The sequence below is a fragment of the Camellia sinensis genome, chromosome 11, assembly GCF_055761805.1.
Source record: "Camellia sinensis isolate YWXY chromosome 11, ASM5576180v1, whole genome shotgun sequence".
NCBI lineage: Eukaryota > Viridiplantae > Streptophyta > Magnoliopsida > Ericales > Theaceae > Camellia > Camellia sinensis.
The window spans coordinates 133,396,208-133,458,442 of NC_138971.1; the positions used below are offsets into that span (position 1 = coordinate 133,396,208).

Below are 62,235 nucleotides of genomic sequence, written 5' to 3' on the forward strand. Positions count from 1 at the left end.
ATTAAAATATAACATAAAATATTATATTGATCATAATTTATTTTTATTTAACTAGATTAAATTGCATAAAAAGTATACCTAGTGTAAATGACAACTAAAAATAAAAAAGAAAAAGGACCATTCATGCCTTTTATCTTAGGCAATGGAATTGTTTATGAAAAAACAAAAAAAAAAAACACAAATACAGCGCTGTTTAAGTGTGCAGCAATGGCTGTTGCGCTTAAAGCACATTAGCATCCCAAACCCAACATGCAGATGAAAGAAAGAGAAAAAAATTATTAACGCATAAGGGGTGTAAGTGTGTATGTGATGGGGGCAAATAAAAGACTGTAGGAATGCAAGTGTCACTTGCACCCTCTCATGTGTTAGTAATTATTTTTCTATTCTTCCACCTGCATATAGTTCTCTCAAAAAATATTTATTACAGTGCAAATTGAAAAAGAAAAATGATTCATCTATATAATTTCTTCTTTAAATGACATGACAAGTAAAATTTAAAAATTTGATCCATATTCAAATATTTTTTTCCAAAGAATTAAGCTTCTTTCATATTTACATCTTAACATGAAAAAACTTGAGAGGCCTGTGGAGCTCACCATAAGTCTCGTTTCGATGATTCGAACCAGTTACTTTTTAAGATTCGTTGAGTAGAATATTTGTACAAAAAATAAAAATAATGAGATATCGGTAGTTATATATTTGAATCAAATTTGTATTACAAAAAATTAATTATTATTTTTTAAATTATATTTGTTATCTATTTTTTAAAAATAAATATGATTTAAATATATAGCTACTGATGTCTAATCATCTTATTTTTTGCGTGAATATTCTATTAAATAAGTCAAAAAAATAAATGATTTGAATCATCGAAAATCAGTTTCGAAATGAGCCTTCTGAACCCAAACACTCTCTCAAATTGAGATAACAACTTGAGAGAAACCTTTTTTCAAAACTCTTGTTACATGCATTCTTTTGTATTGCCATCTCATTACGGAGACTATGGGAAAAAATTTATGTACGTAACACTGTTGCTTAAAAAATATGTTTACATATTAATGATGAACTTTATAACATTAAAAGATAATGTTGTAAATTTTTTTCATGTATTTAAAATTATTTTTTTAACTTTTAAATGAATTTTATTTATTTATTTATTTATTTATAAACAAATTACATTGTAGCACTTTAACCCATCAACCCAAAATTTTTTTTGCTAACATTGGTTTCAATTTTAACCTTTTATTAATATTATGTTGTGAAAAATAATGGAAAAGTAACCCGAGACAATTTTATGATAAAAATATTTATTCAAAAATTAATTTATATATATGTTCCTCTCTCATATTTCTTTATAGGAGATGAAAATCTGTGTACATGTTTTCAACATATGTGTAAATAAATAAGCTTTTGTATGTGTATTCCAGTCATAAAATTGACATGTGCAGCATATATGTGATTTTTCATGTTGGAATATTAACCCAAAAAAAAAGTTTAAATTGAAACAAATCAAAAAAATATAATAATTTTAAGTTAAGAATAAAATGATAATAGCCTGAAATTAAAAGTTGTTATGTTTTTAAAAATATATTATACTAATTACCATTCTCTTTGATAATGTAACTGGCTTGAGCCTTTGTTATTTTGAAAAATAAGTAAAAAGTTAGCTTATTAACTTTTAAATTTTTTTTGAGTCACATCATCTTTTTATTTTTTTACACATTTAAAAAAAAAAGAGGCTAAAAAATTAGCTTTTAACCTACTTCAACACTTCAAAAATGGAGAATTGTATTAAAAATAAAAATAAAAACTAAAATTTGGTCATCATAACAAATTAAATTTTAGATTTTTATTTTATTTAAATTCCAAACTTATAAAAAAAATTCAATTTGAACTATATGTTTGCCTCCTATCTATGTTTGTCTCCATTTAAAGGCACTAACAGGGAGAGATAAATTTGTCAATTTATCCAATGGCGACTCCACCTTAAGGCTGGTGGGATCCCCCCTGAGTCCAGATCCTCTAAATTGATCCTGTGAAGTGATCCTTTAGAGTGATGTTTTATAGCACGACATGTGTCCCATTAATGGAACCAATGGCTGAGATGATCTCTCGCCAAAACAACGTCGTTTTGGTGAGCCAGATCCATTTTTTTTTTGTGTGCGCAGAGTTTGCAAATCGAACGCGACTGTGAGAGAGAGAGAGAGAGAGAGAGAGAGAGAGAGAGATGAGAGGCTGAAAAGAAGCTAATCGAATCTATTCTTCAAGAAGCTTCAAGGACGTAGAGATTTTGCAGAGTTTTTGATGGGTTTGAGAGATGAAGAGGAAAATGGGTTGATTTAAAAGATAGAGAGATTGTGGGTTAGTGAAGGTTTGACATACCTTGATGCTGAGAGAGCTTTTTTGGGAGCAAATTCACATGAATTTATGAGGAAATGGACTTTGAATGAGTGTTAATTTGCAGAGAAACCCACATGAAAATGGATTTGACGTCGTCCATGGCAATGAACTTCCTGAGAGATCAAACCCATTAACCTAACAAGTCCACCTTTGTAAACCAGATTCAACTTTCTCGAGACCTTCATATATACACAGCAAAAAAATAAAGAACAATGAAGAAATAGAAATTGAAAAACTTATTCACCCAAAAAATAAAAAATAAAAACAAATTGAGAAATGAGATAGGATTGAAATTTGAAATCCATGTACAATTAATGAAAATCAACACGCATCTACAACTCTTACCTTTCCTACTGTTTCACTAGTAATCTATGCCATATAAAGCAAATCAAAGCAAAACCATGTTAAATTTGACTCGAACAAGCATTTTTTTGGATTCAAGAAGAAAGAAAACCTAGATCAAGGTCTGAAGTTTGAACCTCTTTGAACATGAGAATTTTGGGGATGATTTTTTGTGAGGACAAACAACAAACACCAAAGCTACAAAATCAAAACAATAAAGAACAAAAGACATAGAAATGTAAGATTGAGACCCATATGAGACATTGACAGTAGGAGAGGTAAGAGTTGTAGCCAATATGAATCGGTGGCGTTCGGAGGCGACGGGGTGGTGTTGGGGCTGCGACAGCTTCCTTTTTCTTCCTCAGCTCTCTCAATCTCTCCTACTTCCTCTCATGTTCGTGTTTCTATTTTTTTTACTTCTTTTGGTCTCTTTCATCAAAACAAGGTCGTTTTGATTGGAAGTCATCTCAGCCCTTAATTTTATTAGTAGAACAGGTGTCGCATTATAAGGGATCACTCTAGGGGATCACTTCACAGGATTACTCTGGAGGATCTGGACGACTCCCCTACAAGCCTTGAATAATCTATAAAAAAAACAAAATATATACTATAAATACTTAGGCATTGTTTGGCAAGCGGTAATTTTAGTTTAAAAATCAAAAAATCACTAAAAAAATTAAAAGGCTACAATTTTTATCCTACAAACCTATGCATAGTGGTCTACAAACCTATGCACAATAGCTCTATCAAAGATAGTGTACTAGGTAGCCAACATTGGAAATTGATTTTTCGTTTTCCTTGTTTTTTTTTTTTTTTGTAGTATATTACAAATTTGAAGCAAATTTTGTACATATGCACCTTCTTATACATGTATGAAAAAAAGTAAAATATGTATACACAAATATTTACAATTTTTTTTTTGTACTTTTCGTATGTTAATATTTTAAAGATTTTTAAAATTTTTTTTTATACGTTTATTGTATTTATGTTAGATTTTTAAAAATATTTTTATATACAAATTTTTGTGTGTGTATGTATGCACCTTTTTGATAAATTTGTCAATAACCCCCATGTTTCCCCCAAGGCATAGGTCACTTCATGTTGTAAAATTGTCTTTGACAGTACTTCATTTGGCAGCAGGTCAGGTGAAATCTCATGGGTTGAACTCAATTTTCCCACTTCTAATTATTTATATTATTTTATTACTCATTTTTTAGTAAAAATTCAAAAAGTTCTTTCTAAACACACAAGTTATTTTTTTACATTATATTTTAATAAAAAAATCAAAAAGATACTAAAAAAACATATTCCTAAATGCGACCTTAGTTAGACACAATGGGAACCCATTAACAAAAATATGAGGACCGTTTCTAAAAAAAAAACGATGTTTAAAAATTTCTTAGAGCATTTTAACTTTCACCAAATTTTTCATATAATTTGATTTTAAATTTGAGTAAAAAATTTGATTTGTTATGAATTATTTCAATTATTTCATAAAAATCTTTTTAAATATTTTCCTCTTATCCCAAATTTCCATTTTCATTAAATTTGATGAAAAAAATCATCTCTAATGTTTTATCATTTTAAATTTTCATCAAATTCAAATTTGATGAGTTCTCAATTTGATGAAAAAAATTACTCTCTCTTGATTTGATACGGATTTGATTAAATGGTTGGAGCACCGTTTAAACTTTTTTTTAATATTAAATTTGAATTTGATGAAATATTTGATAAAGGATTGGAAATGATTTTAGCATTGAAATATATAAAGAGTTAGTTACCTAATCGAATGGGAGATCAATTGATAAATAATTAGTTATATATATATATATATAGAAATGATGTATATGACATTGTTGACACTGAGATTATATATAATAGTTCCAAAAAATAAAACCTCGTCAAATATAATTATAAAATGTTGATTATACTTGGGCTTATTTTGGAAAATGGCTTTCTTGGAGATTTTTTTGATTAAAATATGAGATAAAAAAATCGATATATTTGAAATAAATTTTTTATTTTTTTACAAAAAAAAAAGTGTAAAAGGTAAGGAAAAAAAAATATTTAATTTTTTTTGTATAACATTTTGATTTTTTGACTTTTTATTGGTTTTGTGACTTTTTTTACTCAAATATGTTTGGTTTGGCTTTGTAGAGTGATTTTGGGAAAATTTTTCTAAAAAATTTGTTTGGTTTGTAAGTTTTTCAAAACAATTTCCAAAATCACTTTCTCTCTCTTACACATCAATCAATCATTTTTTCTCTCTCCTTTCTCATTCTCAATCATTTTTTCTCTCACACACATCTACTCAATTATAACAAAATATCAAATCATTTTAAACTCACAAACTCCAAAACTATTTTCAAAATACACAACCAAACAAACCAAAAAAATTTATAAACTCTCTCTCAAAAATAATTTTTAAAAACTACTCTCTCAAAATCAAACTAAACATGTGTAACTAAAAAAGTGCACAAAGTAAGGAAAAAAACTATTTTAAGCACAGGATTATTGGTTTAATGGGTGACGATTTGGATTTAGAGGTTTACTCTCTTTTAGGTTTTAGGTTCGAATTCTCTAATCAACAAATGCATATCTTGAGATCACGGACCGCAAGACATATGTACTGTTTCAAAAGGTTTATTTGGACAGTAGAAATTTGCGCATAAACTAACCTAGAATATCTTATATATATAAAAAAAAAAAACTATTTAACTAAAAATATATCACCCAAGGCCCAAGAGTGAATTTTTAACTTGTGTCGGTAACCAAGGATTTGAATTTATATTAAACATATTAAAATTTATTTGGTTACTAGTCAAATCCAACACCTTATGTACATGTTTTGTAATTTTCCGCATTATGATTTGTTTTGTTCCAATTAGCTCTCCAATACAAGGATCTAAAACCAGGGAAGTGAGAGAAAGAGGGTTCTCAAAACCATCATAGTGGTGGCGCCCCATGTTTTGGGCAACCCGGTCGGATAATGGACCCAGAATCTGTACCCACAATACAATGTGCATCGGATCTGACCTCGACTCTTCATTATCATTCGTCCGAGAGAAAGAGAGAGCATCACATGTCCAAACTCGATGCTTTGTTTTCGTTTGATAAATTTTTTTTTTTTAATTGGCATTTTAGAATTGAGATATTTTTAAATTTAAAATTAAAACTTTTTTAATAATTTTTATGAAAAAATAAAATTTTTAATAATTTTTATGAAAAAATAAAATAAAATAAAATAAAATAATTATAATTTAAATATAATATTTTATGTTTGTCATTTATTTAATCTAATTGGATGGCCAAAAAATCATTTTTTAACTTATTTTAGATCGAAAAATATTATAGATTCTAAATAATTTATTAATTTTTTTTATATAAGTGTGAGATTCATAAAAATCTACACGTATGTAAGTCCCATATTCATATAAAAAATTTAGTAAAAAATTTAATAAATTAATTAAGATGCCTAATATAATTTTTTTTTGAACCATAACATTTCTCACATTTTTTACACAATTTTGTTTCAAAAAATCCCAAAAAAAACCAAAAGTGTGTGAGCTTCTTGTCAACCAAAAAAAAAACCAGAAAAAAAGTGACCGATCACCACGACCCACGCGTCTATATTTATATGTATCATCCTCCTCACAGATCATCATAAGCCTAGTAAATTCATTCCTCCATTTTCGCTTCTTCCCTGTTCTCTGCATTTCATGTCCGAAATTCGAGATTAATCGTCAAACATTCTACATATAAAATTTGATTTTTGAGAAGCAAGAGGAGTGTTATGGGAGACGAAACCAATTCTCAAATTAAAGTGGTCTCTGGCCCTGCTGGTTATGTCCTCGAAGATGTTCCTCACTTGAATGATTACATTCCCGATCTCCCTGTATGCCTCTCTCTCTCTCTCTCTCTCTCTCTATATATATATATATATGTGTGTGTGTGTGTGTGTGTGTGTGTGTGTGTGATTTGATTTGATTTGAATTTGAACTTGATTGATATGTAATGTTGCTCATCTACCCCCTCTTTTTTTATTTTTTGTTTTTATTTTTTTTATATATGTAATCTTACTGTGGATAGATAGATTTCGTTTGATTTTGTTTGTAAATCTTATTTTCACTTGTGTTGGATGTGGGTTTTCTGGAAACTTGCTTTTTGGGAAGGTTGTACAAGTGTTATGTTTTTTCTTCCCATTTTCTTTTTCATATCCTTGGATATGACAATTAGATGAATCATTTGGACACACAGTTGCTCCCGACACCCCATCTGAGTTACATCTGAGTACATGTAACATAGGCCGACTCCAACTAATTGGGACAGAAGTTTGTTGAGACTTGAGATTGAAATTTAAGTTTTAGACGAATACTTTTGTAACTGATTTGAGAGTGAATATTGAAAAGTTTGAGGTCCTGCATGGATACGAAATTACGCTTGAGTTATTGTGCTATAGAGCTATTAAAAAATAGCTTCTTTTATAATATTAATTATTTTGATGCATTGCATATCAAGTGTACATCCCTTCACAAAAACCTCTATTCCTGGCATTTTTTAATATTGCAGCACAAATAGATTATTTTGGATAAGACATGTATTTGCATGTTCGTTTAAGACACTGAAGTTATGCATAAGGGTTCAACATACATGTGCATATGAATAAAATTAGCAGTTACTTAACCGTCAAAAAACAGAATTTTATTGCAGTAGAACATCTTTCAAATGTGGCATGCTAGAGGCCTGAGGTTGCACACGAGTGGCTCTAAGAAAATTGCAAGGTATAGAGCGTTGGAAAATAAAATACTAAAAAAAAGGACTTTCTACCAATATTTAAATTTGAGCTCTAGATATGTGAGGACTTAATGTATACACACAAATAAATGTTTAAAAAGGTTGGGGCTATATCTATAGCTAAAATGGTTGCATTCACAACCAATTCTTTCATATGGTGGGACCCTTTTAAAATTATTTATCTTCAAGCATCCTCGTATTATCTTGACTAACTGTACAAGATATCGAGCAACATCCGCCCTTTTGTGGTACCTCCATCTCTAGCTCTCACCAATCTCTGATCAAGTTCGTTACCTGCCTTGAAACAATTTTGACACCCAAAAAGAGAAGACATATATAGTATTGGACGTGAAAATCCTACTTAATCATTCTTAACATTATACATTTCGTCAAGTGAATGTTGTATTTCTGGGTACAGATGAAGGGCATCATTATAGACATGTGCCTCTATAAATATTTACCTTTTTCATTATAAGCTTCAGCAATCCAAGTTGAGTCTCAGGTTCTTATTGTTTTTGGTGATTGGTTGTATGGCAGACTTATCCCAATCCACTGCGATCCAATCCTGCATATTCAGTTGTGAAGTAAGTCGCATTTACTTTTCTTGAACTTCAAGTTGATGCCAACTGCTCATATAACAGTAATTGCTTGTATCTTTATTTTTTTAAATCAAAACTTGATGACTTCTTACTTTACATTTTGGTTTCAGGCAGTATTTTGTTCATGTGGATGATAGTGTACCCCAAAAGGTGACTTCTGCTCCTCGACTTGTTCGGTTCCTCTGACATTATTTATCAAAGAAATTTCATATATTGAGTTTTAATTAAATTCCTTCCGTTCATTTCACTCTCTCTTCCTTCCTAAAATCTGTATGCACATGTCCTGGAAGAAATAAAAATATGCACCACTTGTCTGCCGAATGCTAGTTTCTATGTTTGATTGTCTATGCTTGTTTGTGTGTGATAGAGAGAGCACATATATATATATATATATATATTTTGATAAGTAGAGACAAAGAGAACATAACAGAGACGAGTTTCTTGGGTTTGTATATTGTGTTTAGTATTTAAGTGCCTTTTCTTTTTGGGCTCTTTCTTTTTTTTTTTTTGTGGGGGGGGGGGGGGGGGAGCTACCATTTTCCGGGCCAGGCTTGGTTGTTTCTTTTTGGCTCAGAAGCTTGGGAACTATTACACCAAGCCAAAAGGTTGTTTTATATGTCCAGTTTGGATGCAATTAAATAAATGGATACAAGCCTACAACTGTGTTTTTCTTTACTTCTCAACAGATTGTTGTTCACAAGGAGAGTCCAAGAGGAATACATTTTCGGCGTGCTGGACCTCGGCAAAAGGTATGTTCTGTTGTTTCAGGTGATTACTGCACAATGACACACCCACCATATATGTCTTTGCTTAGACTAACTATTCAATGCTTCACAGGTGTATTTTGATGCAGATGAGGTGCATGCTTGTATTGTCACTTGTGGTGGTTTATGCCCTGGGCTGAACACTGTGATCAGGGAACTTGTATGCAGCCTCTATCACATGTATGGCGCCACCAAAGTCCTTGGGATAGATGTGAGTGAGTGGATAGTGTATAACCTATGTGTTCAGTTAAATTTGTTTTTTTAAATCTCAACTTGCATTTTGAGTGTTTTTTAATTTTATGTTTCCTTGTCCAATGGCTTCCCTGATGAAATTTTGCATGTGAATCTGTAGACAGCTTTGATTGGTCTGTAATCTGTAATATGTATAATGCAAAGTTAGTAAGCATTTCATATAATTGCTTTGGTGAGAGATGTATACTCAATTCCTTTGCTTTGGGTTGCCAAACATGATCCATCTTTAATAGTTTTTATATGTGATAATTTAAAATAATATCTTAATCTATACTACACTACACTACATAAAACCGAAACATGGCTTTACAGCTTGCCTTTTAATCATCTCAGAACAAAAAGGGTCACACATAACATACATTTATTATATCTAACACCACTGCTCTTATGATAAATTTCAATAAGAAATGTGGTCAGCTTCCAAACATGCAGAGCATTTCTATTTCTAACACTTCAAAACAGATGCTAAGATTTCTTTTCTATCGTCTAGGGTATCAAGAATTGTTCTTTTGTGATAGATACTTTTTGTTTTTGGATATATGGAACCAATTTCATTATTTGTTTGGTCTTTGAGAATGGTAGATTTCAGAAATTAAAGTGGAAACCCTTGTTTTTGTTGTTTTAGTGAGTTGCTATATAAAAGTAGCTCTACTTTGTTGATTTGATTCTGCACTACTTCAAAATGATGGACGATGGCTTCATTATTTATATTTGTGATGTTGGCTTCTGTTAAAAATGCTGGACCTATCCAGTAAACAATATTTAGTTGTGGTTCAAAAAACTAATAATGCTTGCTCAACAATATTTTTGTTGCCATATTCACTTTCATCATTTAATTGGAACCTTTTTTTTATTTTATTTTTTATTCTTATATATCTAGCATGGTTTATATGGTCCAAAGGCTTCTAATACGTCAACCTTTAAAAAGTATGTTACAGGAAGGTGGTATTGACATTTTCATATTTATGAATAGAGCTAGAAGGGTGAAATTATAACTTGACTGAATTTATTCAACAGTACATGCATTTACAAGTTACCTGCATTTCTCAATTTCAGCCCATTTTGCTGATGCCAGTTTGGAATATCATAAGCATGTTTTAAAGAGTAGAGGGCCATAGCTTAGTGAAATGGTAAAAGCTTGTTGGGTTCAGGTCTGGGCCTCTGGGGATAGAAACTGCTTTTTGCAATTTAAGCTGTAAGGTCCTTAGCTTGTGTACCATTAAGGGACTAACACTGGGTAGCGACTTTTAACTAATTGTAATGAAAATTACCATCCAAGTCTAGGTCTCAACATGTCTAAGAAGTGGGCACCTTACAAACCCTCATCATTGATTGGTACTTGTTTGTGGGTATTTTCATGGGTTCTGATTTGGTTACCATAAGTTGAGGTTTTGTATTTCATGATATCGTGATCTTGCCAGCTAATGCTTTTTTTTTTGGGGTCACTTTTAGGGAGGATATAGGGGTTTCTATTCACGAAACAGTATTACTTTAACCCCGAAGGTTGTAAATGACATTCATAAACGTGGTGGTACAATTATTGGAACGTCACGAGGAGGGCATGATACCTCAAAGATAGTTGATAGCATTCAAGACCGTGGGATTAACCAGGTATGAGAAGTTTTGATGTAAAACAGTACTGTTTTAAGAATCATTTTTGTGTTTTATAGATTATGATTGCAGTTCAGTATTTCTGTTACTGATTCAGCATGCAACATCTTTCATACTGAAAATGGTAAATGCCTTTTAATGGTTCAGGTTTATATAATTGGAGGGGATGGAACTCTAAAAGGAGCTGCTGCAATCTTTCAGGTTTTACTTTTATTTATTTTTGGGTGTGTGTGTATAGTTGCAGCCACACACAATTCACTAACCAGTTTCACTAACATTGAAGGTTGAAATTAGATGGGATTCTAAAAATTCTAGCCCTGACTGGTATATTTCTTTAGCCAAGTGGCTGAAATTTCTATAAATGATTCCAACCATAGAGCCTTTAACACATGTTAAAGGCATTTATTCATGTGTTTAGGTACTCCACAATAAAAACAAACTTGGGCCAAGCTTTTAATTTTATGCTAACAGTCCCACCTGTTTGCAGTCACCACTGCAAATAGTACATACTTCATTGACTTTGATCAGTTAATGTAATAAAATTCATTGAGACTGAATTTGCAAGTGTTCTCTGTTACTTCACTGATCTATGCCTCGCCCGTTAGTGATTCATGTCTTGCAACCTTACTTGAAGAAACAATCCTTTCAATATCTTCTCCCTATATCAGTCCTAAGGTGAAAAATTTCAGGAGGCATGAGTTATTCTTTGACAACTCTCTGATAAAGATACTCATGTAAAAGGCCTATTGTGCATGTTGCTCTTGTCAATATGGGGATGCCGAGAGAGTGGAAGGTGTGGACTATGTATAGAAGTGACCTTTGACTTGTTTTCTGCACAAAGTAGTTTTTTCAAACTTGGCATTCTCATGCTTGACAACCTGAGCTTTTTACGATGGCATTTTGCAACAGCTGTAAATGAACATAATCATCTACATAGTATGTACTTGACTCCCTAAATATAAGCCCTAACTTTCTTAGACTTCCAATTAAGTAAAATCTGTTCATGTTTTTCATCTGACTCTCCTGTCTCTCATTGTAGTTGATTGCATTAACTGAATAAAACAGTAATTGATTATCGTTCATTTCCATTCTCTTCATGCAGGAAGTTAGACGACGTGGTCTTAAAGTTGCAGTTGTGGGAATCCCCAAAACAATTGATAATGACATTCCGGTATTTGCCATCTTGTATATGTGAATTGTTGCTGAATGAAATTCATTCGCTATCATTTGTGAAAACCCATGAATTAACACTCAAATGCTTTCATGTTGGAGCTCCTTTCATTTGATCAAATAAAAGAATACTACAAAAGCCCTTTGGCTTATATATTGCTGTTGTTTTTAAATTAAATTGATTTTTGATTGTTTTCTAAAGAGTTGTATAATCTTTTATAACAATATTTGCATCTGTTTTTGTTTTCATTCAGGTCATTGACAGGTCATTTGGCTTTGATACTGCTGTTGAGGAAGCTCAGCGAGCCATCAATGCTGCGCATGTTGAAGCTGAAAGTACTGAGAATGGTGTTGGTGTAGTGAAGCTAATGGGCCGCGACAGTGGTAAGGTTGACTCCCATATGTTTCAGTGGTCATAACTGCATGGCTAAATTACAGATAATTAGATATCTAACTATGCAATTTGGCCTAACGATCACTTCGGGGCCGTTGACCATCTTCTTTGCCTGCTCTGATGCCAACTGGGCTGCTATGCAAACTTTTATTTAGTTTTTTGTTGTCCACATATACTTCAAAGCATCATTTATTTCATGTTTGTGCATCTTGCTATTGCAAAACAAGCTTTAGAGTCACAAATGAAGATGAATATAGCTCTTGGTGCTACAACATATGAACATGCTTTTGCTTGCTTAATAAAATTTGCTCATAGCTTGGAAGCAGTCAAAATAAATGAACAAAATAAAGATTTTTTGTTTCACGATTTTTAAGGAAGGTAAGGTGAAAAATTTCCAGAGATTTTGAATGTATGATTTTCCGTAGTTTTAAACTTAACTCAATCTAATAATTTCATCAACGCTTTTCCTTTCTAGATTAGCTTCACTGGCATTATCCAGATTTTCCTTCATTTTTCTCAGATTTACTGGTGCAGGCTTCATTGCAATGTATGCTACACTTGCCAGCCGAGATGTGGACTGTTGTTTGATTCCAGAATCACCCTTCTTTCTGGAAGGAAAGGGTGGACTTTTTGAATACGTGGAAAAAACGCTCAAAGAAAATGGGCACATGGTTATTGTGATAGCTGAAGGAGCCGGACAGGAGTTCCTTTCAGGGAGCTTGCAGCCTGGGGAAGAGAGAGATCCTTCTGGGAACAGGCAACTCCAAGATGTTGGGTTGTGGATTTCTAATAGGATCAAGGTACTGGTTATAGTTATTTTTCCTAAACTTCGCACCTTACTATAATTTATGCCTCTCAATTTACATTCTCAGCTTGTAAACATGCAGATGTTCTTCATGACCACAAGTGTAAAATTACATGGCTATCTAATGGAAATAGATAATTCATTGATGAATTTAGTTTTATGATATTTTGTGATCTCTTTGTTTTCTATAAGATGAGCATTCCCAAGTGATAATATAATAGGTTCACGCTGTCGCTTACTGGTTCTTTCCTGTTTTGTAGGAACATTTTGCAAAACGAAATAAGATGGTTCTTACTCTTAAATATATAGGTCAGTAACCTCTCACTTCCCGTTCTTGCTTGTCTTACGTTTCTTCTTGAACTGAACTTGGAGAAATTATCAAACAGAAAATTGCACCTAGCATCTGCTTGAAAAAGTAAGTACTGCGAAGGGAAATAACAAGATTTGGACCTGACCAATTTTTCTGACAGATCCTACATACATGATCCGGGCTATTCCAAGCAATGCAGCTGACAATGTGTATTGTACACTCCTTGCTCAAAGTGCTGTTCATGGAGCTATGGCTGGGTACACAGGCTACACAAGTGGGCTTGTTAATGGCAGACAAACTTATATTCCTTTCAATGTAAGTTCTTCCAGATCCTATAGTTAGTTATATGATTGCACTCTGTTAATAATAAGGGGTATTGTCTGTGAAGCTCTTGTATTTACTCGGAGAAGAATAGGAAAGAAGTAAAGGGTATGGTATGGAATCCAACTCCGAACATAATTGTAATCCCAGATTAATGCTGTTTGTTATGAAGTAATAATGCCCAATCAGAAAGGGATAGCTAATTTTTATTATTATTATTATTTTTTATTTTATCAAATCTTAATTGCCAAAAGACGACAGCTAAAATTTTAATGATGTCAATTTGTGAACCTTCCTGTGAGCCAATTTGTTTTCATTTATGAAACAACTTGAAAGGATCAGATGCTTTCTGGTTATTTGAATCTGTTGCAGCCTCCCTTCCTTAATAGTCACAAGAATGCGCTTAGACCTCTATCAGCACCTTTTTCTTCTTATTCTTCTTCTTATGTCCATGACAGTTGGTATTATATATTATCTATGAAGTGGAGCATTCTGTAAGGAAGATCTTGATGCAACTGAATAAAAGAATCATAACCGCTGACTGCTAAAATATTTTTCTCTTAGCCTACTTTGTGGTTAGGTGCTGGGTGAAGAAGTGTGTTGCTTGGGTAACTAACAGAATGCATTTTCTGTCCCAAATTCTGTGCGTGTATGTTTGTCTGAACTCAACTCAACTCCACTCGGCAAGCACTAGTCCTAAATCCCAATTATTTGGGATTGGCTGCACAAAACCGTTTTCTCCAATTAACTCTATTAAAAGTCATATATTCAGTCAATCATAGATAGGGCTACAAACGAACCGCGCTATTCGCGAGTTGGCTCAACTCGACTCATTTAGTAAACAAGCTGAGCTCGAATATTAGGGTTGTTTGATAAATGAGCCGAGCTCGATAAGCAAATGAGCCAAGCTCGAGCTCAAGCTCAACAAAGTTCGGCTCGTTTGCTGCCCTAATCATAGAGCAAACATATTCTTCCATTTTCACCTTAACATATGTCCTCTTTGAACTTCCTCTGTTCTTTGGCATTGTCGACTTCGACGAAACCATTATTCATTTTAGTCATTTGAGTTGGTCTACATTGCTCATGCTCATTCCAACTCATATGGTTTTCTTTAATTTCATCTTTAATGGTGCCACTTCTAAGTTTTTACTAGTGCATTTGTTTTTTTTTTCTTCTTTTCTTTTATTATTATTTTTCTCGACCTTGTTTTTGTAACACCACTTATCCATCCCAATATTCTTTGAACATAATTGTTCCTTAATCACCAACCTTTTTGGTCTTATAGCAACCCTATAGAAACTTCACAACTAGGCAAAATCACTACTACAAAACATTTCTAATGTACTCCCTAATTTCATTGATGTTTACAAGTCTATGAGCTTGTTTTGTTTTGCGATTTTAGCTCCACTTTGACTAGCATGCAAGGTGATAACAGTAAGGATTACGTGTTAGGAGATCAAGCCTGTTGCTTTTAACTTTTTTTTTTTCTTCTTCCTCTTCAACATCTTAGAATGTAAGGCTTTAACTTCGCCCCTCCCCCTTCTCCTATTCAACGTCTTAGAATGCGACATGTAAACTACCAAAACTTTTTAAATCGAATGAAGGTAAATTAGCTCGTAAGATTGTGAAGCAAAACTAAGCCAATCATGCGTGGGTGGGCTTGTCATGAACACAAGTTGAACCCGAGCACCGAAGAAGCACGGACACGGATACAAACAGTGTGTCTCAGGAAACAAAATTAATTAAATAAAGGGAGATGCCAACTGGTGTACCTGATGAATTCCCAAATAGCATCCTTGCCTAGCCCTTTTGGGCAAGTTCCCTTGGTTCCTTTTGGGAGTTCCCTTAGTTGTTACTTATGATGGTATTAGAAACCAACTCACACACACGATCATGTGTGGGCTAGGGGGCACCATAATGCTAAGTTATGTTAGTCCTTGACTACATGGGTCAGTTGTTGTACTTGGACCTAACTGTTGGGGGTAATGCTTGGCCCCCTTGCGAAGATGCTGCTAGGAGAAAGGGGGAAACTGTAATTGTTCCAACATGCATTGGTGTTTGTTACATGCTTAAATGATATCATTGACTAACCCTTTTGCAGTTCTCTCATGGTTACTGTACGGGGAGGAAATAATTCTCCTCGTATAATCCTGTTGACCAAGTCCACGCTCCTCCGTACGACGTCGCTTTGTCACCTGAAAAACACAAACGTGAGCTAGCTGGCGGGTGTGTGCCGGAAACCTCTCCGATGCCTAAGTCAGAAAACTTGACAAATAGACAAAGCTTTATGTTCTCAGAAAGAATAATGTTCAATTACCTCCTCCAAGGTGATGTTTGTGGGCTTTTATAAGTTTCCCGTGGCACAATCCTAGTAGGACTTGTACTTCTCCATGCAGAGTCCTCCTAGGATTCATTCTCCTTAGGATAATGCTTATCCTTTTACACCCTCCCCCACTGCTTAAACCAAGTGGGATGGTTTTCTCCATGGCCGAACTTCCATGTGACCGAAGTAAAATTGGCTATACCGAGCCACAGAGGGCCGAACTGTCCTTAGCTCGGTCTTCTCCTCTAACTCCTTACTTCGGCTGCCCCTGTTCAACCTTGGTGTGTTTAGATCCAACTTCCAAGTAACAAGTTCTGACCAACCTAACCATTGTAAGTCACGACCGGACTAATTCCGAAACCGGCCTTCCCAGAACATACTGTGACCGGACTAACTCTGAGACCGGCCTATCTCCGAGTTGCCTCCGGACCGGAGTAGCTTTATTCTTCCTTGGGCCGACGCAACTATCTCTTCTTGAGCCGGAGTAATTATACCTCCTTAGGCCGAAGTAACTTTGCCGGAGTAACCTTGCTCTCCTGGGCCGGAGTATCCTTTACGGCCTTTTTTACTCCGTCCTTCGCGTTTTGGGCCTCAAAGCCCAACTCGCAGCTCGGCCCAATTTTTCCCAAAAATTACCCTCTCAATTGCCCCTTAATTCCATCTGCGCAACATGATTGGGATTATCAGTCTACTGGCCGAGCTATAGTTTATTAAGCCTTTCCAGCCGAGCTAAAAACCCTTTAGCCTCTCCAGCCGAGCGAAAAATCCTCAGGCTCTCCAACCGAGCTAATTTTACCTCGGGTATCACTATGTCCGGTCAAAACGTCTCTTCAATCACAGCGACTGTAACGCTTCCCATTCTTATGACACGCGGCATGTTTTGGTTGGCTAAGGACGGCTGTCACGCCGTCTTCGTGCTTCGTGAATTTGAAACAGTTCCCGCTTTTTTCTTTCCTTATCCCTCTCTCATATTTCACAAAACACCCCTTCCTTTCTGAATCATTCACCCGTATTTACATACCCTACCTTCTCTCTCTGTCTCCATTTCTTTTGCTTCCAAAGCTGTGCTTTTCATCGCTGCTACTGCTCCATCTTCAGCTTCTTGTTCTCCAATCTGGTAAGTAGGCCTATCCTTTTTGCTCTTTTATTATGCTTTCACATCTGTATAACTTGTTTTGTATGTTTTTTGCAAGCATTTTTCTCCACTTGTCTGTTTTGCTTTTGTACTTTTATGAAGAAACCAGTAGAACTCCACGCATGTATGAACTATTATGTAGAAAACCAGCCTTAGATCCAAAATCACATAGCAACCGAACTAGGATCCTGTTTGCCCCAAATAGGTAGATTTCTGTAGTCAAGAACCGAACTAGAACTTAAAAGCTTCAATGGGTTACCAGAGCCTGACTCACTTTAGCCGAAATGAGATCACCATATTTTGAATATAGAAAACTAGGAACTTCGGTTGTCAACCGAACTAAGCTTTTGGGGCCAAGCCGGCTTTCTTGGTTCCTAAACCGGACTCAGAAAGCCGCCCCTAGAAGCTTAACCGAAGTAACTTTATTCACGCTACAACCGATTTAAGCCTTGGGGCTAAACCAGCTTTCTTAGTTTTTTAGACCGAACTCAGAAAGCTGCCCCTAGACGATAAACCGATCTAACGAGAAAACTGCTCAAACCGAGCTACCAAATCCTTTCGATAAACCGAGATAGAACCAGTTTTTTTTTTTTGAAGCCGAAGTAGGGCTTTTATACCTTGCTGCTAAATTGTAGCACGGTCCGTTGATCAGTGCTTTAACCCCCTCTGTTTTTTACTTTGCAGACTTAGGTTACCCAGGCACTCCTGTGTGCGCTCAACCGAGCTTCTGAGCACGATTATTGCACCGAAATAACTTATTTGTTAAATTATACAACAAATGGGCAAGTATAGGTATTTAGTCGAAACCCCTGGTGGCATGGCCGAATTTAAGAATGATTACCAAATTCCTGACGACGTCCATCTGACGTTGGCCGAAAAAGATGTTACTCCCTGGGATAATGAAGGCTTCGTCCCTTTTACCCTTCAGTCCATAATAGAAACCGGACTACGGTTTCCCGTCCAACCGCTAATCTGCGAATTTCTTAGGCAGACTAGGTTATGCCCCACTCAACTGTCCACCAATACATACCGCATTATTATGGGAATAGCCGCACTGAACCATCAAACCAGACTAAACCTTGGTCTTTCCGAAATCTTTCATCAATACTCCATTGGTTCAAAGAATGCTGGGTGGGTCTATTACCTTAGAATCCGCCGCCGCCGAGAGAAGATAATTAAACACACTCCGGACAAAGATCTTAATGATGATGATTTCTTTTGGGTCTCTGGGAACTTTGAGGATTTTCAAGCTCAAATTCCTGGCCAACCTATAAATTGGAAAATGGGAGAGCCTGGTAATTTAACTTCGGTCTTCTTCCTTATATTTTGTTTCGGTTCTTCAGTCCATTGACCGAACTAACACTTCTCTTTTTTGCAGATTTTGCCCACCTCCGTTCCCTATATAGCTATCCCAACCTTGCGATTTTGCGAGCCGCACTACGGTGTCAAGAAAGGAGTTGGGCAAAGCTCCTAAACTTTGAGCCGACCTACCGGTATAGCGGTCGCCGAAAAGCAAAGGTAACCGATTTTCTTCTTGAGGAAGCACCGGAACCGGACCCAACTTTGCCCGAAATAAGACTTGTTCCATTGACCGCTGAGGAAGAAATGGCAAAGAAGAGCAGAGTCAGGGCCCTTCTAACTTCAACAACCAGAGCCGAAGTACAGCCATCTATCGAGGCGCAGCCTGCCATAGTGGCCCTTCCTTCTCAGCAGCCTTCTTCATCTCGGCCCTCCAAACGCGCCCGAACTACACCGGCCGAACAGCAACTTGTTGATGAGGTTGAATCCCTCCCGCAAAGTCCACAACCTTCCCCCCAACCGGAGCAAACTGACCGACCTGAATCTCCGAAGTGGGCTCCGCCGCTGACCTTCAACGACCGAGATATCAAAGCCACTGACTCGGTCGTGGCTGAAAAAGATCACCAACTGGCTTTTAACCTGGCCAAAAGTGTGTGCCTCCCCAAGGACATGGAGCACCACTTGAAGCAACTGAACACCGAAATGAAGTCAATTCGGTCTGCTTCCAAGTCCATGATCTTGGTAAGTGGCTCTGTTTGTTTTTTCTGCCTAAATTTTCAAACTTTTACTTCGGCTAAAAGGAAATCTTTGTTTTGCCAGGCCTTACAAAAGAATAATGTTACATACAAGAAAGTCCAAGAACTAAGAAAAACCACAAGGCAAGCAATGGCGGAAGCCGAGGCAAAAGCGGCCGAACTAGCGGAGGCCGAAAGGAAAATGACCGAGCTTCAAGCAAAGAACGGTCGACTTGCCGATCTGGTTAGCGCGGCTGAGGCGGAGAGGGAAAAAGCGGCCATTGTAATGAAAGACAAATATCTGCGGGAATTGTTGAAGCTTGAGAAGAGAAAAGACGCCGAAATAAGCGAACTAAAAGAGGGTGTGGAGGCGGCCGAAAAGGAGGGGTACAAGCGAGGTTACAAGGAGGCTGAAGATGCCTATGTCAAACAATGCGACGCCGCCAAGGAGCTTTTCTTCAAGTGCGGCTGGAGGGCGGCTGTTGAGAAGCTCGGTCATGATCAACAGACCGAGGTCTTCAACCCTCCAGAGTACTTTATACCGAAGTCCCTTGCGGAGTATGCGGATGTCATGCAACAGCAATTCCTTGAAGGTTCAGATACTGACGAAGATTCTGCCTCTGAGGATACTCCGGTTGAAAACGTGGATCAGATAGATCGGCCGGAGTCCAGAGTGGAAGATCTGACTATTGAACAGCCAAATGAAACTGTGGCTCCGGTCGAGACCACTATTGTGACTGAGAAAGTCCTGCCGCCAGAGACCGGTCTTCCAGCTGACACTGATGCTGCCCTTGATGCCGAGATTGAAGATCTTTTCGCTTGACTTTGCATTCTTTTTCTTTGTAACCGAACTACGCTCGTTTGTAATGACTTTTTCTTTGAATGAAAATTTTACTCAACTTTTATTCCGGTTGTGGTATGTATGCCTGTATTTTGTAATGTCTTCTATTACTCCAACTGTTATTTCGGTTTTGGCTGGTTAAACTATACTTACCAGCCAACCACTCCTTCGCCGACATAATTACTTCGGCTGAGGAGTACATTAAGTGTTGGTTTAATCCAGCCAACCATTCCTTTTTCAGCCGTATCCTTACTTCGGCTGAAGAGTAATAAGTGTTGGTTTAATCCAGCCAACCACTCTTCAGCCTTACCCTTACTTCGGCTGAAGAGTAACAAGTGTTGGTTTAATCCAGCCAACCACTCTTCAGCCTTACACTTACTTTGGCTGAAGAGTAACAAGTGTTGGTTTAATCCAGCCAACCACTCTTCAGCCTTACACTTACTTTGGCTGAAGAGTAACAAGTGTTGGTTTAATCCAGCCAACCACTCTTCAGCCTTACCATTACTTCGGCTGAAGAGTAACAAGTGTTGGTTTAATCCAGCCAACCACTCTTCAGCCTTACACTTACTTCGGCTGAAGAGTAACAAGTGTTGGTTTAATCCAGCCAACCACTCTTCAGCCTTACACTTACTTCGGCTGAAGAGTAACAAGTGTTGGTTTAATCCAGCCAACCACTCTTCAGCCTTATACTTACTTCGGCTGAAGAGTAACAAGTGTTGGTTTAATCCAGCCAACCACTCTTCAGCCTTTCACTTACTTCGGCTGAAGAGTAACAAGTGTTGGTTTAATCCAGCCAACCACTCTTCAGCCTTATACTTACTTCGGCTGAAGAGTAACAAGTGTTGGTTTAATCCAGCTAACCACTCTTCAGCCTTTCACTTACTTCGGCTGAAGAGTAACAAGTGTTGGTTTAATCCAGCCAACCACTCTTCAGCCTTACACTTACTTCGGCTGAAGAGTAACAAGTGTTGGTTTAATCCAGCCAACCTCTAAGTTAGTTTTTCCAGCTAACTTAGAATAGAATGCTTGTAATTCCCCTAATCTATACTAAAGTTAACTTTTACAAGGAACAACTTGTGCTAAAAAGAATTTCTCATTTTATTGAAGGAGGAGAAAATTACATATGTTTGGAAAAGAAAGGCTAAAAGTAAAATAACTTGAGATTGGCCGTATTCCATGGCCTAGGGATTGCCTTGCCATCCTTGTCTTCTAGGTGGTATGCCCCTTTGCCTGCTAACCCAACCACCTTATAAGGACCTTCCCACAGATGGCGCCAATTGTACGGGGAGGAAATAATTCTCCTCGTATAATCCTGTTGACCAAGTCCACGCTCCTCCGTACGACGTCGCCTTGTTACCTGAAAACACAAACGTGAGCTAGCCGGCGGGTGTGTGCCGGAAACCTCTCCGATGCCTAAGTCAGTAAGCTTGACAAATAGACAAAGTTTTATGCTCTCAGAAAGAATAATGTTCAATTACCTCCTCCAAGGTGATGTTTGTGGGCTTTTATAAGTTTCCCGTGGCACAATCCTAGTAGGACTTGTACTTCTCCATGCAGAGTCCTCCTAGGATTCATCCTCCTTAGGATAATGCTTATAGGAGGACTCTGCATGGAGAAGTACAAGTCCTACTAGGATTGTGCCACGGGAAACTTATAAAAGCCCACAAACATCACCTTGGAGGAGGTAATTGAACATTATTCTTTCTGAGAGCATAAAACTTTGTCTATTTGTCAAGCTTACTGACTTAGGCATCGGAGAGGTTTCCGGCACACACCCGCCGGCTAGCTCACGTTTGTGTTTTCAGGTAACAAGGCGACGTCGTACGGAGGATCGTGGACTTGGTCAACAGGATTATACGAGGAGAATTATTTCCTCCCCGTACAATTGGCGCCGTCTGTGGGAAGAACAGACAAGAACAAAAACCTCTTGACTAAGCTTCTCCTTTTTCACAAATCAATGGCACACATTGAAGACCTACCGCAGTCCGCCGTCGACGGGCTAACTCCAGACGGGGGCGCAAGACGAGAAGGATTACCCTCTGTCCCTCCTATGGCAGATCTGGAGCCCCAACAACATAACTCCAGGAGGAGTGGCAGGGGAAGGCGGAATAGCAGCCCTCGTCACTCTCAAAGCCCTGACAGGCAAAGGAGGAAGATTGATCCTCAAGCCCTGGAAGATCGCGTGAAGGAACAAGATGAACTAATTCGGAAGATGGCGGCGGACATGGAAGCATTAAAACGCCAGATGAAGACTAAAGACGTGGCGACAGGAGAGGGGCGCAAGCACAAGACGCCCCCTCGCCACTCAGAGAATCGTAGTAGGAATACTACACCCTCCCAAGGAGAGAGCAGAAGCCTCAGGACAGGCGACACTCATTCCTTATCTTCCAGGACTCGTCACTCCAGGTCTGTGAGGACGAGATCCGAAAGATCGTACACTGAAGGAAGCACGTATTGGCCTTCACACTCACACCAAACCAGATCTAGACAAACAGAGCTACCCAGGTCATCCGACTTACGAACCGTGCTCGAAGAAAAAGCACGATACAAGGAGGATGCCAGGGCAAGGGATCCACACCGAGTTTCTGCCTTACAACGGTTGGCTCCTCGAACGCATGGAAGCGTTGAGGTTGGAATGCCAATACCGCGACCGGCCTACGAACCGACGGACAAGGCATTGGCCAGACTACAGACTTCGCCGTTTGTCCCAGCGATCGAAAACGCGCCCCTACCATCAGGCTTCCTTCAGCCGAAATTCACCACATATGAAGGGAAGACGGACCCGTATTCACACTTGAGCCACTTTCGCCAAGTCATGGCTGTGTACAGGCGAAACGAGGCCTTAATGTGCATACTCTTCCCGTCAAGTCTTGGCGATCTAGGCTTGACTTGGTTCGAAAAGCTCCCAGAAGGCAGCATAGCCTCCTGGGCCCAATTGGCAGAAGCGTTCGTAACGAGGTTTCGGACAAATACTAAAACACCGGTGGAGATAGACCAGTTACTCTCCATCGACATGGGTGAAAAGGAGACCCTCAGATCTTACAACAGTCGCTACTGGGAGACATTCAACCAGATTGGAGACTGCCCCACCAATCTAGCCATTGCGCAGTATAAACGAGGCCTTCCAGTCGGAAACAGACTAAGGGACTCGATCACCATGACGCCACCCCTTACCATGGAAGCCCTGATGGAGAGAGTGCATCAGCACATCAGGGTAGAAGAGGATGGCTCACGTGCCAAAGCAAAATCTGGTGCAACCGCAGTACCAGAAAAGAAGACCTCAGCAAAGGTCAATACAGTAGATCGGCAGAATAAAAACGGGCGTGGCAGACGAGATAACGGAGAAGACCTAGACAAAAGATGGTTGAGAATCCACACTGCCATAACAACGGTGTTTAAAAAACCCATATATCGGATTCTGAGCGAAATAAAAGATGAGCCTTTTGTCAAGTGGCCAGCCAAGCTGGGGGAAGCTCAGAAAAATTACGACGACAGATCACGGTACACCTTCCACAAAGAAAAGGGGCACCGAACTGAGAATTGCACGCCACTAAGACAGCACTTGGAAGAATTGGTGGCAGCAGGCCACTTGGACGAATACATTGAAGGAGGGACGCAACCAGCCCCTCAAGATCATAATAATCATCCCAACAGAATGCCAATTGACGCCCCACCACAAGGCATCATCAATGTAATACATGGAGTCTTTGAACCTGAGCGTGTATGCGAGCTCAGGGGATCAATAAAGAAGGCTGAGCACTTTAGGGAAGTGTTAAGTGCCCAACCTGCCGCCAAGAAGGGGAAGACAGAGGCAACAAATGTCATGTCCTTTTCGGATAAGGACTTGGATCGAATATACTGTCCTCACAATGATGCGCTGGTCGTCACTCTCCGAGTCAAGGATTTTGACGTCAAGCGGATTCTGATTGACCAGGGTAGTTCATGTGAGATCATGTACTACGACACATTCAAGCAACTAAAACTTCAAGACAAAGACTTGGCGCCTGCAGTTTCCCCCTTGATTGGATTCAACTCCATGCCAGAGTGGCCTGTCGGCAAAATAATCCTTCCAGTCAGAGCAGGGAGTGTAACGAAACAAGTGGAGTTCTGGGTATTGAAGGTCCCCTCCACATACAACATCATCTTGGGCAGAACATGGCTGCATGCCATGCGTTCGGTAGCGTCGTCATACCATCAGGTAATGCGGTTCCCCAACAACACCGGCATAATTGAAGAAGTCTATGGAAATCAGATCATGTCAAAGCAATGCTTCGTCACGGCGAATGGCAGCCGCGCTGCCAAAGGATATGTTCATTCGGTGGAAGAACCGGAGAGTAATGAGCTATTAATAGATGTCGGCAAAACGGCGGATCGGAAAGCAGTGGAGGACCAGGAGATGGCAAGTTAAGGCCAAACTGGGAAGGTCCTTACAAAGTGGTTTAGTTAACAGACAAAGGGGCATACCACCTAGAAGACAAGGACGGCAAAGCAATCCCTAGGCCATGGAACACGGCCAACCTCAAGCTATTTTACTTTTAGTTTTTCTCTTTCAAGCATGTGTAATTTTTTCTTTTCTCAATAAAACAAGCGATTCTTTTCAGCATGAGTTGTTCTTTGTACAAGTTAGCTTTAGTAAAGTCTAGGTACATTGTAAACACATTATTCTAAGTTAGCCGGAAAAACTAACTTAGAGGTTGGCTGGAATAAACCAACACCCCTCCTAAGTCCAGGATAAGGATCCAGGCTGCAGGACGTTTGGTCGGAATAACCAAACATTATTCTAAGTTAGCCGGAAAAACTAACTTAGAGGTTGGCTGGAATAAACCAACACCCCTCCTAAGCCCAGGATAAGGATCCAGGCTGCAGGACGTTTGGTCGGAATAACCAAACATTATTCTAAGTTAGCTGGAAAAACTAACTCATAGGTTGGCTGGAATAAACCAACACCCCTTCTAAGCCCAGGATAAGGATCCCGGCTGCAGGACGTTTGGTCGGAATAACCAAACATTATTCTAAGTTAGCTGAAAAAACTAACTTAGAGGTTGGCTGGAATAAACCAACACCCCTCCTAAGCCCAGGATAAGGATCCAGGCTGCAGGACATTTGGTCGGAATAACCAAACATTATTCTAAGTTAGCTGGAAAAACTAACTCATAGGTTGGCTGGAATAAACCAACACCCCTTCTAAGCCCAGGATAAGGATCCAGGCTGCAGGACGTTTGGTCGGAATAACCAAACATTATTCTAAGTTAGCTGAAAAAACTAACTTAGAGGTTGGCTGGATTAAACCAACGCTTTGTACTCTTCAGCCGAAGTAAGGGTATGGCTGAAGAGTTGTTGGCTGGATTAAACCAACTCTTTGTACTCTTCAGCCGAAGTAAGTGTAAGACTGAAGAGTGGTTGGCTGGAATAAACCAACTCCTGTTACTCTTCAGCCGAAGTAAGTGTATGGCTGAAGAATGGTTGGCTGGAATAAACCAACACTTGTTACTCTTCAGCCGAAGTATGTGCATGGCTGAAGAGTGGTTGGCTGGAATAAACCAACACTTGTTACTCTTCAGCCGAAGTAAGTGCATGGCTGAAGAGTGGTTGGCTGGAATAAACCAACACTTGTTACTCTTCAGCCGAAGTATGTGTATGGCTGAAGAGTGGTTGGCTGGAATAAACCAACACTTGTTACTCTTCAGCCGAAGTATGTGCATGGCTGAAGAGTGGTTGGCTGGAATAAACCAACACTTGTTACTCTTCAGCCGAAGTGTAAGGCTGAAGAGTGGTTGGCTGGATTAAACCAACACTTATTACTCTTCAGCCGAAGTAAGGATACGGCTGAAAAAGGAATGGTTGGCTGGATTAAACCAACACTTAATGTACTCTTCAGCCGAAGTAATTATGTCGGCTAAGGAGTGGTTGGCTGGTAAGTATAGTTTAAACCAGCCAAAACCGAAATAACAGTTGGAGTAATAGAAGACATTACAAAATACAGACATACATACCACAACCGGAATAAAAGTTGCGTAAAATTTTCATTCAAAGAAAAAGTCATTACAAACGAGCGTAGTTCGGTTACAAAGAAAAAATAATACAAAGTCAAGCGAAAAGATCTTCAATCTCGGCATCAAAGGCAGCATCAGTATCAGCTGGAAGACCGGTCTCTGGCGACAAGACTTTTTCAGTCACAATAGTGGTCTCGACCGGAGCCACAGTTTCATTTGGCTGTTCAATAGTCAGATCTTCCACTCTGGACTCCGGCCGATCTATCTGATCCACGTTTTCAACCGGAGTATCCTCAGAGGCAGAATCTTCGTCAGTATCTGAACCTTCAAGGAATTGCTGCTGCATGACATCCGCATACTCCGCAAGGGACTTCGGTATAAAGTACTCTGGAGGGTTGAAGACCTCGGTCTGTTGATCATGACCGAGCTTCTCAACAGCCGCCCTCCAGCCGCACTTGAAGAAAAGCTCCTTGGCGGCGTCGCATTGTTTGACATAGGCATCTTCAGCCTCCTTGTAACCTCGCTTGTACCCCTCCTTTTCGGCTGCCTCCACACCCTCTTTTAGTTCGCTTATTTCGGCGTCTTTTCTCTTCTCAAGCTTCAACAACTCCCACAGATATTTGTCTTTCATTGCAATGGCCGCTTTTTCCCTCTCCGCCTCAGCCGCGCTAACCAGATCGGCAAGTCGACCGTTCTTTGTTTGAAGCTCGGTCATTTTCCTTTCGGCCTCCGCTAGTTCGGCCGCCTTTGCCTCGGCTTCCGCCATTGCTTGCCTTGTGGTTTTTCTTAGTTCTTGGACTTTCTTGTATGTAACATTATTCTTTTGTAAGGCCTGGCAAAACAAAGATTTCCTTTTAGCCGAAGTAAAAGTTTGAAAATTTAGGCAGAAAAAACAAACAGAGCCACTTACCAAGATCATGGACTTGGAAGCAGACCGAATTGACTTCATTTCGGTGTTCAGTTGCTTCAAGTGGTGCTCCATGTCCTTGGGGAGGCACACACTTTTGGCCAGGTTAAAAGCCAGTTGGTGATCTTTTTCAGCCACGACCGAGTCAGTGGCTTTGATATCTCGGTCGTTGTAGGTCAGCGGCGGAGCCCACTTCGGAGATTCAGGTCGGTCAGTTTGCTCCGGTTGGGGGGAAGGTTGAGGACTTTGCGGGAGGGATTCAACCTCATCAACAAGTTGCTGTTCGGCCGGTGTAGTTCGGGCGCGTTTGGAGGGCCGAGGTGAAGAAGGCTGCTGAGAAGGATGGGCCACTATGGCAGGCTGCGCCTCGATGGATGGCTGTACTTCGGCTCTGGTTGTTGAAGTTAGAAGGACCCTGACTCTGCTCTTCTTTGCCATTTCTTCCTCAGCGGTCAATGGAACAAGTCTTATTTCGGGCAAAGTTGGGTCCGGTTCCGGTGCTTCCTCAAGAAGAAAATCGGTTACCTTTGCTTTTCGGCGACCGCTATACCGGTAGGTCGGCTCAAAATTCAGAAGCTTAGCCCAACTCCTCTCTTGGCACCGTAGTGCGGCTCGCAAAATTGCAAGGTTGGGATAACTATATAGAGAACGGAGGTGGGCAAAATCTGCAAAAAAAGAGAAGTGTTAGTTCGGTCAACAGACTAGACAAACCGATATAAACATACAAAGAAGAAGACCGAAGTCAGATTACCAGGCTCTCCCTTCTTCCAATTTATAGGTCGGTCAGGAATTTGGGCTTGAAAATCCTCAAAATTCCCAGAGACCCAGAAGAAGTCATCATCATTAAGGTCTTTGTCCGGTGTGTGCTTAACAATCTTCTCTCGGCGGCGGCGGATCCTAAGGTAGTAGACCCACCCAGCATCTTTCGAGCCGATGGAATATTGATGGAATATTTCGGCAAGGTCGAGGTTTAAACCGGTTTGGTGGTTTAGTGCGGCTATTCCCATAATAATACGGTATGTATTGGTGGACAGTTGGGTTGGGCATAACCTAGTTTGCCTAAGGAACTCACAGATCAACGGTTGTACGGGAAACCGTAGTCCGGTTTCTATTATGGATTGAAGGGTAAAAGGGACGAAGCCTTCATTGTCCCAGGGAGTAGCATCTTTCTTGGCCAACACCAGTTGGACATCATCAGGAATCTGGTAATCTTGCCTAAATTCGGCCATGCCACCAGGGGTTTCGACTAAATACCTATACTTGCCCATTTGTTGTATAATTTAACAAATAAGTTATTTCGGTGCAATAATCGTGCTCAGAAGCTCGGTTGAGCGCACGCAGGAGTGCCTGGGTAACCTAAGTCTGCAAAGTAAAAAACAGAGGGGGTTAAAGCACTGATCAACGGACCGTGCTACAATTTAGCAGCAAGGTATAAAAGCCCTACTTCGGCTTCAAAAAAAAACTGGTTCTATCTCGGTTTATCGAAAGGATTTGGTAGCTTGGTTTGAGCAGTTTTCTCGTTAGACCGGTTTATCGTCTAGGGGCAGCTTTCTGAGTTCGGTCTAAAAAACTAAGAAAGCTGGTTTAGCCCCAAGGCTTAAATCGGTTGTAGCGTGAATAAAGTTACTTCGGTTAAGCTTCTAGGGGCGGCTTTCTGAGTCCGGTTTAGGAACCAAGAAAGCCGGCTTGGCCCCAAAAGCTTAGTTCGGTTGACAACCGAAGTTCCTAGTTTTCTATATTCAAAATATGGTGATCTCATTTCGGCTAAAGTGAGTCAGGCTCTGGTAACCCATTGAAGCTTTTAAGTTCTAGTTCGGTTCTTGACTACAGAAATCTACCTATTTGGGGCAAACAGGATCCTAGTTCGGTTGCTATGTGATTTTGGATCTAAGGCTGGTTTTCTACATAATAGTTCATACATGCGTGGAGTTCTACTGGTTTCTTCATAAAAGTACAAAAGCAAAACAGACAAGTGGAGGGTGTAAAAGGATAAGCATTATCCTAAGGAGAATGAATCCTAGGAGGACTCTGCATGGAGAAGTACAAGTCCTACTAGGATTGTGTCACGGGAAACTTATAAAAGCCCACAAACATCACCTTGGAGGAGGTAATTGAACATTATTCTTTCTGAGAGCATAAAACTTTGTCTATTTGTCAAGCTTACTGACTTAGGCATCGGAGAGGTTTCCGGCACACACCCGCCGGCTAGCTCACGTTTGTGTTTTCAGGTAACAAGGCGACGTCGTACGGAGGAGCGTGGACTTAGTCAACAGGATTATACGAGGAGAATTATTTCCTCCCCGTACAGTTACTATATTGACCTTGCTATAACGCCATTATTATTGATATTTCACCATCCTCTCTTTACCCGATTATTCTTACATTAGTCACAACTTCATTATATGTGGCCTTAGTTTTTCATATATATATATAATAAACATGTCTTCTCTCTCTCTCTCTCTCTACAATCTTCTACATTGTTTCTTTAAGAAGCCAATTGTATTTTTTCTATAAATCAATCAACAGTATATGAACGTCTTTTTTCTCTTTATTATTCCATTTGTTTGTGGAAAACAATTTCCACAGTAGATTGTAGGTATTTGTATAGCCTTTGTCATATGGCAAGCCTTGTCAACACCATGTCATCTCCAACATAGATAAAAGGATTTCAAGTGACAAGCCAGCTTGGCACCACGTCATCTCTAGGACTAGTTATTGGATTATGAACCTAGCCTGAGTAGGGAACACATAAACCAGCAACTATGGTAGCCTAACCAGTCAACGCACTCAGCTGCTTAGCCTTGACACCACAGAGCAAGCAATAGCATGGGGTACCCTGAGGCATGACCTAGAGCACTGCTTGGCCATGTCACTTTCGCTCAATAGAGACATGGCTCTGTGTCACGGGCCGACTCCTTTAGAGGCGTAGTGGAACAATTTTTCACCCGTGCGGTGCTCAAACTCTACCAAGTTTAATCCCTCCTTAGCTCATTGATAAATCAAGTGTTGATGATTTCACCCATTTGAACATTTGGTCCCAATGCTTTGTCCAGCAGAACAACTCCCATAGGAAGCTCCGTCTTTACCCGGATGCCACAAGTAGGCCTGACGCCTCAAGTGCACCAAGCACGGCATAAGTCGCTTCATTGTGCCAAGCTTATCTCCAGCAAGGTGCTCGCCCAACTTAGGTTTATGTCATCAAGGTGCCTAGCCACACAACAATGTACTTGCGAAGGTCCTCGACTTGGCCGACAAGCCAACATAGCATGTTGGGTCTTTGAAAGCATCTCGAAGTGTCACAGGGTCAAGCATGCCTCAATTGTTGTATATCGGATAGCCACATGGTCATGTATAGCCCACAAGAGACCGTGGGTAACTTTCCCATGGCGTACTCTTCGTGCCAACATGTGTGTTAGATTCCGCTTAAAGCCATTGCGCACCTTAGTGTTGCACCAACGTGTCACTCGAGTAAGGCAACGTCTTAATCTGCAGCTCATTTGTAGCATAATGTCATCCCTTAATGGATTTAGTCAATGCATAGCTTGATGCTTGCATTCGATAGCCCACATATGCAGTATTGCCTTCCAGCCGCTTAGCTTAAGCCACAAGATTCCTACATGCAAGGCTAAACCCAAACCATGCACTTGAGTTGGCACACAAGGCCTTTGGTGGTGCCTCGATTGCCCATTCGGCCTAGAACGACCCCTAAGATGCCATAACGTGTGGCATAATGGAAAGCACGTCCCAAACCTTGCGCTTGGGAGGCACGCGTAGTGCTTACATTTTTGCACCGTCCACGGGGCTTCCAAACTTGTGTGGAGACTCTAGACACCCCTCTGGATGCCTAAAGCCCCCCTTGAGTTGCCCCAAGGTTGCTCACTTCAAGCCTAGTTTGGGTGGGAGGCAGGTAGGAAGCACACCATACCCCCTTATATATGCTTTTAAAGCCTTTTGTCAACTAACAAGAGGAAACGTCCCCTATACTTGATAAATCATAATAATTTTTCAAAAATTTCACAAATTGAGAAAAATCACCAAACATGGTTGGGAAAATACTCACTCCAAGACCCAAGTCCAGTAAACATTTTAGCCCAAAACTCCTTCGTTTGGACCCTCAAACAACGTGCCAAAAATCTGCCTTGATGGCTTGCTGTTGCTGGGGCCGCGGCCTGGGCAGCATAATGATTTTTCAAAAATTTCACAAATTGAGAAAAATCACCAAACATGGTTGGGAAAACACTCACCCCAAGACCCAAGTCCAGTAAAAATTTTAGTCCAAAACTCCTTCATTTGGACCCTCTAACAATGGGCCAAAAATCTGCCTTGATGGCTTGCTGTTGCTGGGCTGCAGCCTAGGTGGCGGACGGCATGGCATGGCAGGTGGCCTGGGTGGATGGCTGGGCTGCAGCCTGAGCTGTGGCCAGGGCTGCGGCCTTGCTACTTGGGCTTGCTGCTGGCTACATGGTGGCATGTCTACCTTGGGCTGCTTGGGGCCAACCTTGGGGCCACGTTGAGGCACCGAACCGCCAACTTGGAATCTCAGTGCCCTTCACCAAGGCACTTCCAAGGGCCACTCCTGAGCACTCAAATGGTCACACCACCACGTGCACGTGCAAAATGTCATGGAGTTGACCTTGCAAGGCAACCTATGACACTGCCAAGTGATTCTTTATCGAGTCATGATTCCTCTGTATCTTGCTTCCCTCTGTAATAGGTTATAATCTATGTGTTCAAGACATCTCCATCTTAAATGTGATTGCCCAATCTAGAAGTAGGGACTAGAAACACCCCGTTCAAGATCATTGAAGGACTTGTACCTGGGAGTTTAGAACTAAGTGAACATCAAGGTTGTCTGGCCCAATCTTACACACAGAAGATTTGATCAAGACATATGATCTTGTTCCACGTATCATACCTAACACTGGAGTCCTCCCTATATAAGAGAGCCTCTAATGCATACAATTGTTTGAACAGCAAGTGATCTTTAATTCTCGTCCCCATCTCCACAAGAGTAAATCCTCTTCACTGATGTCCTCTCTCACTCAAGGCTGGCTGAGCTCTCACCTCCTCCATCCCTTGCCATCTCATGCCCACCATCTTCGAGGCATTGAAAAAAATTGAATTTTTCAAAATCTGTTTGTCTTGCGTTCTAATCTTCATTCAATGACTCTCACTATGTTTTTATTGTTTGACGTACAAAAATTTTATGCCATGATAAGTAGTGCCGCTCAAAATATTGTCGTTATATTTTTATTTGCACCAATATACTTCTCCATTTAGAAAGCATCTTCTTGGTATGCTCATGTTAAACAAATTAGTCAACTACATTGCTCCTTCATCACCTGTACATATGCAAACTCTTAATAGGCATTCCATTTTGTTTTACAGTTTTTTCTGTCTTCATTTTCTTCATAGCCTCTTTTAGCTATGTTGTCCTTATTTTAGACAGTCTATAACTTTTGTTATTACTAAAGTTATTACATTCTACTAAATTTAAATGCCAGCTTAGAATCTTTGTTCCCTGAAAAATGCTGAAAACATGTTTGATAGGTTTGATACTGTTTTAGCTATTTTATTGCAAAAAATATGCTCAAATCTCCCAAAGTTTGAAAACATGGGATACTCATTACTGTGCTGCCTCATTTACTCTCTGCCACTCTACCATCTTTGTCTCGAACATATTGATGAACATTTCAGTTGATATCAAGCACTAACTCATTAGACGACATGATCATGTCACTAATATAGTTACATATTATTACCTCCCACATTTTTACTATATATATTTGCAACTACTACTGAAATTATTGCTGAATCTTCTGTTAATACAGAAAGATGTATTTGGATGCATGATTCAATTCTCAATTTGGCAGCTATGTTTGTATTACCAGTGGTTGCCACACTAAGTAGAGAGTACTTCAATATTAGAGTTTAGTTGATAATCATTCTTACTCAAAGTTACTTGGGAATACAGTTAAATCAGAACTTTGGCCTTTTTGCTTGTTTTCCTGTGATTTTCCTTGATTTGCATGGCAATAACCCCACCGCCACTCACCTTGTTTCCTAACAGCTAAAGTTTTTGGGACATTAATATGGTATTAGAGCTCAGGTTAGACAAGACCTTGGGTTCAAGTCTCTTCATTTGGATTTTTTCTCCTTTCGTTTGCATTCTCTCTTCAATCTATGTAGGGTGTTGAATGGCTTGATATACATTGTTGAGCCTGTTTCCTAACAGCTTGAGCTTTTGGGACAGTTGGTGACTTAACAGTTACCTGCAATGTGTATCTTTATTAGAATATTCTCTTACTTATCAGCACTATAAAGTTACTATAGTATGACATTTATTGGGTTGTGTTTGTTTTTGTTTTGTATTTTTTCCCCCCTATAAATGTGCAGCGTATCACTGAGAGACAAAACAAGGTTGTGATAACCGACAGGATGTGGGCAAGGCTCCTATCTTCAACCAATCAACCGAGCTTCTTGGGTCCCAAAGAGATGGCTGAAGCCATAAAAGAGGAAGAGCCTCCAACCGGCTTGTTGGATGGGGAGAATTGTCAAGATGCCCATTCAGGTAAACCTCCAGATGAAATAGAGCACTCGAACACTTGTTGACTACTACTACTACTATTCCTATTTTCATCAGTAGCCCTCTGCAAATTGATCTCCCTCTGCCACCCTTTGAATCTGCGACCATGGTGATAATCAAATTGATCGGGTCATGTAGGAACAATGTTCAAGTCTACAGCTCTGTTAGGATGCCTCGACTGCATGAAGTGAACTTTGTTATTGGAAGTTTATATGTATTAAATTTTATATCTTGTTGAACAAAATCTGATGTTCAAGATTCTTCATATGGTGGCCATAGAAATATGATATGGAAGTGCTTTTTGGTGTTTGAAGACACTTTGGAATTGTTTCTAGCAAACCCTCTTTTTGCAGCTACTTATACTTCTCAGTATGAACAAACCAACTGAATATCTCTGAATTTATTTATCTGCAAAATGTTTTTTCATAGGGTAAATTACAAACACCCCTTGAGATTTGTTTAAAATACGAATTGTCTCCTGTGATTTGAAAAATTACAAATAATAATAAAATTATTTGAATTATTAATTGAAATAAAATTTTAACATTATTAAAAATTATTAATTAATTTGATAGTTTATTAATAAAAAGACTTATTTGTTATAAAATTAAAAATCTAAAAAAGTGTGATGTAATTTTTAAAACTACAAGAGTAATTTGTAATTTAAGTAAATTTGAGAGGGTGGGAGTGTAATTACCCTTGTTCATACATGTACGTGGAAACAAGAAAACACTATACAAGCTCTATTCTGCTCACGGGGCACGCCTGAGAATGCAAGTTGAGTTTCGTGCTGTGAAAATGGAGGCCAATCCCGCCCAAGAAGTCTAACGGGCTTTATTTGAGGGGCTTGGGAGGGGCAAGTGGGCCAAAAAGGCTTCCATAGCAGCCCTCTCACAAGCCAACAAGTCAGGCTTGCGAGGCAGCCTGTGGGCTTAGCCCAACGGGCCAATGTTTAAGGTCTCTATTTCTTTCGTTTTTTCCTTTTTTTTCATAATTTCGGATTGCAGGACAAAATGTTGTGCCGGGTCTATTTGCATTTCTGCTAGTCCAAAATTATGTCAATTTCCAATTATGTTTTGAGTAGAAGCAAAATTTAACAAACTGCATATTGTGTAAAGAAGTTGCTTGATGGAATTTCAAGATTGTTTTGGTTATTTCTTGGCCAAATGCAGTATTATTCAACAAACAAAAACAATTTAATAATAATAATACGATTTTATAACTTAGGAAGAAAGGACAAACATATGAACTCCAAAGAATGTAGACCTAAGACCTAAAAGGTTCTTTCAGATGTGGGGGGCCAAATGCAAAGAATGTAGACCTAAAAGGTTCTTTTGGGGGGGGGGGGGGGGGGGGGGGGTTTATCTTGTACAAATCATTCTTAGGATGTCTCCCCGATTCATGTATCATCACTGCATACCTAAATTTCTTGCAAAAAATAGTTGCATACTCTGAAGGGATGATTTTGATCTTTTGACTTCTATGTAACCCTCAACAACATTTGACTAATTAACCCCTATAGACGCCAGAAGGTTCTGCATTCTGCACAATCCATGGATGCTCAAGAAGCTTGTGTAGTGGCATTCTTTGTGAAGAATCCTTGACAAGCATCTGTCATGAAAAGAAGAAATAGGGACACAATTGTCAAAACTCGTGATCATCAGCATAGCAATATATAAAATAAATCTCTATTTAAAATATAAAGATAACTTGAACCTGACTGATGAGATCCTTTGCAGATGAAGAGATTATAGGCTTTGGAGGGAACTTCAAATCTACTTGCACAATCCTATACAGAGAGCAAATTGATTCTTAAAAATTAGCAATGGGCGCTCATTTTCGTGCTGTAAATGAGGGGAGAGAAAAATGTGTTCGACTGTAAGGAGAGAAAAATATGATTTTTACTTTTTATCACATCTCTATCCACTTTGCATTTCAGGCTCACCTTCTGTATGTGTCCGAGTGTTCTTTTGCTTCAAAAGGCGGAACCCCATAAAGGAACTCATAGCAGAGGACACCAAGGCTCCATATGTCTACACTTGCATCATGCTCTACACTCTCCACTGCAAATAAAAAAAATGAAAATTGCATAACAGTCAATTTGCAAATACCTCCACTATAAGGTGAATTGTTCAACAAAATCAAACTTTTCTCCAAATATAAAGAAAAGTGATGATTGAGAAATGATTAAGTTGCTCCAAAGACACAAAACTGTACAGATTGAAAACTACAACTGAATCAAAGAGAAAGGAGAAGCAAATAGTTGTTAGATAAACATACCCATCTCAGGTGGGAGATAATCCAGTGTACCACACATGGTCCTCCTACGGTTGAATGTGTGCACTGACCATCCAAAATCTGCAATTTTGAGTTCACCCTGACAAAGAAAACCCAAATTGATGAAGTATTGCACAAGGTAACATCTTGATAATCGATTAATCAATTAAAAAACTAAATGTACCTGTGCACCAACCAAAAGATTTTCTGGTTTAATATCTCTGTGTATTACATGCTTTCCATGACAATAGATGAGGGCTCGTGCTAATGACGCCACATACTGTAACACCCCAATGCACAAAAAAAAAAAAATGATCAGTTTTCTATAGATAGAATAAAAATGGCAACAATGTTGCCCGTGGCATCGAAGTGTATCCCTTAAATTCATGATGCAAGTTGTGGAAAAAATTATAAATTTACTCACAGTTGGAAGGTTCCGAAACATAATATGTAATAAGAATGACAAGCCAAATGGAAGATAAACAAACAAAGAAAACCATGGCGTCGAAACTCACAGTTGCAGAGCGTCTTTCACTAAAGTATTTACACTTCTGCAGCTCCTTGTACAGCTCACCCTTGGCGGCATATTCCAATATCAAATAAACTCGTTTCTGCAACAATTGTGTTGAAAAAAAAGGGTAATTAGTCAGTTGGCTACAAAAGTTAACAGATTAACTACACGGAAAAGCTGTGAAATTTGATAATCTAGATGAACTATACCTGATCATAGAAGTATCCATAAAGGCGTAAAATATTAGGGTGTCTGAGATGACTTTGGATTTCAACTTCACGACGAAGCTGATGTTCAACCTGAGACTGTTTCAGCTGGCTCTTGAAAAGCACCTTTAGTGCCACGATATGATTGCTCTGTTCCAAAATAATACAGATTCAATTGCCAATAAGATGAAAAATTTGGAATAATACTTTACAATCATTATTTCCATTCCACCCAAAAATACCAGTAAAATCCACAATTTTCATTTGTTTCCTTCTGTTTTGTCAATAAGCTAAGAAACAAATTCTTGGTGGCCACTGGCCATATATAAAATCTACACCAAAAAAAAAAAAAAAAAACACTAATTTACAGGGGACATAGGCAAACAGCGAGGTAGAGAAACTAGAAAATCACATTTAATTAGGGCTGAGCCTGTTTTCATACGATAATAAATACCCTAATCCAGTGGCAATATGTACCAATCCATGATAAATCACCACATGTCCAACTGACAAAAATACAGTCCCAAGTTCCCAACAAGAATTCAGCAGGGTTAACATTTCTATTTTCTAGCACATAAAACAGAAGATTCACTTACCCTCTTTTCTCTTGCCAGATAGACATGGCCAAACTTGCCCCTTCCAAGAGGCTTTCCAATGTCGAAGTCATTGAGAATCCATCTTCTTTTCTCCACTGCCGTAACCTCTGAAGAAGCCTATAGAAATGAAGCCATAATTAACAACACTACCAACACACTACCTACAATTGCTATTGTAGCAAGACCGGTCCAATTAAAACCTTAATCAATCTTCAAATCCTCCATTCATTTCCAAGTAAATTTCCTTACACCTTGAAGAAAAAAAGTATTCTCTCTACAATTAGCTTTGAGGGGATTGCTAAAAGAAATTATCTTGACAGTTAGGTTAGAAGTAACTTTTTCCTGGCAAAACAGTGTGTCAACTTGCCTATCTGCTACAATCTCAAACTCAAGAATTCCAAGCTTACAAACTCTACTCCCAAAACTATGCTGGATCTAACATTGAAATCTTCAACTTTCAAAGAAACAACCAAAAAGAAAAAGAAACGAAGAAAGAAAGCTATGTTTGGTTGCTTGGAAACTCCAGGAAAACACCATAATAATATTTATATATTTTGTTAGTTGTCGATTTATGAACAATGTTTAATATTCTAAAAACTTTTTTTTTTTTTTAGTTTCATTCTCCAAATTCTCCCAGAACCAAATCCGAACATAAAGATGAGACGGAAATTAATTGAATTTCCTCTAAAATAGGGCAAGAAAAAGAATCAAGTCATCTGTACTCAGAAAACAAACAAGCGCATTGGAATCAAAATGAAGCAAAACCCTAATTAAACCGGGAAAAGAAAAAACCTAGAACCAAAAAACTCAAATTGAAGAGCGAAACCCTAACTGGAAAGGAGAAATGTGAGCATTTTGTTTGCTTTTTTCTTACCTTCTCTTCTGGCTGCGTCTCTGCAGCGATCCCCATGAGAGAGAGAGAGAGAGAGAGACGAAGGGGAATGATGTCCTGGTTGTTAGTTTGAATGATAGAGAGAGAGAGAGCGAGCGAGCGAGCGAGGCTATGATGGTTGTAAAATGGTATTTTAGGGGAAAGGATCTCACAACGGTCGGATTTTGTACGGAGTGCCACGTGGACCAATGCCGTTCGGGTAGCTTTTTCAATTTTTTTGATTTGTTTTGTTGTTAAAGGAGCGTCGTTTTGGAATCTTGTGCACCTAATTTTGTGGGCCCATTTTCCAGTTTTATTCTGCTTGAGAAGAGTAGCGGCAGAAATCTTAAAAATTTTATAAAATGTTTTACGGTGTTGCTTGAGGGCCCGTAATTTCGGGCTCGAATGTCCCGAAATTTCATTTTAGGTATAAAAAAAAAAAAAAAAAAAAGAAAGAAAAAATGAAAATAGTTTTTAAAATTGAAAATTAGGGATATTAGGGACAACTTTTTTAGGGCCATCAATCATTTTCCAATGTTTTACGGTGCTGCTTGAGGGCCCGTAATTTCGGGGCTCGAATGCCCCGAAATTCCATTTTAGGGATAAAAAAAAAAAAAAAAAGGAAAAAAGAAAGAAAAAAAGAAAACAGTTTCTAAAATTGGAAATTAGGGATATTAGGAACAACTTTTTTAGGGCCACCAATCATTTTTCAATGTTTTGCGGTGCTGCTTGAGGGCCCGTAATTTCGGGGCTCGAATGCCCCGAAATTCCATTTTAGGTATAAAAAAAAGGAAAAAAGAAAGAAAAAAAGAAAACAGTTTATATCTTTTGAGTTTTGTGGGAGTTTTAGCGGCAGAAATCTTAAAAATTTTATAAAATGTTTTATATGTTATATCTTTTGAGTTTTGTGGGAGTTTTTTATGTAAGATATTTGATAAAATTTTTAAAATTTTTAATATTTTTTTTTGATTGAAAATTCTCCACCCTCCTATTGTTGATAAATTATATTATATTATTTTTTTGTTATTGTGACAATATTATGCGCTGCTTCATTTGATATTTATTAATTAAAATAATAAGATTTAATTTACTTTGTTGAATTTTTAAAAATAATCTAAAAAACATCAAATGATAAATAATATAAATCAATATTTTAACACGATCAATCATCACCCCCAATTTAGGTACCTTCATATTTGCTTGTCCTTTCCTTTACTCACTTTTGGGTAATGTAATTTTTTTTTTTTTGAGAAATTATAATTTAGTGTATATTTTTAAATTAGTGGTAAAATTTATTAATTTTAATAATTAAAATTATAAACTCTTTTATGACTTTGTAATTTTTTTTTTTTTGAGTCTTGCAATTAATTCACAAATTTTCCTTTTTTGTTTTTGTTTTTGTTTTTGGAGAGCATTTTGTTTGGAAAGGAGAAATGTGTATTTAAATGTTATGGTGATGTTATTTTGATAAATATATATATATATATATATATAACTTTTATAAAAGTAATTTTTTTTCTCATTACATTGGATTTTTTTGTGATATTTCCGTTCCAAACTCTCTCTCCCTCCCCCACTCACACACACACAAAAAAAAATAATAATAAATCTCACATTATCCCTTGATGAGGATTTTTTGTGTGACTATTTGCATGGAAGAGAAACAATATAATACAAATAATAGCGGAAAATCCAAACATAAGATTTGATTAAAAATAAAAATCACTAATAATTTGCACACATGTTGATGTGATTTTTTCACATCAAATACTTCGAAGATCTCGTTTCTTAAATTTATTTATTTATTTATTTTTTAAAAACCTCAAATATCATCATAATTATGTAAAATGAATATTTAATTATAGAAGAAAGTTTAACAAGATAAACTTTTTTTTTTGAGCACTTAAAATGGATATGTATGTAAATAGGCTACTCCACATATTTGTCGGAGAGTATTACTACTTAGCACCCCTGACGTACCTACTAGGAACTCCACCGCACCTACATCGAGACTAAATGTAATAAACCTCACCACTGATTACTGGTTAACCACTGATTACTGTTAAACTGAGACTGATTGTGATAAGTAATTGAATCGACTGAAATATTGAACTGACTGATTGAATGTACTAGTTTAAATGCATTTCTATCTGTTTGACTGTTAAATTATCTGTCCATGTTTTATTTTTAAATTGCGAATTGAAGGCCTTATCGGCGGCCGAATCCGGAATCGATTGATGTTTTCTGATCATTAGAATTTATGTGATTTTATGGTGTGTTTATTCGAAAACTGATTTGGTATAATTAAATTGGATCAATATTGATAAATTACATATGTTGGCTTTAATTACAACTTTGCCATTTGAGTGGGCCATTACACCAAACTTTGTCTAAGACTTAGTCTTGCATTACACAACTCTTCCTCAGTCATTTTGAGAGCATAGCCGACTAGAGTGAGAGAGTGAGAGGAAAAGAGTGTTTTCAACTTGAATTCATCAATTTTAGTTTGGAGATTTGAAGGAAGTGAAGAGAGATTGCATAATTGAGCCTCCTTGCCTTTGATTTAGGACTTAAGGTAGAGATTGTACCTTCTTGTTCATGTAATCAAGTTATATGTTGCGTGGTTTATGAAAGTTTAGAGATTAAGGGCATGAATTAACTTTAAATTGTTGAATTGAAGTTCATTCTATGCATGCATGCTTATATCTTAGCATTTTGAGGTTGAATACATGGAATTTGGCACTTGCATGTTCATATTTTTACATTGGACCATGAACTTATCTTGGTTTTGAAGGAATTGACTCATTTGAGCAAGTAATTGAAGTTTTGAATTGGTTTAAACTCATGCATATCATGTTTGAGTTATGTTCTTGAGTTTTGTTCTTGAGTTTTGGTTGGAAATTGGATTTATTTGAACTACCTTTGGGCTTTGATTTTTAGAATTGAGCTTTGAATCGTGTTAAACTATGAGTTTTGAAGTGTTTTCTAGAAAATGGGCCAAAAGGAATCGAATTTGATACATTTGGAGTTGAATTTGAGCTTGAGGTTCAAATTTGGGAATTCTAGATTTTGAACTCACGCTCGAGCGGGGTTACTGGCGCTCGAGCGTGGAAATCGTGCTCCTAACATTTTTTTCTGTTTTTAAGTCAGCTCGAGTGGGGTAATTTACGCTCGAGCGAGACATTGTGTCTTACTCTCGAGCGGATGTCGAGCGTCCAATCGAGCGTAATTTTCACACATCCAGCACCTTTGACTGTTTTGCAGTACGCCCGAGCGGGTAATTCTACGCTCGAGCGGAAACCTTTGTCTGCATGTCCGCTCGAGCGGAGTAACCTACGCTTGAGCGGGACCTCTGTTTTCTGAAAATTCTGAAAATGCTTTTAAAGTGCATCTTTGCATCCTCATTTCATCCTAGGCATTCTTAGGCCTAGTTTAAAGCATCTTAATGAGGATATACATGTAGAACCACACCGAGTCAAGATAGGGATTAAGTTATTATTTTCCCAACTGTGAACTTAGTGTGTGTTCACTCTGTAACTGTGTAGGGTTGGTGTAACAAGCCCGCGGGGGACCTCGCTACAGCTCGGACTCGATTTTTCGTAGTCACGGTTCTAAGTCTGAACCAAAGAGTCCAAATCTGGCAAATCGTTTTGAGAAAAACTGATTTTTGAAAGAAGTGCCAAACATGGACTGCTTTGCCAGATACAGAGTCGCCACCTAAATATTTTATTTTTGGGAAATTTAGGAAACCCTGACTCGGTGCTAAGAGGCCACGTGTCCGTTATCACCAAAGTTGCCTCGGCTCGGGAACTTAGGTACGATTGGGGAAGGTCACTTCGTGAGCACCCCCGCTCGCCCGGTCATAGACCGGCCTCTACTAACCATGATATCTATTTTTGAAAACATTGTATGTTCTTATTCCGGTTATTAGCCTAGGTTACTATGTGATGCTTACAGCATATAAGTATAGACTGGATCGTCTGAATTGGAACGAAGCATTTCATGTTTGTTTTTGAAAGAGGTTTTGCTACCCGCAGGTAGGCTTGAAACATTTGATGATTTATCCCAATTCAAATAACCCAACCTTCACCCACAGGCATTCAGGCAGTTATATCATAGAAGCACATAGCCTCATGGTAAACATGCTATCATGGCATTCACTCACACGCATGCAAGGATGCTAAAGCATAAAACTTACCGGGTACTCCAAGCCAAAACGAAAGCTGTATTAGAAATCATGCATGATCCTAAGTATACAGGAATTCCTAATGCAACACATGCAAAATGCAACTATAGCAGGCTCGGCTATTCTAAGATGGTATATGAGATGCTACAACTACCATGTATTCAATTTGGAATTGAAAGTACGATGCAGTTAGTATGGTGCGCCGAGCCCGGTGCATGCAATACAGATGAATGAATGCAAACATGCTGTCATATTGTATGCTAATTTAAACATGTCCTAATTTAACCATCATAAGCGGATAAATAAAAGGGTGAAAGACGTGGGGTTAGAAGACATACATCACACTCACCCACACTTATTACAGTTGTGCCCTCGCTCGGAGGGTCCGAATAAATATACAGTCCGAATATTACAGTCCCGAATAAAAGAATATTACAGTCCAAAAATATTACAAAATTCTAATTAATAAATTAACTATGAAAGCAAATAAAACTGGCGTGCAAGCCAGGGACCGCCTTGCTTCTGACGGATGATGCATGTCCGGGTTGTCTTGCGCGGAAATCCACCGGAATGCCCCAATTAGCCTCTGTTTACACCTGTTCTTGAAATGCGTGCCAAGCCCCAAAAGGTTGTTGATTCTTTGTTTTGCTGCAACAGAGAGCAGGAAAGGGGCATAGCAATGTATCTGCACAGATATATGCATGTCTCGATCCTCGTGCCACCAATCACGCATACCGAGGCATGATGGCCGAGGAGTCGAAATGCACAACTCAATATAGGATGAATGCACATGAAACTACAGCTAAAACCTAACTCCATCATGGATAATCCGGAGTGTCGGTGACTGGGGAATTGAGATACATTCCGTCACTCGGAGTACGAAATGTACCTCGTTTCCCGTGCCCGGGCTAACTCCTATTCCGGACACAATGCAATATGCATGATATGCATGAAATGCAACTAAGATATAATCCTAACATACACAGAATGCTATGGAAATGAGATGCCTCGAAGTGCGTACACACGGGCACGCAAACCGAGGCGATGGCAAAATACAATGAAAATGAGATGCCTCGAAGTGAGTGCACACGGGCACGCAAACCAAGGCGATGACAGAATGCAATGAAATGAGATGCCTTGAAGTGCGTGCACACAGCACGCAAACCGAGGCGATGGCAGAATGCAATGAAATGAGATGTCTCGAAGTGCGTGCACACGGGCACGCAAACTGAGGCGATGGCAGAATGTGATGTAATGACATGAAAATGACAAATGGGCTTATACCAACATGAGTGAGCCTCAGCCACACTCACATAGGATACCGGCGGATAAAAATGAATTGTCTCGAAATGCGTGCACACGGGCACGCAAACCGAGGCAATGGCAAAATGTGATGTAATGACATGGAAATGACAAATGGGCTTATACCAACATGAGTGAGCCTCAGCCACACTCACATAGGATGTCGGCGGATAAAAATGAAGTGCCTCGAAATGCGTGCACACGGGCACGCAAACCGAGGCAATGGCAAAATGTGATGTAATGACATGGAAATGACAAATGGGCTTATACCAACATGAGTGAGCCTCAGCCACACTCACATAGGATGCCGGCGGATAAAAATGAAGTGCCTCGAAATGCGTGCACACGGGCACGCAAACCGAGGCAATGATAAAATGCGATGAAATGACATGGAAATGATAGATGGGCTTATACCAACATGAGTGAGCCTCAGCCACACTCACATAGGATGCCGGCGGATAAAAATGAAGTGCCTCGAAATGCGTGCACACGGGCACGCAAACCGAGGCAATGGCAGAATGCGATGAAATGACATGGAAATGATAGATGGGCTTATACCAACATGAGTGAGCCTCAGCCACACTCACATAGGATGCCGGCGGATAAAAATGAAGTGCCTCGAAATGCGTGCACACGGGCACGCAAACCGAGGCAATGATAAAATGCGATGAAATGACATGGAAATGATAGCAATCATTCTAATGGAATTTCAGCAGCAAAATATGGAGGAAAACAGTCCCGAAATGAAGCGAAATGATACCAAATGCATGGAATTGTCCCGAAATGCAACATTAGGCACCCGAAATGGCCTATAGCTATGCCAAACATGCACAATATGGACATGCAATGCAAAGACAGAAGCTAGACAGTCCCAAAAGATGCACTTTCACAGTTATAAACATGGCCAAACAGCAAGCATAGGTATGGCAAAAATGGCATGCAAGAATAGGGGCCAAAAGAGGGGTAATGAAGCAAGTGATATAAGCAAAACCCAAACTGAAAAATTTCCTTCTACAACACTGAAGATGGACCAAAAATATGAACATTTACAGTATATGGCAGCCTCAAAATCAGTATACAAACATGCTAAAAATGTGATGCAAAATGAGGCTCAAAAGGTGCTAAAACATGCAGTATACAAAATAATCACCGAACAGAAAAAAAGTGTTCATGAAACATGAAGTATAGGCCAAAATAAGGCCACTTTCAGTTCGGACCAAGGTCCAACAACAGAAGCAGAGAGGGCTACCAATTTATGCAAAAATGGGGCCAAATAAGGGATATAACTACAAGTGACACATGGAGACACCAAACAATGTTGAGCCCTTCTCCAATGTTGAAGAGGGGCTCAAAATAAGCCTAATATCAGTTTAAAATATGCTCGAAAATAAATTGCTCATGGGTCAAAAATAGCATGCAAAACTATGACATACAAGAGGATCAATGAAGCAAGTGTGTTATGGAGGGCTCAAACAGGGTTGAGCCCTTAATGAAAAGTGAAGATGAGCTCAAAATATGGCCACTTTCAGTTAGGGCCGGAGCTCAAATTAATAAGCATGTATGGCTTAGAGATGGTGCAAAAATGAGCTAGAAAAGAGGGAAATTGGACTTACCTTTGAAGACCAACACTTTTGTTGCTTCTTGGACCAGATTTGGTGACTCTAAGCTGCTGGAATTCTTCCCCTTGCTGCTGGAATGGAAGGGTGGTGGTAGAGCTTGAAGATGATGAAGAAATGGAACCCAAAACTTGAAGGAAATGGGGTGCTATGTATGTATCTCCTCCAAGCAAGCCTTGTAACCCCTTTTTTTGAGTTGGGAGGCCAGCAAAATTCAAGAGAGAGAGAGAAGAGCCTCCCCCAAAGTGTAGAGAAAAATGAGCCTTTTTCTTCTTTCAAAAGGGTCCCCGGATGTAGATATTTTTTGGGGGAAAACCAAGGCACAGCTGGAATGCACTCAACCTGAAGAAGCAGGCCGGCCAGGTACTTTTGCTGCAGGTGGCCGGCCGGCCACTTAACATAGCCGGCCGGCTAGGTCAAAGAAAAAAATGGCCGGCCGGCCAGAAAAAGTGGCCGGCCACCCCCTAGGATGAAGCCCCAGAAGTTAGCTTTCCAATGGCGCAAACCTTGCATTAAAATTCCTCCTGTAGAAAAAGTTATGCCCTTTTCCGTGAAGCTGCGCAGATTCAGTCCAAGCGGACTTCAACCAACCACATCTCTCCCCCCCGGACTTGGACTTGGGAGATTCTTGAGTGCAAAATGAAGCCCCGGAAGTAAGCTTTCCAATGGTGGTGGCCTCATATCTTAATTCCTCTTGTACAAAGAGTTACGCCCGTTTCGGTGAAGCCGCGCAGCTTTTTCTCCTTCCCGGATTCATGCTGAAACACTTTTGACCAAAAAAAAGTTGGCTTTTCGGCAAAATTACTAGCCTCCCACCAACTTTTGGTGTCCTCTCATGTGTCTAGATCACATATATGTGGTTGAAAGTTGGCAATACAGGCTCCAGGGTGTTCAACATTGGCCCGGAAGAGAGGGGTAAAAAAGTAATTTTACAATTACTGGCCGGCCATGGGTTTTTAGGGGCCTCCCAGGTGTGTAGATAACAGATATGTGGTCGAAAGTTGGCAACACTAACTCCAAGGTGTTCAACATTGGCCCGGAAGAGGAGGGGCAAAAATGGAAAGAAAAATTAATGGCCGGCCATAAACTTTTAGGAGCCTCCCAAGTGTGTAGATCACAGATATGTGGTCGAAAGTTGGCAACACTAACTCCAAGGTGTTCAACATTGGCCCGGAAGTTGGAAAAACGGGCGTCGGGAGGCTCCGGAGGAGAGATAACTGGTTGCTGCAACAATTACTAGCCTCCCACCCTTCAGTGACCTTCCTGGTGATAAAACAGAGGTACCTGCCAAAAATGAGCAAAAACCGATGCAAAACGAATGCTCGGGGGCCAAAACACGCAGTTTGGAGTCCCGAAAATGGGCTGTTAAGCACCGAAAATGGCAATCGGCCACGAAGTGGGTTTCTCAGACCCCAGTGTCCCTCAAAAGGGAGCAAATAAGAAGTATGCCGAAAATCAGAGCAAACGGAGGTGGTTAGGCGGTCCCGAACCGAGGCACACGGCCTGACGGCTCCGAAAACCGAGAACCGGGCTCCGAAATGGGCAAAATGGCCTACGGCCACCAAATGTAGCTCACGGCCACTGAGAGATGGTCTACGGGACCTCTCCCTTCCCTCAGGAAAAGAAACAGAGAAAACCGAGTCTGGTTCGCAAACCGAGGCAAGGCACAGAAGAAGGTTCGGAAGCCCGGAGGCAGGGCTCGCAGCCGCGACTCTGACACTTCTGAACAAGCACAACATGCAATATCACCGAGTGCTCAACTGGTGATGTCTGAGTCTTAAGGTCGGTCAAAAATGGGGTGTCTACAGTTGGCATCTGAGGACGCGCTCTAGCTTAACTGTAGCCTAGAACTCTGTGAGTAACAACTGTGTAAAGATATGTTCAAATATGATTATCTTCTGAACAATTGAACTGTACTGTTTTCTGAAATGATACTGTTACTGAATGAATGATGTCCTAATTGTGAACTGTATTGTGGCATCCTTAGCAACTACTGTTACTGTTACTGTTACTGCTATGTTACAGAGATCTCTGTCGGTTCCTATATTGGAACCACTACTATTTACTGATATGATGGCCATCAACTGACTGTTCGGTCTGATAAGACCTACTGTACTGTTTTGTTACTGGATGTACCACATATAACTGTTATGACTGAATGACTGATATACTGAATCAATTGACTGTTTTCAATACTGAAAGGATATTCATTCTTAACCTCTTTACGCGTTATGTTATTCACTGGGCTTTAACTCACTGCTCATATATATATGTAGGAGTACAGGCACCGGACCGTTGCTAGAAGCGTCGGGGTAAACTCCAGTTTTGTCAAGCCAACCTATGTGCCTCACTGCGAGGTTCCGAGCCTGCCAAGCTATGGCTTAGGGGTGATTTAATTTCCCCCGTCTGTCTTTGTATCTGTTTTTGTAATGTTGTATAGGCTAATAACACTGTACTGTACTGTCTTATAGGGATTAAGTCCCTGACCTGGATGATTGTAAATGTTGTACAAACTGTTTTGCACTGATTGTATATATGTATGAAAAGTCTTTTTGTATACAGATTGTCATAGCTCATTTGTAAGGCCCCGGTATCCCACATCGGGAATGGAGGGGGAGTTCCTAGACTATAAAAGTAAAAACCTGGACCCTTATATAGCATCGAGGCCTTTTCCCAAGTGGTGAAATCCCTATTAGAACTCCCCAGTTAAACGTGCTTAGGCTGGAGTAGTTCTAGGATGGGTGACCCACTGGGAAGAACAAATCCGTGCGGGTGTGACCCAAAGCGAACAATATCGATGACGTGTAAAGGGTCGGGGCGTTACAAATGGTATCAGAGCCGACTGTCCGGAGTACCGAGTGTGGGCCCCTGGCGTCTCTCGGTGCATGTGGGCGGGCTTGCGAGCTGGCAGGCTACTGCACGGGGACGTGCAGCCTTATGGGGGGTGGATTGTAAGGCCCCGGTATCTCACATCGGGAATGGAGGGGGAGTTCTTGGGCTATAAAAGTAAAAAACCTGGACCCTTATATAGCATCGAGGCCTTTTCCCAAGTGGTGAAATCCCTATTAGAACTCCCCAGTTAAGCGTGCTTAGGCTGGAGTAGTTCTAGGATGGGTGACCCACTAGGAAGAACAAATCCGTGCGGGCGTGACCCAAAGCGGACAATATCGATGACGTATAAAGGGTCGGGGCGTTACATCATTGGACACTGTTTACTTACTGTTTTGGCTTTCGCCATGCCCCTGTACTCTGTATTACTGTATCACTGTTAAGCAGGCCTTCAGTAATCTCGGATTACTGGCCGGTTACAGTGCTAACCCACAGGGGCGGGTTTGGGTCGTGACACTAAAGCTAAAACCCCCGCATGTTCTAAACGCTAAGAAGTATGTTTAGTTCTAACAAGGGACTATAGAGATTTGAACCCAAACTTTGAGTAAGAAATTTGAAAGTCTTACCATTGAATCAGATATTTACACACAAAGTCCTAATTTATAAATTTATATTTTATTAAGTCATAATTACAATTTTTTAGACCTTCAAGTCCTATTAAATTTTTAATAGTTGAAATTGCCTTTCAAATAATGATTGTTTATCATTTATGATTAGGCATAAAGAAATATGATGATTTGACATTTATTTTGATTTTTAAAACTTCAAAATATCAACTTTCAAATTGAAAAAACTTTTAAAAAAATTATGTGCAAAAAAAAAAAAAATTTGAAAAAATTGAAAGAACTGAATTATTTTTTTGTGCAAAACTAAAAATTTTATGTCTATAAAAAGAGCATGATGGTGGAACATTGATGTACAAAATTAAAAAAAAAAACAAAAAATGAAAAAACTATACTATTCTCAGTTTTAAAACTGGAAAAAAACTGATAATATTCTTGGATTTATTGGATAGTTGAATCAAACCAATAAGTAGAAGAGTAAAAACTTTTAATCTCATACTTTGTGTTTTTTCTCCCTCAGTTAGTGAAATAATTATCTAGAATATTACTGTGCAAAATTGATAATATTCTTAATTTTAAAAATTAAGAAAAACTGATAATATTACCAGTTTTACTAAATAAGATTTATTGGTTTAAAAAATCTTAGATATGATTTGAACTACCATAACATTTGTTAATTACTTAAAAGTCCTATTTGTAATGGTAGCTCAAGTCCTATCTAAATTTTTTTAAACCAATAAGTCCTATTTAGTAAAATTGAGAATATTATCAATTTTTTTTTTTTAATTTTTAAAACTAAGAATATTATAGTAGTGTTCCAGATAATTATTTCACCAATGGATAAAAAAAATAAAACATAAGATTAAACGTTTTTGTGCTTCTACTTATTAGTTTGATTAAACTATCTAATAAAATCGAGAATATTATTAATTTTTTTTCAGTTTTAAAATTGAGAATATTTTAAGTTTTTTTTTTTTTTTTTTTTTTTCAATTTTGCACATCAATGTTTTATCAGCATGTTCCTTTATAGACACAAAATTTTTAGTTTTGCACAAAAAAAATTGTTTTTTTTTTGCACATAACTTTTTTTTAGTTTTTTAATTTAAAAGTTGATATTTTAAAATTTTTTAGTTTTTTAATTAAAAAGTTGATATTTGAAAATCAAAATAAATGTCAAATTATTATTTTCCTTTATAGATAATATAAATGATAAATAATCATTATTTAAAAGACAATTCTAATTATTAAAAATTTAATAAAATTTATAAATTCAAAAAATATTAATTAAAACTTAATTTAGGCCTCGTTAGAGAAACAAATTATTTTAGTAACTTTTTGACATTTGAGCTAAAATATGAGATAAAAAAAACTAATATGTTTGGATGACTCTTTGACTTTTTGCGAAAAGATGTGCAAAAAGTAAAGAGAAAAGAAAATCTTTAACTTTTTAGTATAAATTGTTAATTTTTTAATTTTTTTAATAACTTTTTGACTTTTAAACTAAAACAATCACTTACCAAACAAGACCTTAATATAAATTGATAAATTAAAACATATATGTAAAAAATATCGTTTTGAATCAACCACTATTAGCTCACAATAATGATTTTAAGGGTTTAGACAACTCAGGTACTCCTGGGTCTACTGGTAGGCGAGGGTCGCACTTATTATTATTTGGGGTAATTAAAAAAAGTCAAAAAATAAAAATATTATCATTATTTATAAAAAAAAATTATTAAAAAATTAATTTTACATAAAATTAATTTTCAAACAGCTTTAACGTCCCACAGGCGCAGCAGAGTTTTTGAAAAAATTACACTGATTTAGGTGCACAAATAACAGTGTTGTTTGGCCCGTGGGGGACATCATGGGCCCCGTTTTAATAATTTGAATCGTTCAATGTGTAGAACTCGTCGAGTATTATATGCCTGTAAAAAATCACATTGATTGGATATCAGTAACTATATGATCAAATAAGTTAAAATTTATAAAATGGATGGTGTTATAGCTAACGGTTGAAAAAAAAACTAATCTAATCAGATAGCTATCGATATCTGATCAATGTAATTTTTTGCAAGCATATAGTACTCGACTAGTTCTACACATCGTACGGTTTTGATTAGCAAAAAGGGACCTGTAGTAGGTCCCCACAGGCTGAACAACACCTTCAATTCACTGCCCCAAAAAGCAGGGAACCATCCCCCTTACTCTGCACACGCTGTCCCTCACCGTACAACCTATTTTATCACAATTTTCTCCTATATACTAATTTATACAATTTTTTATTACACATTTTTTCGTAAAAAGCCAAAAAATTATCTCAAATAACCATGTTTTTTTCCTTTACTTTTTAGTTCAAAAAGTCAAAAAGTATACTTATTTAGAACACTCCAAATAACCCCTACACTCTACAATGGCCTCGTTTGGGAAGTGGTTATTTTAGAGATTTTTTAACTTTTTGACTATTTTAGTAGGCTATTTTAGTTTTTGTGTTTGGAAAGATGAGATGGATTTTTATTTGAGTTGATGTATTGAAAAATGTGTTGAAATGATGTTTGAAGTTAAAATGACAAATTTGTCCTAAAATTATAATTTTTTAAATTGATATAAAGGGGTGCAATTGTAATTTTCCAATTGATTTTACAATCTGTCCACTGACAGTGTAGGTTGTGCCTACACTGTCCCGAGCTACAATTTATTTTTTTTTTTTGAATTTTGCACCTCCGCCTACTGTTCACGCTTTTTTGGCTTATATCCTAAATGAGGCTATAATAGTTTTAACCTGTGTTTCTCAAACAGCGCCAATATGTATACACATAAAAGTAACTATATCAAAATAATTAATAGAAATAAACAAAGTAATTAAAAAATTCTCTATGAAATAAGAAAGTAGTTGCAAATACTAAATTGCCCAAAAACAGAACAATATCACTTCATTAACGTCATGTTTGTTTACGGACGTAGGTGGCCAGACTAGATTGATATGGTTGTGAGTCTTCCCCATAGTTTGTTTGGTGTTGAATTGGGAAGGAGATCGCTAGTATGGGGGGCTTAATAGTCTCTTTCAGTAGGGGATTAGTTTAGATAAATTTTGAATAAAATTAGAGAAATAGTAAGTGGATTGAGTTTATTTTACATAAAAAAATTCTTTTGAAATTTTTTTTTTGCCAAGTGCACCTATTTGTTTTAATATTTATTTAATTTTTTTTAATATAGAAATAATTTGTTTATTTATTTTATATAAAAATAATTTAACAATTCCATCATTAACCATCTCCCACACAATCATCAAAACAAACACTCTTTTACTTAATCACCTCACTAACAATTCCTACATTAACAATATTTTCACTAACTATTCTTTCACTAAGAATTTTATCTAATCTAATCCGCTAAACAAACGTCACCTCAAAATCTTGATCTCCGGTCAAATAAAAGAGAGACTAAAACAATATATTTTATTGAATACAAAATGATTTTACTATTATATTTATACCTTTTTTATTTTCTGAAAAAAAAATTATTTTTATAAAAATAAGGGCAAATTACAAACACCCCCCTTGAGGTTTAATGAAAATACAGATTCCCTCCTGAGGTTTGAGAAATTACATTCCACCCCCTGAGGTTTATATTTCCATAATAAATTGCCCCCTGAGGTTTTTCTTTTCATACAGATTCCCCCCTAATTTCTCCTAATTTGTTATGAAAATTTGACCTTCAGGGGGTAATTTGTAATTTCTCAAACCTCAGGGGGAAATCTGTATTTTTACCAAACCTCGAGGGGTTATTTGTAATTTGCCCTAAAAATAAGCACAATCAAAATAATAAAAATTATACTGTTAAAAATTATAAAGGTCCCAATTAATTTTTTTTGCCTTAAATTTCAAATAGGCTTAAGCCACCTCCGCACAAGTAAGAGTGCAACTCGGGCGGATTCAAACGGATTGAGAAGTTATTCAAATCCAACCCAAGTTACGCTAAGACTTGTCTATGCTTGCCCAAACTCAAATTGTAACCCGAAGTTATATATCCAAGCCCCGACCCAAGTTAAACCTGAATTGTCCAAATTATACATAAATTTTAGTTTTTTTTTTTTTGGCAGTTAAATTATTAATTTGATAAAATTAGACTCTCTCTCTATATAAATATTAGAAAATCATTGACAACATGAAAACAAATAATTGGTAGTTTTTACAATTTATGAGTAAGAATAAAAAAGATAAGATTTTGTATTGTGTTATTTGTATATATAATATATATTCAATATGATTTAAATTTAATGATCTAAATTACTTTAATGTCATGTAATGACTAATAATTTATATATATATTTAATATTTTTATATATCCATATATAATTCGGATTTTGAGTTGCTCAGGTTGTTTGATATCTTTACCCAAGCCTATCTAAATTTAATTCAGATTTTTAAATTTTTGCCCAAATATATACCGAATCCAAAAAAATCTTATTCAAATCCTAAAAAAATTTGAACTAAATTTAAATTACTTGAATTGAACCTGTCCAAATTAAACCCGTAACACACAACATATTACAAGTCTATCAATCATAACCTCCCTGTTTGGTAGAGCTGTGGGAAAGTACTTATAACTTATACCTTAACAGCTTATAGCTTATAACTATGAACATAAGCTGATTTCTGACTTATAAATTAAGCTTCTCCTGCCCCACTCAAAGAATAAGTTGATTTCTGACTTACAAAAAGCTATAAGCTGCATTGTTAAGCTAAACCAAACACATCAAAATAGCTTAAATTAAACTGAAAGCTGAAATAAACTGAAAAAAAGCTGTACCAAACAGGGCCGACCACCGCAAATTAATGTAATTGAACTCAAGATCTCAATTAGTTTTTTGTTATCTAGGTTATTTGCTTAATTTCACTTGGGTTTCAAGATTAAAAGGTGGATTTAGAATCACAAGACAGTGCCATAGCCCGGACTTATGGGCAAGATTAAAGTATAAAATGTTTGTATAATTGTCTATAATGGCTTAGGACACTTGTGTTAGATAATATCTCAATGGGATCACATATTTAAATGTGGTGTTATCATTTATAAGAAGCCTACAATTTAAGTGATTCAATTTAGTTAATAGGCTTAAGGGTATATGTGTCATGGACCTAATGTGTAGATACTAGTTGAGTAATTTCTATTTCTATGAGGGGCAGAAATAAAAATTAAAACAAATTGGTTAAGTTGGTTTTCCTTTTGAAAAACAAACTGCCACACCGTTTCATGTTTATTTAAAAACCAATTTCAGCCTTAAGTTTGGTTATGGTCCCTATTCCTTCCAATGGTGAAAAGCTGCGATTCTTCTTCTAAATCCTCTCAAGGAGAAACATAAGTCACCAAAAGGGAAAGGATTATAAGGCACTAACAAAGTCAATATCAAAGGTTTTATTGACAATCAGACGCTTCCGTTTAACCGTTCATCGATGGATACATATTTAAATGTGGTGTTATCATTTATAAGAAGCCTACAATTTAAGTGATTCAATTTAGTTAATAAGCTTAAGGGTATATGTGTCATGGATCTAATGTGTAGATACTAGTTGAGTAATTTCTATTTCTATGAGGGGCAGAAATAGAAATTAAAACAACTTGGTTAAGTTGGTTTTCCTTTTGAAAAACAAACTGCCACACCGTTTCATGTTTATTTAAAAACCAATTTCAGCCTTAAGTTTGGTTATGATCCCTATTCCTTCCAATGGTGAAAAGCTGTGATTCTTCTTCTAAATCCTCTCAAGGAGAAACATAAGGCACCAAAAGGGAAAGGATTAGAAGGCACTAACAAAGTCAATATCAAAGGTTTTATTGACAATCAGACGCTTCCGTTTAACCGTTCATCGATGGATTTGGGTAAGTTTTAGTCTTGTTTTCTTGATGATATACATGGTAGATGATCCGAAACATGAAGTTTCATGTTATGAAATTTATGTTTACAAGTGGTATCAGAGCGGTTATATCATGTGTATTATCAGAATAGATATGCTTTTATTCATCCTATTTAGTTTTCTGGAATCAGATTCTGTTTTTTGTTTTTTCTGTTTTTTCCTCTGCTGCAAATTCTGTTTTGTTTTCTGGAAATGGAACATAATTCGGATGGGCGGTTCATTTTTCAAATGGATAACATCATGTGTTTAAATAAATATATATATATATATATATGTATGTTTAAAAACGGGGCCTCAAATGGATATATTGCATGTGTTAATATCTTTATATCATGTCTATATATTTATTTTTCATGCGGTTTGATTGGTTCTTGGGTGCATGTGTGGTTTTTTTTGTATAACGGGTTTGGTTTCTGCACTGTTTTTCATTCAATGTATGAAACAAAGACAAAACTGTGGTTTCTGTATTGTTTTTCCTGGATGTTTGCAACAGAGCATTTTGGAATTTAATAACACAATAAAGATGTGGCTTGGTTTTTTGGAATTTAATAATTAATTCTTGCATGTCATTTGTGAATCAGAATACCATTATGTTCTAATTTTCTTATCACAAATTGATTTGGAGTTTTCTTTTCACTTGATACATGTGATTTGTGGTTTAAAAAAAAAAAAAAAAAAATTATTTTTGGAACCGTCAATTATATATATATATATATATGTATATAATTGGGATTGCTGCAGATTATATAACATATACGGGGTAACAAATTTAGAAATTTTTAAATTTAATGTAATTTCATACAACGTCTACGGAAATTTAATTTTCTAATGTTCTAAATATAAGTCAATACAAACAAGATGTCACAAAAGTGATCTCTCTTGTCTAGATTGTTTTATATGGAATGTTTTGATGTTCATGTATGTGTATCTCATGCGGGTATTTATCGGTCCAAAGACATGATTAATACTTAGCAAAATTACACACACATTTTGTGGTGATAAACATGTGCCAATTGTCAAGGAAACCTAATGTGAATAATAAATCCACCAAAAGATAAATTTGTTATTTGACATAACTTATTGTCAATGTTTGATCATTACAACAAGAATACCACTTACAGTTAATATCACTACCCAAAGGCTTGGTATTAATGTTGTGCTAGGTATCTTGAGATGTTGTCATTAAATTAATTTATTTAGAGATTATCTGTTTGGTTACTTAATGTGAGCATAATTGTTTATTCGTTTTATTTTATTCAGCTTTAATGTCGACTACTTCAATCTCTGCCAACATGAACAATGTTCCAATGTTAAATGGAACAAACTTTAAGGACTGGAAAGAGAACATATTGATTACTCTCGGCTGCATGGACATAGACTTGGCATTAAGGATGCCAAAACCGAATGATCTCACTGCACAAAGTACTCTTGAGGAAATTGTGTACTTTGAAAAGTGGGATCGCTCTAACAGGCTAAGTCTTATGATCATGAAGCGTGGGATTCCAGAAGTCTTTCGGGGTGCAATAACAGAGGATGTTACCGTTGCCGGTGAATTTCTCGTTTTGCTAAAAATGATAAGGCTGAAACAAGCACGCTTTTAGCAAGCTTGATTTCAATAAAGTATAAAGGCAAGGGTAATGTTCGCGAGTACATCATGGAAATGTCTCATCTTGCTTCAAAACTTAAGGCACTAAAGCTCGACCTATCTGATGATTTGCTCGTGCATTTAGTTCTCATCTCTCTTCCTGCACAATTTAACCAATTTAAGGTCAGCTATAACTGCCAGAAGGAGAAATGGACTCTCAATGAGCTCATTTCATTTTGTGTGCAAGAGGAAGAGAGATTGAAGCAAGAAAGGACTGAAAGTGCTCATCTGGCAAGCACCTCCAAGCATACGGGCAAAAGAAAGCATAAGGGAAAGGAAGTTGCTACTCCTAAGGGTCCGGAACCAAAGAAACAGAAAGTGCAGGATGGTTGTTTCTTTTGTGGCAAGCCCGGACACAGAAAGAAGGATTGTGCCAAATACGTCGCCTGGCGTGTAAAGAAAGGTACATTTTATGTTTTGGTCTGTTCTGAAATAAATTTAGCTTCAGTACCAAGAAACACTTGGTGGGTAGATTCTGGTGCTACTACTCACATATGTGTTTCTATGCAGGGTTGCCTGAACTACCGAAAGCCAACTGATACTGAAAGATACATCTTTGTGGGTGATGACAAGTCAATAGAAGTGCAGGCAATAGGGCACTTTAGATTATTGCTTAAAACTGGTTATTATTTGGATTTATTAGACACTTTTGTTGTACCGTCCTTTAGACGGAATTTAATTTCTGTTTCTGTATTGGACAAATTGGGATATTGTTATTCTTTTGGAAATATGAAGTTTAGTATGTCTATTAATTCAAATGTTATTGGTACTAGTTTACTTAATGTGTTTGATAATCTATATTTGCTCGAAACTATTGCATCTTATAATGAAACCTTGCACGTGGAATCACGAGGTACAAAGCGTAAATTAACTAAGGAAAATTCAGCCTCATTATGGCACAAACGCCTAGGTCACATCTCTAAATCTAGAGTTGAGCGTCTTGTGTTTGATGGAATTTTGGACTCTCTTGATTTTTCAGAATTTGATGTCTGTATTGAGTGTATCAAGGGAAAACAAACCAAAATGAAGAAATTTGGTGCCCATAGGTCTACAGATGTCTTAGAATTAATTCACACAGACATCTGTGGGCCAGTCCCTATGGCGTCTTGGAATGGTCAACAGTATTTTATCACATTCATAGACGACTATTCCAGATATGGGTATCTATTTCTTATCCATGAGAAATCACAGTCTTTGGACGTATTCAAAAAATTTAAGGTCGAAGTTGAGCTACAACTCAACAAACGGATTAAAAGTGTCAGGTCTGACCGTGGTGGTGAATACTATGGCAGATATGATGGATCAGGTGAACAACGTCCAGGATCATTTGCCAAATACTTGGAGGAATGTGGAATCGTCCCACAATGCACCATGCCAGGATCACCTAGCATGAATGGTGTATCTAAGAGACGAAACCGGACTCTTAAGGATATGGTAAGAAGTATGATCAGTCATTCTACTTTACCAGAGTCCCTCTGGGGTGAGGCTTTAAAGACAGCAACTTATCTCTTAAATCGGGTGCCAACTAAAGCAGCTGCAAAAACACCTTATGAGCTTTGGGTTGGGCGAAAGCCTAGTCTAAAACACTTGCATGTGTGGGGGTGTCCTGTTGAGGCGAGGCCTTATAAACCTCATGAAAGAAAATTGGACTCTAAAACTGTTAGCAGCTACTTTATTGGCTATGCCGAGCGATCACGGGGTTACAAGTTTTATTATCCCACAAATAGGTCAATATTTGAGACGGGAATTGCAACATTTTTTGAGGATGTTGAGTTTGGGGGGAGAAATCCAGTTTGAGACATTGTCTTTGAGGAGGAAGCAGGAGTAATCCCACTTCCTACTACTACTTTTGACCAATTACAGGTTCCTATACCTGTCATTGCTCGAGAAGTAACTTCGGATCCTCAACCAGACAATGTTGTTCAAGATAATATAGTTCAACCCCTCATTCACGATGAGGTAATTGTTCCTGAGGAACAAACTCTACAACCTCAACCTCAAGAACCTGTGCCATTAAGGCGATCCATAAGAGAAAGGAGATTTGCAATTTCGGATGATTATATTGTATATCTCCAGGAACATGAGGTAGAAAATGGAATGTCGAAAGATGATCCAATCAACTTTCGTCAAGCCATGGAAAGTTTCAACTCTCATAAATGGATAGAAGCCATGAATGAAGAATATAAGTCTATGCAAGACAATAAAGTTTGGGAACTTGTCTCATTACCAGTTGGTGCGAAGCCCGTAGGTTGTAAATGGATATTTAAAACCAAAAGGGATTCAAATGGTAATGTGGAGAGGTATAAGGCACGTCTTGTAGCCAAAGGTTTTACTCAAAAGGAAGGAATTGACTTTAAAAAAACTTTCTCTCCAGTTTCTTCGAAAGATTCTTTTAGGACAATTATGGCACTTGTTGCATATTTTGATCTTGAGTTGCATCAGATGGATGTCAAAATCGCTTTTCTTAATGGTGACATTAAAGAAACAATTTATATGGTGCAGCCAGAAAACTTTGTGTCAGGAGACCCAAAGAATATGGTTTGCAAATTGACTAAATCCATCTATGGACTCAAACAAGCTTCTCGTCAGTGGTACTTCAAATTTCATCAAGTTCTCACTTCGTATGGTTTTGAAACTAACGTTGTTGATGAATGTGTGTATCACAAGTTCAGTGGGAGTAAACACATATTTTTGGTTTTATATGTTGACAATATATTGCTTGCCACAAACGATATAAACTTATTGCATGACACCAAGAGATTTCTATCTAAGAATTTTGAAATGAAAGATCTTGGTGATGCTTCCTTTGTATTAGGAATCGAAATACATCGAGATCATTCTCGGGGTATTCTGGGATTATCACAAAGGAGCTATATCAAAAAAGTATTCAATAGATTTGGCATGCAAAATTGTAAATCAGGTGAAACCTCGGTTGCTAAGGGAGACAAGTTTAGTCTCAGCCAATGCCCGAAGAACAGTCTTGAAATTCAAGAAATGCAGAAGATTCCTTATGCCTCGGCTGTAGGGAGTCTAATGTATGCTCAAGTATGTACGCATCCGGATATTGCGTTCATAGTTGGCATGTTAGGCAGATATTTAAGTAATCCTGGCATGGATCATTGGAAAGCAGTCAAGCGTGTTATGCGATATTTGCAGAGAACAAAGGAATATATGCTCACATATAGGAGATCGGATAAGTTAGAGGTCATTGGATATTCCGACTCCGATTTTGCTGGATGCCAAGACAGTAGGAAATCCACATCAGGCTATATTTATCTGTTAGCTGGCGGAGCAATTTCTTGGAGGTTTGCAAAGCAGACGCTCATAGCTTCATCCACCATGGCTGCAGAGTTTGTAGCATGTTATGAGGCATCAAACCAAGGGATATGGCTGCGGAATTTTGTCACTGGGTTGCGTATTTTGGAAGGCATTGAAAGACCACTTAAGTTATATTGTGACAATAAGTCTGCAGTTTTATATTCCAATAACAACAGGAGCTCGACAAAATCAAAGCATATTGATATCAAGTTCCTAGTTGTAAAAGAAAGAGTGCAGAGTGGACAGATTTCCATAGAGCATGTTGGGACAAACTCTATGATAGCGGATCCACTTACGAAGGGATTACCACCCAAGGTCTTTCATGAGCACACTGCTCATATGGGTGTTGTTCTATTTGAGAACATTCTGGTTTAGTGGGTGTTTGTATTTATATTACTGCTTCATGTCAGCCTTGAGTTTTATCTATATAATTAGATTAATTTCTGCAGAAATGAAGTATTCAGTTTATTACACTCTGTTACGTACTGTGAAGTATTGATCTCAATAAAGTTAAGTAGGACCAGTTGGAAGTAGGCATGTATGGATCACATTACATGTAATTTCCATGCTACGCATCCATGATTGATCTATGTCATTTAGCTGTATTGGTATACGTGACCATTGGTGGGTCGAGTTACGATTAATGTAACGAAGACCGTTTTGATTCTATATCAATATAGTTAATGGACAAAATTGTTTGGATACCCTCATGTCATGATAACAAATTTCTGAGCTCACTAAAATTAAGCACATTTTTCAGGTTACATATGTGGTCCAGTGGGAGATTGTTAGATAATATCTCAATGGGACCACATATTTAAATGTGGTGTTATCATTTATAAGAAGTCTACAATTTAAGTGATTCAATTTAATTAATAGGCTTAAGGGTATATGTGTCATGGACCTAATGTATAGATACTAGTTGAGTAATTTCTATTTCTATGTGGGGCAGAAATAGAAATTAAAACAAATTGGTTAAGTTGGTTTTCCTTTTGAAAAACAAACTGCCACACCGTTTCATGTTTATTTAAAAACCAATTTCAGCCTTAAGTTTGGTTATGGTCCCTATTCCTTCCAATGGTGAAAAGCTGCGATTCTTCTTCTAAATCCTCTCAAGGAGAAACATAAGGCACCAAAAGGGAAAGAATTAGAAGGCACTAACAAAGTCAATATCAAAGGTTTTATTGAAAATCAGACGCTTCCGTTTAACCGTTCATCGATGGATTCGGGTAAGTTTTAGTCTTATTTTCTTGATGATATACATGGTAGATGATCCGAAACATGAAATTTCATATTCTGAAATTTATGTTTACAACTTGTATTAAACAAGTAATTATTCAATAACCAAAGTAAATTTCAACCATTCAATTGTTTGTTAAAAAATTGTGTACTTTCTGGTATTAAGCATTGTGTTCTCTCACACTTTTCAGTGGTTGCTTTTTATCATATGATCTGAAAGTCAAATTGTACAAGCTGGCAAAAGTATATAATAAGAAGTTAATTAATTAACAATAATTTAAGAGGTGATGCTAATAATATTGCAGCCCCCACATGCAACCGGAATAAATAGATAGCCGTTGCCTCATTAAAATCATATAATCAAGGAAAATGTTCCTCCAACGGTCCCCTCCATTTTTATTTTTTATTTTTGGTAAACAAAGCATGTCATAAAGGAGAAATAATCAGCTCAACATGCTCTATTTTTTTTTTTTTTTTTTTGAACAACAGCATGCTCTATTTTGATTGATTGAATATATAACTACTTTATAGAGAGCAAAAAAAAAAAAAAAAAAACCTACTTTTTTGTTAAAAAGATCTAGTCAATAACAATCACAAAATATCAAAATATTTATAATTTTAATATACTTTACATATATTTCAAAACATTTTAATATATTTTTAGACATTTTTTTACAGATTTTAATTTTTATTTTAATTTTTTTAAAATTTTCAACACCAACAATAACGCTTTTAGCATTTTCCTTTGTTAAAATGAATTATAAATGTGTGATTCAAGATGTATAGGATACAATGAAAAAGAGTCATCTTTAATCACATTCCCATATCCTAAGTTTTTTTTTTTTTTTTTTTTGGAGATCTTAAACTAAATATTAAAATGAGATATTTTTTTATTGTGATTTTAAATAACTTAATGATTAAAACATATATAGTTGTGAAGAAAACAAAAATGGGTGTAATTTTATAAATTTTAAGAAAATTCTTATGAAAAGAAAAACAAAATTACCTATGTAAATTCATTTTTTTATGGATCATTAAACAAAAATTGGATTTCTTTTTTTTGGGTAAAAAATATCTATTCATTCTATATTTGTTTTCATAACTAACGGTTGATACAAATGCAATATATTTACTAGGGTTATTTTTTGATAAATTTTCTTTTTAAATATTTTATTCCATTTAACCCATATTTTTTATTTCATTAAGTCCTATTTAATATAATATGACCAAATCATCCTTTTTATTTTCTAGACATGTTTCTATTTTGAAACTAATATATAACAATAGTCCATAATTTTATGGAGAAAATCTCTCACTCATTTTAAAGAGAAAATCTTTCCCTTATTTCCTAGAGAAAATCTCTCTCTTATTCTAAGGAGAAAATCTTTCTCGCATTCCATAGAGAAAATCTCAAATTATGAATTTTGAAACTTTTTATAATTTAAAATTTTTAAAATTAAGGCAACAAAAATTTAAATGAAAATCAAAATACAATGTGAATGTTCATAGTAAACAACAAAATAC

At 37.6% G+C, this 62,235-nt stretch overlaps 2 protein-coding genes across 3 annotated transcripts; one reads left to right on the top strand and one right to left on the bottom strand.

Moving 5' to 3' along the window:
* The first annotated feature begins 5,819 nt into the window (after positions 1 to 5,819).
* On the top strand, positions 5,820 to 33,905 carry LOC114313346 (ATP-dependent 6-phosphofructokinase 6). Of its 2 annotated transcripts, none has more exons than XR_014345109.1 (14): positions 5,820 to 6,637; positions 8,074 to 8,120; positions 8,246 to 8,285; positions 8,822 to 8,884; positions 8,973 to 9,110; positions 10,604 to 10,762; positions 10,910 to 10,963; positions 11,865 to 11,933; positions 12,187 to 12,316; positions 12,861 to 13,126; positions 13,392 to 13,440; positions 13,518 to 13,756; positions 33,391 to 33,565; positions 33,719 to 33,905. XR_014345109.1 is itself a non-coding variant. In XM_028259731.2 (14 exons), the coding sequence occupies exons 1-14, from the start codon at positions 6,536 to 6,538 to the stop codon at positions 33,769 to 33,771; spliced, it is 1,500 nt and encodes a 499-aa protein (XP_028115532.2). In that variant the 5' UTR covers positions 5,820 to 6,535; the 3' UTR covers positions 33,772 to 33,905. The 2 variants fall into 2 exon arrangements, 1 of the variants encoding a protein (XP_028115532.2); XM_028259731.2 differs by having other exon boundaries at positions 13,602 to 13,756.
* Positions 33,906 to 34,775: 870 nt separating this feature from the next.
* On the bottom strand, positions 34,776 to 38,195 carry LOC114313338 (serine/threonine-protein kinase Aurora-1). The gene is made up of 9 exons (XM_028259721.2): positions 38,045 to 38,195; positions 37,171 to 37,287; positions 36,578 to 36,724; positions 36,373 to 36,468; positions 36,042 to 36,137; positions 35,861 to 35,957; positions 35,526 to 35,643; positions 35,297 to 35,369; positions 34,776 to 35,191 (listed from the first exon to the last, which is right to left on the bottom strand). Exons 1-9 carry the CDS (start codon positions 38,078 to 38,080, stop codon positions 35,090 to 35,092), a joined length of 882 nt encoding a protein of 293 aa, XP_028115522.2. The 5' UTR covers positions 38,081 to 38,195; the 3' UTR covers positions 34,776 to 35,089.
* Between the last annotated feature and the right edge of the window lie 24,040 nt (positions 38,196 to 62,235).

What these genes read in the sequence shown, in the direction of transcription:
- LOC114313338 (XM_028259721.2), bottom strand. Translation starts at nt 38,080, where the DNA reads ATGGGGATCGCTGCAGAGACGCAGCCAGAAGAGAAG. An exon ending in AGACGCAGCCAGAAGAGAAG is followed by an intron (nt 37,288 to 38,044) that starts GTAAGAAAAAAG and finishes TCATTTCTATAG; the next exon opens with GCTTCTTCAGAGGTTACGGC. An exon ending in ATGGATACTTCTATGATCAG is followed by an intron (nt 36,469 to 36,577) that starts GTATAGTTCATC and finishes CAATTGTTGCAG; the next exon opens with AAACGAGTTTATTTGATATT.
- LOC114313346 (XM_028259731.2), top strand. Translation starts at nt 6,536, where the DNA reads ATGGGAGACGAAACCAATTCTCAAATTAAAGTGGTCTCTGGCCCTGCT. An exon ending in ATTACATTCCCGATCTCCCT is followed by an intron (nt 6,638 to 8,073) that starts GTATGCCTCTCT and finishes GTTGTATGGCAG; the next exon opens with ACTTATCCCAATCCACTGCG. An exon ending in AAACTTATATTCCTTTCAAT is followed by an intron (nt 13,757 to 33,390) that starts GTAAGTTCTTCC and finishes ATAAATGTGCAG; the next exon opens with CGTATCACTGAGAGACAAAA.